The 72,089-nt window shown below is 40.8% G+C and overlaps 1 protein-coding gene across 2 annotated transcripts; it reads left to right on the forward strand.

The window, feature by feature from the left end:
* The first annotated feature begins 17,216 nt into the window (after nucleotides 1–17,216).
* On the forward strand, nucleotides 17,217–60,373 carry LOC148037141 (AT-rich interactive domain-containing protein 2-like). 2 transcript variants are annotated; one of them, XM_087676080.1, is made up of 6 exons: nucleotides 17,217–17,504; nucleotides 55,659–55,713; nucleotides 55,792–55,926; nucleotides 56,012–56,060; nucleotides 56,142–56,651; nucleotides 58,158–60,373. In XM_087676080.1, the coding sequence occupies exons 2-6, from the start codon at nucleotides 55,691–55,693 to the stop codon at nucleotides 59,154–59,156; spliced, it is 1,716 nt and encodes a 571-aa protein (XP_087532206.1). In that variant the 5' UTR covers nucleotides 17,217–17,504; nucleotides 55,659–55,690; the 3' UTR covers nucleotides 59,157–60,373. The 2 variants fall into 2 exon arrangements, with proteins under 2 accessions (XP_087532206.1, XP_087532205.1); XM_087676079.1 differs by having other exon boundaries at nucleotides 55,783–55,926; nucleotides 58,158–60,372.
* Nucleotides 60,374–72,089: the final 11,716 nt, after the last annotated feature.

Raw genomic sequence — 72,089 nt, forward strand, 5'->3', positions numbered from 1 at the left:
TTTGTAGCATTTGGGGATGATGCTTGGCAAGTTTATCATGGATAACATGCTCCTCTTCAAGATCTCTAGCTCCCACATGTGGCTTTGATACCATGTGAGAGTGCGCAACAGAAAGAGGAAAGTGAACATGAAGAGAAGAAGGAGACAAAGAGAGAATGTAGGAGAGAGAAGGAGCAATGTGGTTGATCACAAAGGATCAATGATGGATAATAAGTAATAAAAGTGGTAGGGTAGGCCACCTACATATAGGAGAAAAAGAGGAAAAATCCTAAATGTGCTCGAACCCCTAAAAACTAACCAAAAGTTTACAAAAAGAAATGTATTAATATGGCCTCTATCTAAAGTGTCTAAAACACAAAAAAGAAATGTATTAATATGGCCTCTATCTAAAGTGTCTAAAACACATAAAATGATAAATACAATGTTAGAGTGCCTAATGTCCTTGTTTGAGGCTCACAAGCAGGAGATGGCTCATGACTACTAATATACTCCACCCCTAACTTCACATGGGAGAATTTCTTAGTTGCTCTCACTAGGGTGGCAAAGGAGCATGGCAAGGCTGTGGCTACATGGAGAACAGTGAGTATTACTGACACCATTGAGGCCCAGAAGGGTGTCACCCAAACCTTGTTACTCACACCTTGGGATCCAATCCTCCAACATAACCTAGTAGAAATCGAAGACTTCCTCATGCAATAAGAGGAAGAGAGACTCCAAGCGGCTCAAGTACATCTCAAGGGAAAGATGGGCTATTAGGGGAATGGTCCAAATGCTATCTTCTATCAAGCCCTAAAGTTGAAGCAACAAATGAGAAACTATCTTGTCCATCAAAGACAATAATGGCCAAATGGTGATAGATGATAGATCGATGGTTAAGGCCTTTGAAGTGCACCTAGTAGCCATAGTTGGCATCGAGCGCCCCGACATTCTAGACTATGAGACTTAATTGCAAGCTTTCTTTGATGATAATGTTAGTCTGATTCCTACCAACAATGCTCTTATCCTAGATAGGCCATTCACAGTAGAAGAGCTTAAGGTGGTGATCATCATGGAGATGAAGGTAGGCAAGTTTCCTGGCCCCAATGGCCTACCTATTGAGATCTTCCACAGAATCTATGGCCAACAATTTGTATTGATGATATGGTCCCCCTACTTAATTATGTTAGGAAATCAAGCCTTCTCTTCCCCTCCTTCAACAAAGGCACAATCAAGCTAATCCCTAAATTTCCTCTCAAAACCAAGTTCTTTAGTTGGCAGTCCTTCACAATGCTTAACTTTTCGTATAAGGTCCTTGTAATAGCTCTTGCTCTCCGAATTAAGACCCTCCTTGCTTGAGTGGTGCATCAAAAGCAATTTGGGTTTGTGTTGAGAATTTAGGACATGGTCTTAAATCTAATCTTCTCAATGGATCATGCCCTAGCTCAAAAGGTTGATTTTGTTATTGTGAACATGGATCTTGATAAGGCGTATGACTAGGTCAGCTTGTCCTTTATTAAGAGCACTCTCTTAGCACTCAAGTTCAGGCCCAAGCTTCATTTCTATGGCATGTAGCCTCTTTCAGAATGCTTATGATGTAATAAGTATCAATGGTGAACTCACCAATGTTTTAAAGCTTAGGAGGTCCATACACCAAGGTTGCCCATTAGCATCGCTCCTCTTTGCCATGCTTACAAACCCACTCTTAAGAAGGATTGACTTCAAGATAAGAAACGGGACCATCAAGCCCCTTTCCTTGTCTGGATGGGAGTAATGACAACTCTGTGATTGTAGCCACAAAGAAGGATTCTATGGATGCACTATTAGGTACCTATTAGGAGTTTGCCAAGCTCTTTACTTCATGCATCAACCAAGAGAAGATAAAGCTCATCTTTCTTTTATGGAAAGAGGTTGAAGTGTAGCTATTATAGTATGGCTTTAAGGTGGTTTGTTGTGGGGAGGTGATCAAGTATCTTGATGCACTAATTGGGGTAAGCCTTATCAGTTAGCAAAGGTTCAAATGGTACATGGAGAAGCTAGCAAGCAAAGCCAATAAATGGATGGCTCACCCTTTGTCCTTTGCAAGTAGGCTCATGATTTTGAAGACCTTCCTAATGTCTACCACATTTAACATGGCCTCACTTTTTGCTTTCACTAGAAGTTTGTGGATCTAGGTCGAGAAGATGTTCAGAGACTTCTTGTGGTCCAAACTGGGAGTTAGGGGACTACCAATGGTTTCTTGGGACACTATTACCTCCCTTAAAGCCTTAGATGGTGCGAGGATTGAGTTGCTCTCTAGGCTTTAGCCTTCTGCTTGATCAAGAGGATGGAGAGTCAGTAGGCAGGGGCAATGCTACTGCAGATTTGGATTACCTTTGCTCCCATTAAGGGCAAGCTATAGCTGAGAGTTACCTAGAAAGCGCAATTGTGCTACACCATAGAGATCAAGATACATGACTCTCTTGTTACTGAGCAGTAATGAAGTATTGGTAGAATGTCCTAAGGAGCACTTGTTGGTCCTCATTGCACCTGAGGCAAGGCGACCCCTCCCTTAGCCTCAACCCTTGGATAGTCCCCTATACCTTTGACTCCCAGTTGCACTAGTGGAACGTGACCCTAAAGTGGCCTATTATGTCAACTTGAGGGGCATTAATAAGTGGGCTAATCTCTGGGATGATTCAGCATCCAAATGGAAGGAGCTACATGAGATTTCTACCACTTTCAACCTCACAATGCTATAGAGGATTGGGTGGAGGCTGTGATGCAAGACTATGAGAGTATGGGCCTACCTTGATTGTCATTAATTTCACTAATATTAAAAGTGCTATGGCTAGCCAAAATGAAAGGCCACTCATGGAATTGAAGAAGTCAAGGGACTTTACTATAGACTTGCCTACTATCTTCATGAAGGCTCATGCAAGGTGGAGGAAGGAATGCCCCTTCACATCAACTACCATCTAGAACACAAGAATCTAAAATGTCTAGAGGGCCACCCCCTCCTTGCAACTCAATGTCTTTAGGTGGATATTGATCCTCAGAACTTTACCCCTCCACTCACGTCTATGTCTTCCATTTACTTCATTATAGAAATGAGGCTATATGTATGTATATGGCTATGTTTGGGTGTTGATTCTTGACGTTATTTTGGGTAGGAATGTCATAGACTACCTTATTTTCATGTACTCATTAAGAACATGTGTATAATTCCTCGGTTTTGATAGTAATATATGCATTTCACAGGTGAGTTTGAGCACTTTTAAAACATTAAGTTTGCACACAATCCCTTTGGTTTTACAGGTATGAGTTCCTTTCAAAAAAAAAAAGACCACTTTTCTAAGGGATACACCTTTGGAAGTGTAGATTCAAGTGTCCATATGTGTATGAAGATTCTAACTCCTAACCTACTCATATTACTTATTGTTGTCACTGCTTCATGCTAAATCTTGGCAAATGTCTAAATATGCTTTCATGAGAGAGAGAGAGAGAGAGAGAGAGCACAAGATGCTACCAAAATAATAATAATAGGATTTTTAACTTGTGAGGGAGAGATGCAAAACATAGAACATATCACTCACTCACTCACTCCCACACACACACATGCACTCTCTCTCTCTCTCTCTCTCTCTCTCTCTCTCTCTCTCTCTCTCTCTCTCTCTCTCTCTCTCTCTCTCTCTCTCTCTCTCTCTCTCTCTCTCTCTCTCTCTCTCTCTCTCTCTCTCTCTCTCTCTCTCTCTCTCTCTCTCTCTCTCTCTCTCTCAAAATAGGCTAATGGAATGTGGAAAAATGGGGATGTAAATAAATGGAGGATCAAACTTTTGATGAAAGTAAGGGCTTAAGGGTTTGGCCTTGTTTTGCGGAAGCATCGCATAGTGTGCTCATGTGTACCTAATTCACAAAACAAAAATGGGGATGGATAATGAATATAGAATCACACATTTGGAATCATCATTGCTCATAATCTTGCATTTAGAAGATAGCTTTTCATTAGATATTTGAGATCATCCTATCTCCTACATCTCATATTAATTTCCTCCCTTTGCATCCTCGAGATTGGAATTTGAAAAGCTAAACCTCTCTATCTTTTTTCTTCCATAAAGGTTAAAATTAAAGAAGAAATATATATCATGGTGATGGATGAATGCAATCAACCCCATTGGCCCCCCCTCTCTCAAGTAGGTTGTAAATAGAGGACAAAAGTCTGTAGACAATAAGAATTTGTACCTAGCTTATTTTTTGTACTTACTATCTATTTAACAATTCAATGTGGAAGGATGTCTCAAGATGCCCTATGGAACCTAGGATTGGAAAGTACAAATCTCTCTCTCTCTCTCTCTCTCTCTCTCTCTCTCTCTCTCTCTCTCTCTCTCTCTCTCTCTCTCTCTCTCTCTCTCTCTCTCTCTCTCTCTCTCTCTCAAAACACAAAGAACCAAAAAATCAAGAGAGAAGAAAAAAAAAGTAAAATAAATATGAGGATCTTGAAGAAGCATGACATAGAATAAACTTGAAGGAAGGAAGGTAATAAGAAAAAAATAATTAATGAGGTTGGTCATCAAGTATTGGAACATGAGGAGGAGATGGAGATGAATCTATCTATGGCATTGCCATGCTCTATTTTTTATCTGCACTAGATGGTCCTGCAATAGAAGTAGGGTTGAACTAGATGCCTACATTTGATAGGTCATTGACCATTAGCTTGCCTAAGGCTCTCTAACATGACCAGGTTTTAGCACTAGCCATCCCACACCTCCACTTGTGATGAGTCAATCTTCAAGTGCTACATTGCCCACTTTGGCAAATTGTATAGCTCCCCCCAAGCACACTCTCATCGGTTTTATATCTTTGAGTAGAGCCTAATCAAGGTAGCTATAGAACAGTGATTGCATTGGCAACATCTAGAGGATGGAGTATGTATCAGATGGATGTGAAGAATGCTTTCCTCAATGAAGAAGGGACATCCTAGATGTCATCTAATTATTTGATGGGAATTGTATTGAAATTTTCACTTAGATATGATTCGTTTCCTTCCTATATGCATGCTAGATATGCAAGGCCTCAAGCCACTTCATAAAATTGTATCCACACAAGAATTAGAACATGGAAGCTCTAGGGTAAGTAGAGACAACCAATCCATAACTAGTTATAGAGCAGAAGATCAAAGAGGTGTAGGTTTGCTCAAATGGGCATAGTATTGGTAGAGAAGGAGAAGAAGAAAAGAGGACATCAAAGGGGAGACATGTTGGAATGTAGGTAAGAAAACCCCTCTAAGTGGGCTTCCAAATTTGAAGGTAAGCAACAAATTAACAAATTTATATGCGAACAAGATTTAGTTGGAAATAAAGAAAATATCTCTTCTAAAAAATCCAAGAATCAAGACAAGTCAAGAAAGGATTACCAACTACTTAGAAAGCCAATTCATACCTCCTACTTGATTGCAACATTTATCAAGCTTGGAAGTATGTTGACCTAGATGAGTGCTACAATGACTAGAACATCAAAGAAGTTTAAAACCACCACTTAGAATGTGCATGGTTTCTATGAGGAAGAAACGAGGTCTGCCTAGAGAGACTTGTTTTGAAAGTATAAGCTTGATTTGTCGTAGGAGGTGAAAATCGAGAATGAAGACCCCTGAGTCTAGAGGTAGTTGGATATGGATTGTATGTGGAAGCCCAAATATGTGGAAAAGGAGGGACTTTATTGTATGGAAAAATAAGTTCAAAATAGTAAAAGAATGGGGTGATGGCAATGGTTCAATTATTTCCATGAGAGCCTAGGGAAAAAATGAGGAGATCATGGTGGTTTCCATATACCTGTTGAACATGTCTAGTGAAAGATTTGAACTTTGGAATTGGATCAAAACTTGCTTTGATCAAAGGCACACCATCCTAGAGGTGATTGGAATATGACTCTATCTCTTGATTATAGATCTCATGGTTTGGATCAAGTGATAGATGATGAATGATAGGAGTGGAGAAGACTAATTATGGAGCATGGCTTGCAAGATGTGGTGGCACATTAGCCATGATCCAAGTAAGTGTCTTACATGGCACAATTAAGCACTAAGAGACCACATCGATAGCTGTAAGACCATATAGGTGATATCTAAATGATGTGGGATGGCGTGGGTAGGATCTAGTGTGGAATTCAAAACCCTCACATTGATCACTAGTTCAATCCTATGGGGGTAGGTTCCATTGTTAGTAATTAAAATGTTTAGGGATGGGGTTCTCCCCCTCAAACTTAATCTATTCTTTTTGTAGGAAAAAGTTAATCACACAGTGTTAATATCCTATGCATTCAAAACTATCACTTGAACAAGTTCTCCTAATAGGCGAGCCCTTGATGAAGAACGATGTAGAACATCTAGTAAAAAGATTGAAATTTGGGAATGCCCATGAGCCAGATAGGTTACGAGTTGAATTCTATCAATGATTTTAGGACATGTTGGCAAAGCATGTGTATGTAGACTATTGACTCATTTCAAGGCTAAAGGAGAGATGTCTGGGGAGGTAAAAAAGGGACTATTAAAATTGATAACTAAGGCAATGGGCTGCTCTAAAATAAGTGATCGGAGACCACTTACTATGCTTAACACATTTTGTCAAACTTGTATAAATACAACGCTTTTGACCTCATCCACCTTTGGGAATATGGCTTTGTCCATGGGAAAAAGATTCAAGAACCAATATCAACCTCATCACTCTCATTGATTGGGCCCTTGGCAATGAATTGGGGAGGTATGTATTCATCAATATGGACCTTGAAAAAACTTATGATAGGGCATCTTGGGCTTTTATGATGCAAGTGTTGGAGGGGTTGGGCTTCAAAAAAGGATTCCACAAAATGATCAATGCCCTTTTAGAAACCTTTCTACGAAAATATCCATCAACAATGACCACCTCTCAAAGGCTTTTAGTTGTAGTATTTGGTAATGCAAGGATGCCCACTTGCCCCCTTGCTCTTTGTGATGGCCACATAACCACTTATATGTGATGGACATGCTAAGATGGAATAGGCTTGATTAAGGGAATCAACCTTCTGAAGGGTGACTTCTTTGTCATGCAAATGTTTGCTAATGAGAACTCTAATCTAGTGGCACGAGAAGAGAAGCACTAATCAAAGAGATCTAACTCATCTACAGTGAATTTCCCGTGCCTTGAAATCCAAAATTAGCTCTCACAAAACTAAGCTAATCTACTTGGGCTGTGAGGACCCACCAAGTTTGATTGACTATCTAGGGTTTAAGAAAATTAAGCCAAGCACAATGTTTTGCTATCTTGCATGCCTTATTGAGTTTGGTTGACTCACTATGGCCCAAATGTCTAATCGGCTCTTCTCTAGAGTTCAAGTCGCTATTAATTCAAAGCATATTGATGTCTTGTGCAAATTAGGGCTTTGTTTATGCATTTGCTAACTCTACTTGGGCCAAGCTGATTGCTATGAGATTACCCTTGGAGCTACAAGGATTGTTAGAAGAGGATCACTATAAGTTTGGAGTAGGTAACCACCCCCTAAAAATGGAGGCTTAGGTTTAGAACATTGGTGGCCAAATTTGATCACCTAGTGTTTGTGCTACTTAGAAGATTGGAGGAGAAGCAACCTTTGAGCATAATAGCCAGATCTTTGATTGCCTCCAGCCCCATTACCCCTGGGTCCCTAACTTGGGACAATAGGATATTTGCCTCTAAGGTTAAGTTCTTGGTCAAAGGGTTAGATATTATTAAGGCTTTAGTCAACAACTAAAGATGGATTTTGGAGAAAGCTAGATGATGCAATGATAGTACAGTGCTTTTGAGAATTAATTCACTTCATTATAAAACCATCCCAAGCTAGGAAACCATATTGCAAGCAAGGGTATCAAGAGTTGGCTAGACTTATGGGATCCCTATGGTTGATAATGGAAGGAGGAAGCTAACTTAATTGATGAGTTTAGATAGACATAAGAGGAAGCACTATGGATGTAGGAGATTTTGGCTAAAAGAAAGTAGTAGTCAGCTACACTCCATGTGAGACATTGCTTAATTTTGCACTATTGGTCTTTGTGCAAAAGAAGTATGCTCAACAAGGTCGAGCATGGCCAAATTTAGCCTAATCAACAAACTATTTCTATTGAAGCTCCAAGAGAGTTGGAAAGGCCATTTTCTAGGCAATTCTATGCACGTGTGGGCATGCAGGAGTTGTAAGGTCTAGCTTGCTATGCCTTCCAAGATCACTAAGATTGATTAGGAAATTCTTACAAGTCAATCTACCATGCTTTTTCTACGGGAAGAGAGAAGAAAATATCTTCCATCTATTTTGGAAGTGCATTCATTGACACACACACACACACTCTCTCTCTCCCTCTCTCTCTCTCTCTCTAATAAACCCCTAATCTACCTGTAATCTTAGCTTTTAATCTACCTCTAATCAGCATCCAATCTTATCTTCTGTTCTATCCAAAATATTCTCTCTCTCTCTCTCTCTCTCTCTCTCTCTCTCTCTCTCTCTCTCTCTCTCTCTCCTTAAGAAGAATATATCAAAGATATTTAAACACATTTATATAGAAGCTTGGCTAGTGGAGAACAATAACATCATCTTATCTTCTACCCTAATTTACTCTCTATCACTCTATCACTTATTTTCTTAGTTCATCTCTCTCTCTCTCTCTCTCTCTCTCTCTCTCTCTCTCTCTCTCTCTCTCTCTCTAGAATATAATCAAATTATAATCTCCATTGTGTATGTGTGTGTGACACTGACCATGTGTTTGGGTGTATGTGGTCTATACAAACTTTCTGCTGGGGGTAAAGGCGCCTCCACCTAGCTGCCCGTGTATTACTACACTGATAGTCACCGCCACTGCACACTGCAGGTGGTGGGCGCCCGTCACCGTCACTTTATTCTTTATTCTTTTAGTGACAGTTTGAATAAAGGAAGGCCCGATCACACATTGTGACTGTTGGAGTTCCCATTTCTTGTCTCTCTCTTTCTTGCTCTTGTTCTCCCGCCATAGCTCTCGAGTGCAAGCTTCGATCCTTCTTGCCTTTCAACTGGTAGCAGAGCACGGCTTCCCAACTCTTAAGCTTGGCTCATGGCATTCTCAGCTTCCCATTGACTCCCCACTTGCATTGGGTCTCCTTCCCGGCAGCCATAGCTCATTCTCTTGAGCTCCTGTCACTTCCTGGCTTCCCGAGCTTCTTCCCGAGCTTCTTCCCGGCCTATTGAGGCACCATCAGGGCATTGACATTGAGGTATTGCTTCATTATTTCAGAGTTTTTACTTCAGTCCACAGGTTTAGGCAAATAGGGTAGCCACCATTGAAGCTTCCAACCTTCGCATCTCTTTGCTACCAGTTGTGGGCTATTAGAGGCTTGTTCCCAGGCCCCCTTAGCTCATGTTTGAGCCCTCCAACCACTCCAGAGTTGCCACGTGGACCAAAAGGACCAGCAGCAACTCCACGCAGATTTGCGCCAGCTTGGCATTAAGCACTTATTTGGGGCTCCATTTCAGGCCTTTTGCACATGTATTGATACTTGGCACTAATCCTTTGAGATTAGGCATTGGTTGGTGGCTGAAAACAGCGTTTCAGGACTGTTATAAACAGTCCATAGACATTTGATGCTAGTGCTACATTCACAGTTTATGCCTATGCTTGTTTGGGCATGACTACATAACCGGTTTGATGCCTATTGCATCCAAATTGATTGGGGGATTGAAGCTACATGTAATGCTATGATTTTGGCCCGATTGTAGGGATGGAAATACTCAATTTATAACAGTAAATGCATGCTGAATACTCTTGGGCTGAAGCCATCTTTCATGCTTTGACATATGCCTATTGGTTCGGGGTGTATGTCTTGGGTTATGCTATCATGTATTGATCACGACTTCGAGCTTGTCATTGGATCCGGATGCTTTTGGAAGCTTGAGATTGTTTCAGCCTGCACTTATTGACATTGGTCTATGCTTGACAGTGGTCAGTGCTTTGACAGTTATATGCTATTTGGGTACATGCTTACCCGACGCCTACGGCTTGATGCGTTTGTCTTGGCACAATGTACCATGTACTTGTTGAGCTTTAGTGCTCTTCGAAGACTTGGCTTGGATTCTCATTTGCTATTCTGGAATTTTGTATCGGATGTCATTTTGGTTGTCAGAGATATTTATTGGGATGTATGTCTTGCTCATGGGTGCTACCTACAGTTCATCATGCCCTTGGGATGCTATTGAGGCATTGTCTTTGGTACTTAGACTTGGTTTGATTGAGCTGTTGAGCTCGTTTATTCGCCTTTTGTGCCAGTGGGAGCATCTTGTATGTTTGACCGACATTGAGCAGGATGTTTATGCTATTTGAGCATTTTGCAGATACTTGAGACTTTGGGATCTCTTACACTTAAATGTTGCATGGTTCATGCACTGATATCTTGGAGTTGCTTTTGACCTGAGCTTGGGCTGCCTACTCACTGACGGATGCTTTGGTGACATGTTTGGGTGTTTGCTCAGGGTCTTGATGACTGTTTGGTGCTGATTTATGCCCGTTTATGGCTGGTCATGTCTTGGCTATCATTTATTGTCTTGGTGCAGTGATTTGGTCAGCAATTGACTCTCACAGTACCCTGCTGTCATTTATTACAGCAAGCATATAACTCCGGACTAACATGGATTTTTCATGCTAAAATATTCTGAAATGATGTACTTTCACTAGTACTTGGTGGGCAGCAACTTTGATTACACTTTTCTCGCCATTTTCTCTCAATTTTGGTGATTTTTTTGGTCATTTTCTGCAGTAAACAATAAGCAGTTTTGCACTGTCTGCAGTCTTCCAGCCTACATTATGGTGAGTTTGTCCACTAATCATGCTCAACATCACTAAGCTTGATGATACGAATTACTCTTATTGGAAGAGCCAAATTTGGTAGGTGTTGGTGCAAAAATCACAGATCAAACCATTGAGGTTTAGCCGGCGGGCAGCCACCTACAACTATGCCAGATGGGGAATGATTTGAGCTTGATGAGTTGTGCAAGTCCACTATTGTATTATCTCTCATAGAACAGGTTCATTACAATGTATTTGAGGAAGAACAGAGTACATGGCAATTGTGGGATAAAATCAAGAATCTCTATGACAAGAAAAGTCCAGCGAGTCAGATGTATTGGCTAAAGTAGCTTATGGATTTGCGCATGAAGGAGAATATGACCACGTCTGCTCACTTAAGCCAGTTCCATGCTATACTCAAGAACTTGACTTCACAGGACATCACTTTTACAGAGGATGTCACTTCTCTTTTCTTGCTTGGTACTCTTAATGAGTCATGGGATGTATTTCACACTGCATTATGTGCCTTTGCTGCTATCTTGAAATTATTTGATGTTGAGAGTGCTCTTTTGCAGGAAAAGGTTAACCGTAAGAATTTGGATGTCTCTCGTGTGTCGCATGCTATGACAGTTAGAGGCAGGAATGATGGATATAGAAAGCATGGCAGTGGCAGTGGCCGTGGACGGGATTCTCAGAAATCTCGGTCCAAGTCTCGTGGGAAGTCACGTAGCAAATCCCATGGCAGGAATGTAGATGTTACTTATCACCATTGTGGGAAAAAGGGCCATATTAGGCCACAATGCCATGAACTGTGCAATGAACGGCGCAAAGATAAGGGGAAAGACAAAGTGCAGGATAAGTCTTCTGATCGTAGCATAGTGCCTGCAAAGTCCAGTGTTAAAATTGAAGAGATCAATGTTATGCAGCTCGAGGATGTTGACGATGATGATTATATCCTTGTAGCTTCTTCTAATGCTTCGCAGATGATGGAGATACACTCTATGTATGCACAGTGTTGGCTCTTGGACTCAGGTGCGTCCTTTCATGTGACACCTTACTGAGAGTGGTTTCATTCATACCGTACTATTTCGGGTTCTGTGCGCTTGGGTGATGACAACTCTCTTGACATTGTGGGCATTGGTGATGTTAGGCTGTAGTTTCCTTCTAGCAGCAGTTTTGTTATGTAGGATGTACGTCATGTACCTGCTTTGACATACAGTCTCATGTCAGTTGGACAGCTTGATGACGCATGTTATCGTGTATCTTTTGGAGACTCTGCATGGAAGATCACTCGTGGCAGACTTGTAATTGCGAGAGGTGCCAAGGCTGGCAGCCTCTATCCCTTGATTGTATTCGCTTCTTCCCTTGATCATGTTTTGTCTGTGGGTTCTATCCCACATGTATCTCTTTGGCATGCCCGTTTGGGCCATATGTCTTTGAAGGGAATGAAATGTGGTTTGCAGTACTTACCACCCCTTGATTATGCATGTTTTGATTCATGTGAGCATTGTCTTTATGGCAGGCAGACTAGGTCTACGCATAAGAAGTCTGGTAGGCCACACATGAGTGAGCCCTTGGCATTGGTACATTCGGACGTCTGTGGGCCCATGCCTTGTTAGTCTATGGGTGGTGCAAAGTATTTTATTACTTTCATAGATGATTTTTCACGAAAAGTTTGGGCTTATCCCATTAAGCTAAAATCCGATGTATTGGGTGTATTTTAAAGATGGCTTGCATTGGTTAAGAACCAGTCTGGGTATAGGCTAAAATGCCTAAGGATAGATAATGGGGATGAGTATGTCTCACGTGCTTTTGATTAGTTATGTGATGAGAGGGGTATTAAGAGTTAGTTGACCGCCCCTTACATCCCCCCCAGAATGGTCTGGCTGAGCGGATGAATAGAACCATCCAGGAGCGTGTACGCAGTATGCTTAGCCATGCAGGCCTACCATAGAGCTTTTGGGCTGAGGCAGTTAGTACAGGTATGCATGTCATAAACAGATCACCTTCTAGTGGTTTGGATTTCCAGGTTGTAGAGGAGGTATGGACTGAAAAACCTCCCTCTTATGCACATCTCTGTGTCTGTGGATGTGAGGCATTTTGCCATGTGCCTAGGGATAAGAGAAGTAAGCCGGATCCTAAGAGTGTCAAATGCATTTTCCTTGGTTATGGAGATGCAGGCGAGATGGGTTACCATCTCTGGGATCTGCAGGCGCAGAAAGTCATCCGTAGTCATGATGTAGTTTTCCATGAAGACAAGATGCATAGGCAGCCTGAGAGAGTTGTTGAGATCCACATGGTCATATTTTAGGAGGAGCCGAGGGCTCTCGGGCTGCCAGATGGACAGCCTACAACTGCAGTAGATGCTCATGGTCAGGGTGTTGGATAGGCAGCTGGGCAGGCCGTAGAGCCTACTGTGAGATGGTCTACTAGAGACATACATCCACCTGATAGATTTCAGCCCTCAATGCATTACGTCTTGGTTATAAATGTAGGAGAGCCTTTCACCTATGATGAGGCTATGCACAAGGGTGACAGTCACTCCTGGGAGAGGGCTATGCAGTCTGAGATAGACTCCTTGCATAAGAATGAGACTTGGGATTTGGTTTCCTTGCCTGAGGGCAAGAAGGCTTTGCCATGCAAGTGGGTGTACAAGCTGAAAAGTACCCCTGGACACCCCAAGCCGACATACAATGCTAGACTGGTAGCAAAGGGTTTTAAGCAGGAGCATGGTGTGGATTTTGATGAGGTCTTTTATCCTATGGTTAAGATGGCCACCCTGCGCTTAGTCTTGGCTTTGGTTGCTTAGCTTGACTTGGTGGATTTATGCCAGATGGATGTCAAGATGGCTTTCTTACATGGGGACTTGCATGATGAGATTTATATGGAGCAACCTAAGGGCTTTGCAGAACCTGGCAGGGAGCAGCTAGTGTGCAAATTGAAGAAAAGCCTTTATGGCTTGAAGCAGGCACTTAGTGAGTGGTATCATAAGTTTGATGCCTTTATGCAGTCTCGCAGGGCTACAGTAGGAGTGCTATGGATTCGTGTCTTTACATGAAGAAAGCCCGTGATGGTTATTTATTGATTTTGGTACTCTATGTGGATGATATGCTGATAGCAGGGAAATCTCATGATGAGCTAGATGCTCTTAAGGCTCAGCTCAAGATGAGCTTTGAGATGAAAGATCTGGGACAGGCCTCTCACATACTTGGTATGCGTATTAGACGCGAGAGGCATCAAGGACTCCTCTACTTGTCACAGAGGGAGTACATTCATAAAGTCCTTGAGCGCTTCCGCATGCAGGACGTAAAGCCTATTGGTTGTCCATTGCCTTCTTATGTGAAGGTATCACAGGCTGATTGTCCATAGACAGATGAGCAGAGGGCCGAGATGGCCAAGATTCCCTATGCATCCGTAATGGGCAGTCTTATGTATTCCATGATAGCCACTCATCCAGATATTGCCTTTGCAGTTGATGTTGTGGCACGCTATATGGCTAAACCTAGTAAGAAGCATTGGGATGCCGTGAAGGGTATCATGAGGTACCTGAAGGGAACTACAAATACGTGCATATGCTATGGTAGCCAGGATACAGGAGTCGTGGGGTACACTGACTCTGATTATGCAGGACATGCAGATAGTAGAAAGTCCACTTCCGGCTATGTATTCACCTATGTTGGAGGTGATGTTTCTTGGATGTCCAGGGTGCAAAAATGCACGGCCCTTTCTACTATAGAGGCCGAGTATATTGTAGCCACTGAGGCTTGCAAGGTGGCCATTTGGTTGGGTCGCTTGGTTGCTGACCTTGGTATTGATGCTATCCCTACACTGCATTCGGATTCTATGAGTGCTATTCAGTTAGCCAAGAATCCGGTCTTCCATGGAAACACATTGAGGTGAGGTATCACTTCATGCGTGGGGTCGTTGAGGACAAGTCTGTTGACCTTGTCAAGATCTCGACTGACCAGAATCCTGCAGATTTGCTCACGAAAAGCCTCTCTACAGAGCGCTTTGCCTTCCTCAGGGGGTTGATGGGCGTGGGATAAGATGGCGTCTTTCCTCATCTTGTTATACATGTGTACATGTTGTACTGTCTTTTTCCTTCTTCTTTTTTCACTTCTCACTAGGGTAGATTCGCCTTTAAGTGGGAGGTTGTTGGGGGTAAAGGCGCCTTCGCCTAGCTGCCCGTGTATTACTACACTGACAGTCACCGCCACTGCACACTGCATGTGGTGGCCACCCGTCACCATCACTTTGTTCTTTATTCTTTTAGTGACCATTTGAATAAAGGAAGGCCCGGTCACACATTGTGATTATTGGATAAAGACACACAAATACGCACATCCAAAGTTGACCAGACACATGATGAGAGATCAAGACAAACGTCACACACACAAAAAAAGAAGAATGAAGATGGAGAGAGAGAGAGAGAGAGAGAGAGAGAGAGAGAGAGAGAGAGAGAGAGAGAGAGAGAGAGAGATAGAGAGAGAGAGAGAGAGAGAGAGAGAGAGAGATGGATAAATATGGTGATGGCAATAGTAATGGTAGCAACAATGGCAACAATGATGATGGTGTGGTGGTGATCACAAACAAATTGACTATGCGGAATAAAAATAGAGGATTGCTAGAAAAAGCTTAAATAAAAGCTCACTTCTTGCCACTCCTTCGCTCCTATGAACATGGTACTGGTGTTAATATCTTATCGACAATAGCTAACCTACCTAGTAGGGTAGTCAGAATGCTAACTATTTTCTCATGTTTGAATAACACAAAAGTCATATCTTGAAATATACTAGAGCATGCCAATATTTGAGCTCATAAGACATTCATTGCACCATCATACATGAAAGCTATCTCATTCAAGTAGCTAACCTATCCAGTAGGGTAGTCAGAACGCTAACTATTTTCTCACATTTGAATAGCACAAAAGTCATACCTTGAAACTTACTAGAACATGTCAATGTTTGAGCTTGTAAGGCATTCATTGCACCATCATACATGAAAGGTATCTCATAAAGCACTATCTCCACTAAAATGATATGAAGTTGGTCCTAAATGTAGATCTTTTAGAGAAGAAATGACTAGATGGTATCTACTAGCTCAAACTCGATGGTTGGTAGTTGATCATGGAATGCAACACCCAACATGGTTGATAAAGCCTTATACACAAGTCATAGCTTTTCTAACATCAAAAGATATCCCATAGGAGGTAATTGCCAATAGGACTTTCTTCTAAATCAAAGAAGTGCCAAATATGCTTTGGCATCATTTGTATCCCACAATTGAGGGCTTCCTTAAGTCAATCTTCATCCCAATTGGATTGTCAACTAGCACGCATGAATCTTCTCTTTCAAGTGAACTATCAAGGTGATCAAGTCTATTGCATGCAGAAGTAGACCAACCACCCACCAAAGCTAAGGTTGGTAGGGTGACAGCTCATAGCAATATGGAGATGTATGAAGACAAAAGTACAGACATGGAGGTGTATGAGCTAAAAATGTAGGGTAACCAACATGCTAGAGGTGGAGAACAAGTTTTCCATCCTCTAAACGAGGTCATAAACTTGGGAGGAGGTCACCTACCTCACATGAAGTGTTGTAGGAGAAAATGGAAGTGGTAATGTAGTTCATAGCAAAGCGGGATCAACCAAGACAACAACTTAAAACACAAGAGGACTAAGGGACTTGGTCATTTGATACCATGTGAGAACGAGAAGGCCAATCAAAGCAATAGAACACAACTCTTGAACATTGAATGAACTAAACAATGGGAAGTAAGAACATAAGAACAATGGGAAGTAAAAACACAAGAACTCAATGAATGGAGAAATGGGTTGTGGAACTCATATACCAAAGCACAATAACTTTGAGCACAAACCATACAGGTATAGTTAGTGCCTCTAGTCTCCCTCCCTCCATTGGATAAATGTGCCTCTAGTCTCCCTCCCTCCATTAGATATAGGTATAGTTAGTACCTCTAGTCTCCCTCTCTCCATTGGATACATATGTGCAAAATAATGAGCAAAATGATACAAGAGATGCATTTACAAGAGCTTTCATCTCTATCACACATACACACACATGCACACATGTATGCACACACACACACACACACACATGTAACTTTAGACTTATCTCTTTGTATATAGGAAGCACATGTTTTGCTTGTGTAAATGAAACATCTAAAAAAGTTTGAATGACCACTTAGGGGCAACTAGTAGTGGAAGTAAAGTCATGGATCATCGATCGCATAGTGCAAGACGAAATTTAAGTTGAGATATTAATAATTCACCAAAAAGAAAAAAGCAAAAAACTGTAGGCAGGCCCATAGAAAACGCTAATTAAGGTGGTATAGTAAGCTACAATCCCACGTTCCAACCCTTGAGGGCGGTTAAAGAGAGAAGATTAGGGGGGTAGTTCACAGTTAAATAAAAACTCTATAGTGGAAGAAGTGGCCGTTAAAAGGCGAAAACGGAGTACACTCTGTTAACAAGAAGGTGAGTTGTCTATCTCAGAGGAAATTACTATCCCTCGAGGCGGGGGTTCCTGCCCTCCCACAGTATGTCTCATTGATGAGTAGCGAGAGAAGGTGGAGAAGCGGGAGTTGTGCAGTGGTGTCGGATTGAATAAGAGAAGAAGAAGAAGCGGCAGGGGGAAAGAAGAAGAAGAAGGAGAAGAGGAGGAGGAGGAGGAGGAGGACGACGACGAAGCAGACGGCGGAGGTCGCGTCGCCATAGCCTGTAAGACTTGCTTTTCCTCCTTTCTAACCTCCCTTCATACGTTTTCGCTCTGCTGTTTCAGCATTTCAATGTCTGTTAACCTAACACGCCTTTGATTCAACGCAAGTTGATCCTTTTAATCCCTAAGCGTGCGGCCTTTAGCTCGTAGGCGATGCTCTCGTTGAGTTTCTCATGCCAACGATCTTTTCTGTGCGACGTCCCAATCCCACCATCGTTTTCTCATTACTATAAATACCAAGGGCATTATAAGCGTTATATCAAATGGAGAATCCATGGACTATTCATTACTGGATACATCTTATTGCACACGATCTTAACGTAGTTCAGAGTAGTGATCGGTTTTAAGAGTCGCGCTATTAGTTCCTAACTCATTTCACCTGTACATCGAAGACCTTTTTCGGGTGATCAACTTGTAAGTATGCCACGAATCACATTGGTGCACCTCTAGTGTATGCCGGTTCTTCTCATGAGGCTACTTGAGAAGGGAGGACATTGGAGAGAACATGAACCAAGTGTATTTGTGTGAATGTGGTTTCTTCTCATGAGGCTACTCGAGAAGAGGAGATTGGGGAGAACATGAACCAAGTGTATTTGTGTGTAGGCCTTGAAATAGGGTGCATGTGAGAGTCGAGGGTGCATGCAAGCTTATAAAAATGAACGAGGGTGATAGTGTGCATGCAAGGGCATTGCCTTGCCCTTTTTTCCTTGCATATGAGAGAGAGAGAGAGAGAGAGAGAGAGAGAGAGAGAGAGAGAGAGAGAGAGAGAGAGAGAGAGAGAGAGAGAGAGAGAGAGAGAGAGAGATTTTTAATTTTCTAAAATAAACTCTTCTCTATCAAAATGCAAGATTTCCACTCATTTCAAGGCACATGCTCCTCAGGGCAATACTAACAAAGTGTGTTTATGTATAGGCCTTGTAATGGGGTGTGTGTGAGTGTTGTGTGTGCATGCAAGGATCCTATGATAGTCTTGTTTGAGAAGCTTATCTATCTTTAAATAAATGCGATCATGTGAATGGGTCATAATATTTTAACCGTAGCTATTTAAGAGATCCAAATTGTGGTGCAAAAGTCCCGTTGATAGTGTGGCATGCTATGTCAAATGCATTTGTTTTAAATTGCCAAGGTGTCTACATGTTATGCAAAAGCTATCTCATGCATATAGTACTACCTCTTTTTATTACCTCGCTCTTAGATGGAACACAGGACACGAAAAGTTGTTTTGTATGAAACTTAAAGTTGAAAAATACACTATTATCATTACATCTCATAGTTTTTTTCTAAGAAATTATAATACATTTCCTCTATTATTAGTATCCCTTGTAGTTTTCCAATTATTAGTATCCTAGGTAGTTTTCCAAACAACTAGATTTCAATCACACATATGGTTACAAGTGGGTTCAAGGAGCTAAACAATATCTAGAGATGCCATGTTGAGAGTGAAAAGTGGAGATAAGAAACTTAGATTATTGAGGAGAGAAACTTGAATAATATGGTGTATAAAAGATGTTACATAGCTTTTCATTTTATAAGAATCTCTTTTAAACCACTATGCTTTACTGAGATACATATTTATGAATTAGACAATTTATATACTCAATGTGATGGATTGTACACAATTTTTAACATGCCAAAATGGAAAGTAATTGAATAATCAATGTGAAACATGATACGGAATTGCACATTAATGAATTTGTCACCTATTAAGTATTGTAAGTAATACTTTGCATAGCCTCTTTGGTGTTAAAAGAAATGAACAACACACAATATATTGCTCTAGTCTCTTATAGTTGATGCTCAATTTAAAATGTCTATTGCGATGGGCTTTTTCAGTCAAGTTTTAGTCCTTGTTTGTTGACTTGAGCTTTCTTTTGGGGATGTAAGATATCTTTTTCTTGGAAATATCTTTTATTTCATGTAGACTAGCGTCACTAAATAGGGGCCTTATACTTGGTAACTCTATCTCTTTTCTCCAATATTAATGAGAAAGTTTCTGTGAGTCTTTTGCTTTGTGAGCGTTCCAACTCTCTATTCTCCAGCACGGCTCCTATGGCAAGAAATCATTTCACTCTAGAAGCTCTTTTGTACTATCATGTCCTTGAGAATTTAATTGGTGCACTCAACATAATCATTTATTTTTTATATTTATTATCATGCATGTTAAGAACAATCTTGTGCTTGTCGAATGTATGTTCTCTCATGCAGTATAGACTTTGGGATTCCATGTTGTTTGAACGCATTTTAAGTGAGGCACAATCATAATGGTTGTTGTAACTATCTATCTTGAAGAGTAATATTTTGCTAAAGACATTGTTAGTTCATGTTGTATGAATACATTTTGAATGTAGTATTCCAAACCTAGTTTTTTAGGTTTTACACGTATAGTTGTTGGAATACACGTTTTGTTAATTTGATTTGCTCATAGCAACAAGGCGATTGAAAAGTTGTAGTATTGTTTTGAAATGTATAAACAATGCAAAAACATTGGTGTTATATCATTTTCTTAGCTTTTTACTTGAGATTGCAAAGCATTCAATGTTGCTTGAAGCCGTATAATAATATGCTTAGAAAGTCATTTAAGTATTGGGCCTTTGACATTTTGTTGTTTATTAAATATGCAATGATGTACTTCTCTTACATTTGAGTATTGTTTGTTGTATATTTAAACAATTGTAATGTTATTTATCATTTCACCTTTTGATGATGTGGCTACTAGAGCAAATGATCAAGCGAAAGGCCCAAGTATCTTGGTCTCTTGCTCTCGCTATTGTTTGTCATAATAAGTAGAGTTTGTGGTAGCCATATTTACCATCATTCTCTTGCAAGTGTTATGATACTCATCATCATGCTTTGACAGGTGGCAATAATAACATCATGATTGGAATTTTTGCAGAAACTTAGATGGGTCTAGTATTACATCCTTGGATATAGCGATGGGCACTGGCAACGTTGGTTAGGGTGGTTACTTTAGTGACTTAGCGACACTTCAAGGTTTGGGCAGTCAAGTTCTATTCTTAGGACTCAAGTCTCTATCATGCATATCATTGTGACATTACCTCTCTTGGGCTTTGGGCCCATAGGTTGATGCATTTGCACACTAGAATGGTATGGGTCGGGTCAGTACTATGAATACTAGCTCTTGGAACAGGGTCGAGACCCACTACATTGCTAGCTCTTAGGCTTGAGGATGAGATTGTTTGGCTCTATGGTTAGGAGGCGAGTGTGCGCTATCCATTTCCTTTATCTTCTTTGTTGTGGGTACAACTTGTGTTGTGTCTTGTGCGTATGTTAGATTGTAGGGAGATGTTGCATAGGTATCAGAGCGTGAATGTGCTATTTGGCATGGGATACGTGAATGTGTTATTTGGCATGGGATATGATAACATGCTCAAAACCACTCTTTGCTCATGGATCACAATTGTTTGCAAGTACTTTTTTATCTCATATAGGGTGGATGGGATGCTACGAGCAAGAGGGTTTCTTTCTTGTGGGTACAATTTATACGAAGGTGCCATCATGTTTGATGTTGAGAGTATATTTGTGTTTATTGCCCTTGAAGAGTCATCTTTGCCAAGGAGTTATCCTCTTGGTGTAAGAGCTATCAAGTTTATTAAAGAGCAATCGTAAAGTGGACACACCCTCTATGTATTGTGCACTATTGAGTTTTGGCCATAAGTTTTGTGATGCTATATTGTGTTTTTTTGAGCGATAAGAGATATTGAGTTGTCATATGAGTTTTGGTATTTGCGCATTGACCTTATTCTATCTTTCTCTTACCTTGAGGTGTTTGGATTCCACAATGGATTGGAGTTCTTATTTGTCTTTGGCCTAGGGCAGTGTTTTATTTCTCCTTTCTCTTTTAGCCTCACAGCCAACATGGTTGTGATGTGTTGTGCTTCTAGCTCCCAAGCTTGGGAGTGAGCTTGTTTGGCTTTATGGTTGGGAGATGAGTTTGATGCCCATTCCCTTTATCTTCTTTGACATGGGTTGGGCTTGCATCATGTTTGTGGGTAGGTTGGATACTAGGAGGATGCTTTATCTAGTGATTTAGTTTTTAAATATTTCCCAAGTGCACCTATGCCAAGTGTCTAGTGGTTAGGTTAACTCATTAAGCATAGTCATATGTCTCATAGTTTGATCCTTTCCTTGAGACCATTTGTGAAATGGGTTTTGGATTTTGTGGGTGCAATCAAGCCAACAGCTAGTACAGTTTAAATTGTTATATTTTTGGTGGTTGTAGATTACTATGCAAAGTGGATGCAAAGTGGATGGAACTAATACGAGTTCTTTAGTTGTTCAATTTTGTATTTAAGGCACACCTTTTCTTAACAAGGCCATTAAGGAACTAATTATTATGCATCTATTATTCATAAGCAATGGTTAGGTGAAGTCTACAATCACAATGCTTTATTGGATTTTGAAAAATGTTGTTAGCGAGTTGGGGATTGTGAAAAAAGTTGTCAATGAGAATCATGTTGGCTAGAATGAGAAGCTTCATTTGGCTATTTGAGATTTTTCAAATGATCTATGAGGTGTTGGTAAGAATGGGAAGCTTCATTCAGCTCTTTTGGGCTTTTTCATATGACCTACAAGGTCGATATAGGTTGCTTTCCTTTCAAGTTAGTGTACGGTTTGGAATGTGTGATGTCAATGGAGTTTGCTCTCCTAGCTTTTTGTATTGTTATTTTGAAATGGCTTATCGAGGCAAATCTAGTCTACATTGGATTATTATAATATAAATTGTGGGAATTTGAACCTTTGTCACCTCCTATAGTTTGAACTTGGTAATCATATGGTGTAGATTAGAGCTAAGCATAGCTAACGTTGGATCTTTCACCTTTGGATTGAACCTAGTTTCAATGTTATCTCTTGCGAGATAGATATTCTCTAGACTCTTTTAAGATCGAAGTCGGCTCACCTCAGAGAGCTCCATTGCATCACTTGTGATTCATTGTCATTATTTTAAGATGGATCTTGGGACTCAGAATTGTGGAAAATTGCTATAGTTTGAACATGGATTATCATATGTTATAGATTGAGTGCTAAGTGCAACCGAATCCTAGGTCTTCTACCTTGGATTAGGCATGGACTCAATGTGTAACTTGTGTAAAATAGAGATTTTTAAACTCTTAAGATTTGTTAGACTTGAGATCTAGGACTCCATTTGCATTACTTGTGAGTCATGATGGTGCTTACTTTTGTCATCATGAGAAAAAGGTTGATATGCCATCCTTAATTTTTTGAGAAGAGCAAGAAAAAGTATGTTTGATACAATTACTTCAAAAAGTGCATACCACTTTAGAATTGTATCATAAATACGGTTGTGAGCAATAAAGGGCCTTTGGATATAGCTTGAGCATTTTGGAATCTTAGAGTCCATGCTTATTAGATGGCCAAGTCTTGGATGTTGGTCTTATTGTGGTAATTGAAATGTTTATGACCCTGTAATGGAAAAGATGAGGTTGATGAAATGTACATGTATTTGTACATTATGTGGTGTTCGCCTTGTGACAAATACCAAAAACCTTTTAAAGTTCTTGATCATATTATACAATAGGAAGTAGTTAGAGTTGTTAATTTGAGTTTGAAGTTTGAAGCATTAAAATACATTTCTATTTGATTAAAAGTAGATTGTGGTTGAGACTTAATCAAGTGCGATACTTTTAAGTACTTGTAAGTGCAAAAAACACTGAGGTCACAGATCAGTCCACATATTACACGTGTACACACAATAAGAAAGGGAATGCATGTGTGAGTGCTTTCTCTTTCTTTTAGGATTTTTATACCACCATTGGGATCGGTGATGAAGAAATCTATGGAGGATATTTAGTGAAGCAAAAAGGATAGGTGGTAGCAAAGGGAGATTGCCTAAGGAGACTACTTTTTGAGCTCATACAAAATGCTAGACAATGGTGTCACTTGGACAGTGCTCGCGTAGGAAAATTGCTTACTTGCCCAAATGCCCTTTTACAATCATAGTCATCCAGAGGATGTGGATAATGACACAACGTACAAAGAATAAATGTCTTTGAAGCAAAAGTGAACCAAAATCTTGTCACTTGAAGAGAAAAAGGCCACCCCCTCTTAATGTGGAAGGGAAAGCTAGAGGAAATCACCCTCTTCTTGTTAGTCTAAAATAGTAGAGCAGGGTGTACTCGCATTGAACTGCTAGTAACCCCTTCAGGTAGACAACCTTTGTGATGTTGTCAAAGAGGGTTTGATACTTTGCTTCAATTGTGGAAGTAGCCATTGTCTCTTAGGTACAGCTTGACCATGAAATGGAAGTCATGCTTAAAGAAAAGGTGTAGCCTTCATGAGAATGCTAGGTGCTAAGATCTACAGTCTGCTTTGAATAAGTGTACCCTTGTAAAAGCAAACCATGACTATATGTTAGACCATAAGAAAAAGTACACCGAATATATCTCAACTCTCACTTACAAGCAATTCAATGTGATATTTTATGTGCATTGAGATATTGATAGAGTAATGAGACAGAATATGCAAGGTTTGGCCTAGTGTGAATTAACTAAGAAGTTTTTCTACAACAGATATATAGGTGTGCACCATCGAAGGGTTGACCTAGGGAATCCTTAGAAAGCTTCGTAGTGGGAATCCTTCAAAAGCTTTGTAGTGGGATCAAGAGGCGTGGCCATTAGCAGTGTTTGATGAGTGCAATACTACTCAACTAATTGAAGGCTGTACTTTTGTTGTAAGAAAAATAGACTATCCCTAGATCGAACTATATCCATCCCCAAGAAATAGGACCAGTGATTAAGGGTAGTTATCTCGAAAGTAGAATAAGGTTGGGCCTTTATATCCACTATGGTAGTAGAATCTAAGCTTGTGATAGGTGAATCATCAACATGTAAAGGAATGTAGTTGATTCCCTCGGAAGTGGTTTTTAAGTTTGAACCATAAGGGGTAAATTGATAGCCATGAGTTTTGAAGAACTCATTGTCACAAGGATATGAAATTGCAAATGTGACTTGTATATATGAGGCGCATGTCAATTATTTCCTAGTGTGAGACCTAGGACCTCGAAATATTAGTTAGTACCTAAGGCAAAAGTTGTAATAAGTTATGCGTGATAGGTACTAGGTGGTATTGGGTATTAGAACTTGGCCTAGAACATTTAATTAGCCTTTAGTGTTAGTGGTGATATTAGAGAATTGACATTAATTAAATAATTAATGCTATTTTGGGCTAATGAGTGCTTCAAATCACTCGGGTGATAAATTGGCCTAGCCAATATAATTACTGGCTGGTTAGATTTTTTTTGGCCACATAATTAATTATGAAATTAATTTTTAGAATTTATATTTTAAAAATTAATTTAATGGGTTGGATAATGCTGGAATTTCAGTTGAGAAGGTTGTTACTTAGCAAAACTTGCCTATGCAAGTTTGGGAAAGCTGAATTGGGGCTGAAGGGAGAGGGAAATCTTGTTTTTGCATTTTGGAGCGGTTGGGAAGAAAGGTTGGGATGTTGATGTCTACTTTTGTGGCCATTTCTCAGCCATTAGAGACCATTTTGGTGAAGATGGTTGCATATTCTTGACCAAGGGAAGTTAGTGATCACAGTTGATGAACTTTTACTTGAAGATTGCAGCCTTTGATGCTTCCTTTGTTGTTGTTGAATCCATTTGGGGTTGGAAAACTGGTTGAGAAGCTCAAATTTGCCAAATCCTTGTGATAAATCTCTTTGTCTTTTCTCTCTCTATAGCACTTTATTTCTTTTTTTAGCCATTTCCTAGCTTTGCTCCAAGTTTTACAGCAATCCAGCCATTTGAGATGCAGATTTCAATGAATCTTTGATGTAAGTCCTAATTTATAGTAGAAATTGGGGTTTCGCAGCCACCTCGAGAAGTGTACCCAGATATGAAGGCTTTAGACTTGAATTTCAGAGCTGAAATTAATGTATTTCAGGAGGATTCAAGAGGCTAGCCAGCTAGCATTGAATTTTGGGCTAATTTCTTTCCCAAGGAGCTGGAGTGAAGGTCAATCTCCTAGCAAATCAAGGGGTGAATTGATTTAAAGGCTTGCTATTGGATTAATGGAGGAGGTTGAAGAATCTCAATTATACCTCATTTGTTTGCAATAGTAGTTAAGGCTGCCCAATGTTCAAGATTAAGCGGTAACATTTGCATTTTTAGTTTATGTGAACTTTATGTTTGTTGTAATTGTTGGTTAATCAAGTCATTACCACCCTCTTTGAGGAGGAAGGCTGGTTTCACTCAACCATTATATGGACTTAGGAACATGGTGCTTGCTTCAGCCCATAAAGAGCTTTCAGCAAATGAAAGGTCTTTCTTTATGGGCCATAGAAGGAAACCTGGGAGGTTGCTCCACATAGACTTTCTCCTCCAAATAACTTTTTAGGAAGGCACTTTTGATATCCATTTGATAGATCGACCAATCGTGATGAGTAGCTAATGCAACCAACAAATAGAATGATGTCAACCATGTAGTGGGTGCAAAGGTCTCCCCATCATGTTCTATTGAAAACCTTGCACTACAAGACAAGCCTTATATTTATTCAATGTTCCATCATCTTTCAATTTGGTCCTAAAGATAAACTTGGTATTGATGACTTTTTTGTCACTCGGATGATCCACCAAGATCCAAGTCTCATTTTGGTCAATGCTCTCAAGTTTCTTTTCCATGGCCTTTGGCCATTGGAGATGCTTTAGAACCTTCTATCAATTTGTAGGTGAATGTGCTATATAATTTGTTGTAAAGATAGATGCAAATGAAACACTAGGTGTATGTTGGGCAGATCTTCTAGGGCCCTTCTGAGTGAAATTTGGCGGAAATATCCTTGAATTTTGCATGGTTTGCTAGTACCAATGAGGTAACGGGTCTTGTGGAGGGAAACTTGGATAATGAAGGAGGATTAGGAGTGGATGGCAAAGCAAGCTCATAAGGCACTATCTTCAATGTGGAAGGAGGAGGGGGAGGGTGTGGGCTATGTGTTGATACCCTTTTGAACCTTTGTTCGACCTTCCTAGGCAAAAAAATGGTCATCGAATGCAATTGTTGCCCCTAATATCCTAGGCACTAAGTGACACTAGGGTTAGGGTTTACTTTAGGTTTTCCTATGATGGTTAAGCTATTAACGTTTTATTTTATTATAAAAAGGCACTTTGTGCGTCATTAGCATAAAAGTGTGGCAATATTCATTGTGATCGTCTTGAATGTTGTAGTATCTCTCACTCATTAATACACTGCTTCTCATTTGTGATCGAGTATGGGCTATGCGTTGATGCCCTTTGATCTATGATTCGGGCTTCTCAAGCATTTAAATTGTCATTAAATGCAAGTGGTGTACCTAGTATCCTAGGTACTAAGTGACACTAGGGTTAGGGTTTATTTTAGGGTTTCCTATGATGGTTTAGCCGTTAGGGTTTTATTTTATAATAAAAGACACTTTGTGCCTCATTAGCATAAAATTATGGCATGATTTGTTGTGATCACCTTGAGTGTTGTACACTTTCTCACTCATTAATACACTCTTTCTTATTTCAGATCGAGTATTGTTGTGCATCGACTTATTCTTTATTCTCATTCATTTCTATTAAATTAAGCACACAATTGCTCCACACCTAGGCCAATAGTGGTATCAAAGGCAAGTTTATTTATCGCCCTCTCCATTTCTTGCAACCATCTTCAACACGAGTCATTGCCATTGAGCTCTTTCCACTCTGCTTGCTACTCCTCCAGCTACTGCCCTTGCGTTGGCTCAATTTTGCCATTGGCAATTGCCCTTTGTGCCACCAACTTTGTGTGCTCTTTACATATTGTTGCTGGAGTCTTTGCCTTGTAGCTCTTGCGCCAGCTTGCAATTTGTTTGTTGTAGCTTGTTGCCATCTCAACATAGCATCTTATTGCCTTACACTAGACACAATTTCTTTGTCAATTCAAAGAATAAATATTTTATTCTCTTTTTTTAGACATAAGTAGGCCGTAGTTCACGGCCATTGCCCCATCTAAGCACAAATTGGGCCAACTTTGGGGGTTTCCACTACACTCACCCAACTTGGTTTAATTTTCAACAAAATTCAGGGATTTCCTATCAATTTCACCAAATTCTTCCTCGAATTGAAGAAATTCAGTAGTGTCATCAACAAATTTGGGGCTTTTCACTGAATTGGCAAAATTTTATTGAAATTTCATAGAAAAATTAGGGGCTGCTAAAGAATTTGCATTCTTCATCGACATTGAGCATTGTTTCGGTAAAAATTTCACAAAAATCTTTGAATTCCTCTTAAATTTGTCGATAAAATTCGGGGCTTTTGTTCAATTTCTCTTCAATTTTCGGGTAACTTTTGAGGCTTTTGCCCCATTTTCCTTCTTCAACATATGAATTGCCCTCCCCAACATTGTCTTCACACTCCATTGGGCTACTAAAATTTTGGGGCTTTTGCTTGAAATCGTCTCCTTTGGTTGCGGCACATTGAATATGTTCTTTATCGAATTGTTCATAACTATCTCCATCAAGTTTGAAGACAAATTTTATTATTTTGACACATTAGTGGGTGAATTTTCATCATATTCTATTGTTGTTTGCATTATTAGAGCGCTTTCACTCAACCTCTGATTTCAACATATTGACGATTACCCCCTTGATTGGGTGATATTTTATTTCTAAAAGTAGTTATTTTTTGCATATTTTTCTCTCTTCAGCAAGAAAATAGCAAGAAAAAAGTATTATTCTTCCTTTTATTCAACTTCATTGAGGCAGGCAACATCTTTTCTATCAATGGCTTATTATTATTCAAACATCTATTTTTTCTCTCTTCACTTGGAAAATATTATTTTGTTGCTGAAGTTCACTCATGGCAAGTAATAATAATGAATTGTTGGGCATGCTTGAGACCGATGACAAGCTCGATGATACCGATTCCCTAATGTGGGTTTACATGATGCGACATGTCCTTGTGAAGAATCTATGGCATATTGTGAATGGCACCAAGCAAAGGTCGGTTTCTCCAATACTAACACCACCTTTCGTCTCCACATCACAAGGTGGCTCTCATGATGCTGAATCATCTTTCTCTTCCATGATGCCTTCCACTCAAGATTAGATTCTATGGGATGACTGTGATGCCCAAGCACATGCGTCAATTGCTTTATTGATGAAGAGAGGCATCATTCCATACATTTGATGATGCTAGATAGCCAAGGATTCATGGGTGGCAAAAGCTTGTATCCTTATATCAAGTGTGCAATGAAGCACGTGTTGCTTACCTACTTAAGCAATTGGAAGACACACTGCATGGAAGGAGGTAATATGGATGCCTATCTCACCGGCATCAAAGATCTTATTGAACAAACATTAATCATTGATGAAGAAGTTTGAGATAATCAACTTGTCTCCATTGCTCTTAATGGCCTACCCTAGTCATATCAAGATTTTGCTATCACCTTGCAAATGGTAACTATGGGCAACTAAGTTACCTATAGTCTCAACCAATTGGTGTCTCTTTTATTGTATGAAGAACAAAGTTGTCTCAACCACAATGCTACCATGGCAAGTGAACAAGCCTTTTCTACCCACCATTGTGGAAAAGGTCAAAATCAAGTGAAGTACAAGCATGTTGGTCAAAAATCAGCAAATAACCATGTTGGTCGCTCATCTTCTTTATCAAATAATTTCTCCAAGACATCTTCCCATGTTGGTCCATTCTCTTTCCATCCTTCCGAAGGTACATCCAACAAACCAAACAGGTGCAATTCCTATCTAAAGACAAGGCAGGACATCATTGAATGTTGTAAGTGAATTGCATTAGAGAAGAAAAAGGAGTTCAATCTCGTTGTCAACAATGAGATTGCCAACCTCGCTAAGCACAAGGAATATACTTTCTTCATTGAATGTCAGTATAGTCCTTCTATACATGGTACTTATTCTCTTATCATTGATGTGGCTTCTACTTGGTATTTCGATAGTGATGCTTTTAAGCACATCACTTCTTGTTGAGAATTATTCTTATCCATTTCTCATATACCTAGCGGAGGGGCATAGTTGTGTGTGCAAATAATGCTTCTTATGCAATTGACGGCATTGGTACTGTGCAAGTTAATACTATTTTTGGCACTTCTATGATGTTGTAGAATATCCTTTATTTGCTAGGCATTGAAGAAGAATCTTCTTTTCATCTTAGCCATTGTACTTCAGGCTTTTGTGGCCTCTTTCATGGCCCTCGGTGTGCAGTTTATGGACAAAGGGGTACCTTCTTTTGTTATATTGACTGGCACTCTCACATTAGGACTTATTGTCTTGATACTTATGATCAATAGCATACTGAAATTTCCCTTGATCATACTCCTTCAATGAGTGATCTTTTTATGACACATGCTTGTTTAGTGCAACAAATTTCAGATTGCTGATTTTATTCCATGTATTGATGATTTGCTTATTATTGGCATCAATGTTGTCCAAATTGCAGCATTACAGCATCATTTGCAGCAACCATTTGCTGTCATTTATATTGGTGTTTTTCGCCCACCTATGGCTCCCCAATTCGTAACCATTGAGGGGGGCATATTTCCATCACCAACAAAGTATTCAACTGCCCAATCAAGCATCATAATTGACAGTCCTCTTGTGAATCATTGGCAAATAGTGAAGAGTGTCTTCACTTACCTCAAGGACAACAAGGAATTAAGCCTTTTCTTCAAGGTTGTTTCTTCACTTATGCATGGATTCATGAATTGTGATTGGGATCTTCTGAGATTATGCAAGTATCCGTATTTTCTCCATCGAAGAGCATAACAAATGCATAGGGGCTGGCTAGTGAAACTTGCTGAGCATAGGATCCGGGGGTTGGTTATTCAGAAGACATTTTGATAGATCCTTTTATGAAGGCTATTCCTCCAGTAGAGTTTCGAGCTATTCAGCTATTTCTACTCATGATACCTTTTAAAACATGATTTGTCATTCATTGTATTGTTATGTTGTGAGAGGTTGCTATATCCATCAGGATGAACAATTGCAACCATGACCACATACATCGTTTTTCTAGGATATTGTTACTGTTCCTAGATCAATACGCCCATTTCACGGAGGGAGATTTGTATGCCATCTCGTGGGCTACATGTTGGTGCCTTTGATCCATGATTTGGGCTACCTAGGCATCTAAACTACCACTAAATGCAGTTGTGGCCCCTTTAGGTTTATTTTAGGTTTTCCTGTGATGGTGGATTGCCTTGAGCATTGTACTCTCTCTCACTCATTAATACATTGCTTTTCTTTTGTGATTGAGTATTGTTTTGCATCAATTAATTGTTTCATTCTCATTCATTTTCTAGTAAATTAATCGCACAATTACCACATACCTAGGCCAATATGTATAATCTCTCTCTCATAAAAAAATGATCTCTCTTCAAACAATCGACTTGTTTGTTCGAGGATTGAACAAATGATATACTTTTGCCTCATAGAGAGACAACACAAGCTATATCCATGAATATAAAGAGATTGGATATTAGACTCATCTCCAAGCCATAAAGCCACATGAGCTTATTCTCGAGTTTGGAAGCTAATAGCATACTAGGTCATGATCATGCCCGAAGAGTTGGCATCCCATACCATTATGGTGTGTGGACATGTTAGCCTATCGGCCAAGAGTCCAAGAGTGTTGAATACTCAATGGTATGGGCAATAGGGCCTTGAGTCCTATGAATAGGACTTGGTTTTCCTAACCGTGAAGTGTCCTCAGTGTGTTCATACTAAGTCACTTCATGACCATTGTGACCAATGCTATTAGCATCCATTTGGACATCATCAGCCACTCTCTTATAATGATTAAGAGCAATATGAAGTTTAAGCTGTAAATCTCCTTGGAACTTCCTAAGATTTTTAGATTTGTTGACCTTCTTGAAACGTTGGATCTTCAAAAGTAGCTTCTAAAAGCTCTTTGTATAGTATTAAGTGATTGGTTTTTCCTTTGCCAAAGTTGATTCCATTGTGTTTTACATCTCTTTTGAAATAAATAGGAAGGAACTAGCTTTATATCATGCCAAAGGATTGCCATGAAGTTTATTTATTTTCTTTATAGTCGTCATGACTACATAAGTCTTGAAATTGATGAATGAACTAGTATATACATGGTCCATGGATGATGCATCATAGTGGCATTATACATATGGAGAGATTTATGAATCCATGATGAGGCATCATCATCATCATCATCATTAGAATCATTTGAGTGCTTATCAAGAGAGTCTGAAGATGACTTCTTAGCATTGGATGATGAGACGCTCTCATACTCATTCTCACTAATGGGATTACCATCATCATCAAATGATGGCTCCCTAGGTGGTGGTTGTGTAAGTAAGGGGGGATGTCATCATGAGGCACGGGATGTGAGCTACTAGATTTTGGCCTTACATATGTTTGCAAGCCACTTGAACTACCTCTCCTTGATGTTGAAGGGCACCAAATGACCATGCCCTTGCTACCACCTACTTGAACTCCTCGCCCACGAGCACACTGATTGCGAGTGTCACGAGTATCTGGTGCTATAAGCTCTTTATAGAGCTTTGCAAAAATTCTCTCCTCCTCGTCCACCTCTTGATGTATACTTGGAAGAGCGTCGCACGTAAACTTGAATGTATCAACATTCACTTGCACAATGCACATAAGATTGTAAATGCTAAAGTCTAAGTTGTGAAGTATAAATTGAAAGTTTAAAATAATAAATTTTAAAATTTATGGTTAAGTGTTTACCTACTTTGGCTACCCATGTTCATCATAGCCCTTATCATGTGTAAGTTTGTGCGGCAATAGACTAGCCGCTCTAACTGTTGTGTGCTAGGCGGATTGTGAATCTTCATGTCAATGAGAGAATAGATGCTTCGGTTTCTCTCACATGCACCCAAAGAGCAATCGTGGGCAAGGACCCTCATGGCTAAGGGTTGGAGCCCAAAGTTTTGCCACCAAAATAAAGGCTTCACATGTGACTTTTTTCTCCAATAAGTGGGAGAAGCAAAAGCCACATGCCCTCTCTGATCCACATAGCATCCTAGCTTCTTTAGCATTGCATTATGGTCATCCGCAGAGACCACATGAGTCAAATAAGCAAGCTGGTTTGAAGGAGCTCTCTATCATCCATGACCGTCGGCAACTTGTAGGCCAGATGTACCAATGCGACAAAACCATGGATGGGCTTATGCATCCATGCCCATCTCCTCTTTGCTATCTCTAGAACATGTGTACACTGTGTCTTTGTGATCATTGTACAAGCACGTGTCTCCACCAATGCCGCTCTAATGTAGTGAATGAGAAGGCCCATGGTGGACCCCTCGCAATCACTTATGTGACATCTTATAAATGGGAGTCGCAACAAGGACAATGGCACAGACTTTCTGCCAAAATAGCTCATTAAGGCACACGCGTTGCACGGCTTTGGCCTCCTCCATCTCATACTCATCCCACTCATTCCATAGAGTGGATACCATTGTCGGATTGCACCTCAGAAAGGTGCTCTAGCAATAACCACATGTAAGCAAACTGAGTCGAAGAAGGTTGCTTCGACTTGAGTGTGCTATGCTCATGATGCATCGCAAGCACCTTTTACCTTTACCATGAAGAAGATGACAATTGATGTAGCTTTGCGGACCACCCTCTTCACCCACTTGAGTTTCCCAATGCCCTCCATGAGCAAGTCTAAACAATGACTTGCACATGGAGTCCACACAATCGTAGAAAACTTAGCCATTGTCGGTAACAACTTGCATCACATTCGAGGGGCCCACCTAGAACTACAAATTACAAGTAACAATACTTGGAGGTTAGAGAGAGAAAGGGAGAGTTAAGCCTTTCAAGTTTCAACTTTTAAGATTCTTGAATAAAGAGAGATGGGGTTTGGGGCTTGGGGGGAAAGAGAGAATTGAGATAGATATTAGAGAGAATAGGGAGATAAATAGTTATACATAAATCATAATGAAAGAAAGTGAAACAAATTTAAAAGGCAATGTATACCTCAATGGTAGCTTGCTAAATGTGGTGGTAGATGAATGCGCTCGTCATTTTCCTCCTTTTGCTGGTATCTACAGCTCGCAAAAAGTAAGTGCCGAGTGGACATGAGACAAGTATGTTGATGATGCCTCGTTTCTTACGATTGCTTCATCCGTTGGTGAGAATGGAGCAACCATATTTTATTCATGCGGCCTGAATAGGATCAAGGGTTCTATCAATCCTCTCCTCCTCTTTATCAATCTTATTCGACCTTATGTCGTTGTATGTGACATTGGTCCATCCTTCACATGGACCCACATGGGTAATGGCTTTTACCATCTTCTTCCATTGCTCTTGCTTTAGGACATTGAATGCAAGATTGCACTTAATCACTGTGCGTGCGATTTCAATATTTGTAAGTTGTTGGTTTTCTCTAAGAAAGGCAACAGATCCATGCACATGATTGGGAGCTTGAGAGAGAGAGGATTGTCTATCCAGTGCCGTATGAGCCTTTACTCTTTGTCTTATTTTGGAGCCGAATGCGGATGTGGAGCCCCCACCACTAATGGTAGAAGTCTCTCTTGAAATAGTTGAAGATACGTCCACATTCGATGTTTCCTCATTAGTAGGCATAGGAGTTGGTGTCAATATGCCACTTCCTCCTCCTCTTGTGGATCCCCCTCTTATCTTGGTGAGAATCTTATTCGAGGATTTTCTTGCATGGAGCAACTTGCCTCCCATTCTTGGAAAGATGTTGGAGAAGCCAAGTTGCACCACTTGTATAGTGCTTCCTGCAATACTTGCATGTCCAGTGGTGGGAGTTGGACTTCTTTGTGTCCCTCTCCACATGAATCGCGTGCAAATTGAAGACCTCGTGCTTCTCATGAGTCATGATGTTGATGACGGATGGAGAGGCTCGGAGAGAGAGAGAGAGAGAGATGGATGAATCCATTACGGAAAAAAAAAAAGAGAGAGTGAGATGCTTGAGTCTTGACTCTTGAAACTTGAAAGTGAAAATTGAAAGAGAGAGAGAGGATTGGGGTAAACTTTAAAGTTGAAAGAGCAAGAGTGAGAGAGAGGGGATGAAAGAGGCTTGAGCCTTGAGCCTTGAGCCTTGAGTCTTGACAGGGTGCAGGAAAGAGGAGAGAGAGAGAGGTTAGAGCTTCACGAATTACAAATGAATTCAAGATCCAAGAGAGATAGATGAGAATGACAAATGCTTGCTGAATTGGTGTGGAAGCATGGAAAAGAGGAGCATCTTTTGTAGATGAAAGAAGGGTCAAACAGTCAAAAGGGGGTCAAGAGTCAAATATGGTTGCTAGCTAGATGGAATCCAAAGGGGGTGGGGAAGGAGTGCATAGCTGGAAAAGGGGGTGAGCTGAGGTCTCCAAGCGCCCCCCCCCCCCCCCCCCAAAAAAAAAAAAAGTGCCACGTAGGATGCTTGTGCAAGCAGAACGTGGGGAGACGTGAGAATATGCAGTGGCCAAAGAATGCTTGTTTTATCATATGAAATTGTATGGATACATATGGTACGAATTGTGCGGTATTGATCAATGTATGAAGGCAACTATGGTTCGAGTATGCCTCCTAGTGTTAGAGGTGGGTGAAGTGATGGAAGTGCATAAATCTACTACAATGAATTCCACAACATGAGAGAGGACGAAAGAGAAACATTATAAAAGAAAAGACGAACATTGCAAATAGAACTTAGAAGAATTCTTGGGAAATGGAATCCATACACCAAGATGAGATAGTATAGAAACAACAAGTCACTGGTTACGTAGGCACTGGCTCTCCAACTCCCTCTCTCCAATAGAACTTGATGTAGAAGCATGTGGAGTGATGAATAACTTGAGGAGAGAGCACAAGCTAATAAATAGGCCACCAAATGAAAAAAGTTGGCCAATAAATAATAAAATATTAATAGTTAATTGACCAATAAAATAGGGGCAAAAGATTGGCATCCATTGATCAATAATGCCAAACCCATAGATAGACACCTAGACTCACAAATGAACTAACTAAATTGCTAACACCCTCTCCCAAATTATGTGTGATCTCAATGATGCACAACCCACAGATAGACACCTAGACTCACATATGAATGAACTCACTAAATTGTTAAAACCCTCTCTCAAACCATAGGTGATCTAATATAGTATAATGATAACAATGACTCGTTATAGGTATATAGAACAATGACCTTCAGAATATGACCATGGATACTTAAGTAGTGGGCGATCAAGCCACCACCAAGGTGTGTTGGAGAGAACTTGACATTGATAACGATCTCACTCCTAAAAATAGAAAACAATCATAGCAACTCTCTGTGTGTCAACAATGTCTTGCAATGGCATACGTGACCATTTTGTCAGCAATGTTTCTGAGTATATGTGACCAAGGTGACCACGAAACGCATCTCTTGAACATGCGTTTCACTAAGAAATGTCCACCCTTGGGTAGGTTCTAAGCGAAATACCACATGAAACAACAAAATAACACATTAGAATGCACATATTTAGCATTTTTAAAATAGAAGTTTGCATTTTATCCTTGAGTGAAACAGTTAAGGTGAGACGTTTAATACCAAAAATGGTTTATTTGTGAAACGTGTTTCATGTTTCACTCATTGTGAAATGCATTTTATAGTTACCATGTATGTGGCCATGGATTCCTTACCTTCAGCTAAACCACCAAAGTGTGGCCTCGTGTACTCAAACTAGTTTCAATTTTACTTTATCAACATATAGCCCATGATGAAGGTAGATGTCAATCCCAAGTGCAAGATTTCAAAACCTGCCACACTTCAGTTGATTTAGAAGGGAAGCCTCTCTTTGGATCCTTTGCACTTGTATAGATGAGGCTCACTTGTTTCACCTCACCACCCCTTCACTCTCCCTCTCTAGCATTGGAGACTTGTGATGGATGACCACATCACCAATGCTAGAAAGTAGCAGAAGGAGGGCTAGCTAAGCCCCTTCTCTATCATTGAAGAAGATGTCACTTTTGTGCATATGGCCTTTGCCTTGGCGAGAGGATCCGAGTTGGAGTTAGAGGAGGATGAGGGAGTCGGTGGAGGAGTCCATATCTTGCTTCTGTTTCTCCTCCTCTTGCGAGGCCGCTAGCTCCTCCCATATGTGTCCCTTGTTACCACCACAATGATAACATTGGGCCTTTGACTTATTTTTCTTGTCATCTCTTTGTGAAGCTGCAAAAGGCTCATGTTGGCCACCATGTCAAGATGGAAGCCTCCCCTTTAGCCTCAAGGATGCCTCATGCTTAAGTAGCAAAGCGGACATAGAAGTGAAGCTTAATGGCGTGGATGATGTCTGGGTGTGTAAAGCATTGGCAACTCTATCAAACTTTGGAGGGAGCTTGTAGAGTACAATCCCCATGAGATAAGCCTCTAGAAGTACAAATCATATGTGCCGAAGCCCACCCTATATCTATGTAACACGAAGTAAGAAAGATTGGACCTTTGCTTGAATTTCATTTGTTGGTGCTGACCATAGAGGGTTATTGCATGCATGGCTGATGGAGCCTTATACAACATCTAGAGCATCTCACACACTTCTGAAGCAATGCTCTTGAAGTTGCCTTATAGGAGTTAATTGCCTGTAGAACCTCTTTAGAAATGCATTGGAGAAGAGTGAAATACACACATGTGTCACATGTATCCCATGTAAGCACATCTTCCTTATAGTTATCACGATCTTAGTCATCTGGAAGAGGAGTTGGAAGTTCGCTCTTGAAACCACGTATCATAATCACTTCTTCACAAACCATGCCTTCATAACTACACTCCGGGTTAGGTAATTAGGGACATGAAGTTCATCATCAATGGAAAATAAAGGAAAGAAGAAGAAGAAGAAGAAGAAGATGATGAAGAAAGTTATATTAATGTTTACAAAAGGCCAAATCGGCTTATGTGACCAAAATGTTACATCTAAGAAAGTTGGGAATTTCCCATGTCCCAAGAAAGCTGTCATCTAATGCTATGACTAACTAAATGGAGAAAAGAAATATGGAACAACACATAGCCGACGAGTTCAAAATGATATCAAAGCTAGATACAATGTGGAATTGCTCAGGAGGACTCATCCCAAGATGTCTCTCATGGGTATATCTAGCATAAAGAGGTTGAAGCAACAAGGTAGGGTCCCCTAATGGCGGTGTAGTATCTTGTGTATCTGTAGATGATGCCTCTTGCGAGGGCGTTGTCAAAGTGCATTTGTGTCAAGCCACAAATCCGTGGAAGATTTGGAACTTTGCAAGAAGGAAGAAGTCTCAAAACCTATATCAAGGTTGTATCCCTTTCAACATCACAATTGTGAAACTCCATAAGACCTTTGATTGTTTTTGTACTCGCACAATTCATCCTTATTTGAAAGAGCTTAATCATAATTTTATAGAGGTAGCACATTCGACTTTAGAAAAGCCTTGACATGTGTAGAAGTAGAGAAAGCTGATGTGATATCACATGTAAGAAAGCTTGATATCCATGGCTATGCAAGTTACCACCTTCATGAGGCTTTGTTGCAAGACTTCGAATTTAGGAAAAAGCTTATTGTTGAGATGATGATTCTCTCCTTCCATCGCTTTAACACTTGCCTTTTTTTTCGTTGAGCATATCAGGTGTTGCTTCTGATCACCAGGATGTAGTCATCACTTTAACTCTGAATGTCAAAGGAAGCGGCAATTGTGTGGCTAAAGAAGCATGGTTTTTTGTAGTTTGGGAGTGCAATTAGAGCTTGCAACAGTTGTTTGTGGAGGAAGTAATGATTCTTTTGTGGAGACTATTGTTTCATGATTGTTGGCATAGTGTAGGGCGACCAAGGTAATCATGAGGAACTCCACCCGACAACTTCTACATCATGAGATGTCCTCTCCAATGATGATTAGAGCCAAACATTGTGACCTTTTTTAGCGGTTGATCTTCTTCACAAGAATAATACGATGGTAACCACCCACAATAAACAAAAGCATAGTTTTTGCCTTTTCGTAAGCTTTTGATCAAAAAGCTTCTCGTTCATTTCAAGCTTTTGCTATTTTCCATCCTCTTCACCAATATGCACATATGCCCTTAGTAACCTTTAACGGTTTAAATTTCTTTGTGCCCTCCTCTATAAATAATGAAAACCTTAATATCTTATGCTACCTCATTATTCTTTCTTCTTGTTCCTAAAATAGTTTCCCAAGATGGCACTTCCATAAGCACCTTTGCAACCCATCAAAAACGTGGTCAAGGGCTCAAAACTCCTCCTTCAGTTTGACATGGTCAACTTCTCTCAACTCGATCTTACTTGTAAGGGATAAAAGCAAAAACACATGACAGATGATAGTGCCTTATTCAAACCAGGCAAGAAGCAAACACTTATGACCATTATTTTTTGAGGTGCGAATGTGCAATATCACGACAACATGGACCAGTTGGGCGTTGGCGATGGGCTTTGCATCTCTCTGTGGGTTTTTGTAGGGTGGTCCCGTGTGGTAGGGGTGTCAGTCGGACCAATGAGGACTTTGTAGTGGAGGGGGTAGTTGATGCTTTGTAGAACTCTATGTATGGCGGGGGCCTTAGTAAGAAGAGCTTGAGACATCTCTGATCTGAAAAATCCCTAACCTTGGATAGTGGTCAAAATCCCTTTGTGAACAAGCAATGGAAGCACCCTTGAAGCTCGTAGTACATTGGGCATTTGCGTAAGTAGTGCTCCTCTGTCTTTGGCTCGTCTTTGGCTCAAGTTGACAGAGTTGGCAAATCTTGTCCTTTTGGGGGAGGGAGTTTGTGCCGTATCTACTTGTCTCCATTCGGAGTTGGTGTGAGGGTGTGGGGTTGTCCAATGCCGCATTGTACACCATGAGATAGGTGTGTTGGCAAATCTTGTCCTTTTGGGGGAGGGAGTTTGTGCCGTATCTACTTGTCTCCATTCGGAGTTGGTGTGAGGGTGTGTGGGGTTGTCCAATGCCGCATTGTACACCATGAGATAGGTGTGTATCCATGTTTCTTGAGCAGGCAACAAAGCCATTGGGTGATATGTGTAGAAGATGCTTTCGATAGAAAGCCATCTTTGTCCCTAGATCTCCAATAGGTGTCACCCATGTCACGGTTGTGTGTATTCGAATAATGTCTATCTTGATAATATGGTTTAGCTTCTCTTGGTTGAGCTCAAGGTGAGGACAAGCCAAGCTATACTGTAGTGGTGGGAGGTGATTCAAGTGTAATCCATTAATTGTAACCATGCTTTTGTCTCGGCAAGGTCCAAAGCCTATGCAAGAAAGTCACTCTTTGAAAGAGGGCGTCTGCCATAATGGGTGGTGGTCTCATCTATGCTTTTGTTTGGGCATACTAGCAATTAGATCTCCTTGTAATGCTAGTTGTTTAGACAACACTAGTGTGAGCCGTGTCTCGGCAAGGTCCAAAGCCTATGCAAGAAAGTTTCTGTTTGAAAGAGGGCATTTTCCACAATGGGTGGTGCTCCCATCTATGCTTTGATGATCTCATGTGGTATCAAGGGTTTACTTCGAATCATTCATGAAATCATCAGTACCAGGGGTCTCTCCATTTGCTCCCATGCCTCACATATCTTCTCCTTTTTGGGTAGTTGCTGATCTTGTGTGGTTCTCGTGTGGTAGAGGGTTGATCCCCATATGGGGGCCCCATACAAAAGTGCTGGTGTAATCAAAGCGTCAAATAGCCAAAGTTTCGTTGGAGGATCTAGGAATTGTATGCGTGTGCATTGGCTCTCCATCAACCTCAAAGTCTCATAGCCTCGTCTCAATTTATCCTCTCTTGCTCTTCTCAAAGTTTATCTTGGTCTTGAGAAGGTAATTTCCAAGCAAACATATCTTTGGACCACCTCCACTATCTCCTCTTTGTATGTGAAATGGGGTATTGATTGTTGAATCCATTGGAAGGAAGCGTTTAACACCATAACCTTGGTTTTCCCAAGGTTCATTTGAGAGCCTTGTCTTGACAGAAGGCCTGTAGTGCATGTAGGTGGCGTTGCAATCCCTTCGTTGTGTTGGAGATGAGGACTATGTCATTGGCATAAAGTAGTATGGGTATCAATGCCCCTGCTAGGCTAGCTTCCTCCCCCCAATTTCATCAATGTAGTTTGATATCTCATCAATATAAAGGTCGAAGAGAGTAGGTGAGAGGGGGCATCCTTGTTTCACTCGAATGGTGCTGGTGATCTCCTTTGACAGCCCTCTTGGTGCTTACGTGGTATTGTGTCAAAGGCCTTGTTTCACTCGAATGGTGCTGGTGATCTCCTTTGACAGCCCTCTTGGTGCTTACGTGGTATTGCTTCCTCCCCCCAATTTCATCAATGTAGTTTGATATCTCATCAATATAAAGGTCGAAGAGAGTAGGTGAGAGGGGGCATCCTTGTTTCACTCGAATGGTGCTGGTGATCTCCTTTGACAGCCCTCTTGGTGCTTACGTGGTATTGTGTCAAAGGCCTTATAGAAATCCACAAAACTGTAGTATACTTGCCTTCCCAATGCCCTGCTTTCCTTGATGATATCTCAGAGTGCGAGGATATGATCAAGGGTGGAGTAACCTCTCCTAAACCTTGTTTGTCCACATGCTTGATGTTGGTGCTTCTTTACCCGTTTGCTTAGCTTATGCTCTAGTATCAATCCATAAAGCTTGGCTAGCACGTGGCCAACCATGGTCGTCCTATAGTTCGTAGGAACCATGGGGTCTCTAGCTTTCAGGATTGTTATTATGGTTTGAGCTGACCAACTAGTAGGGAAGCCTTCACATAGTAGCCCATGGAGTGGGGAAGCCTTCACACTTTGAAGGATTGAATGTCGGGGATGAGGAATAAGGGTCCTATTGGATAGATCCTTCAGAGGGGGCATGTGAGCGTGTCCAATCCAAGCCATCTATCCAAGCCGTTAAGGATGGCTAATGCATGTGTGACTCCCAAGGCCAAGAGTTGGTCACCATAATTCGTGCATGAAGTTGTGTCTTGTGATGTTTGGCTGAGTCCTATCTTCTCAGATGTTCCCTCTTTATACATGTGGTCGTCACTCTCGAAGAAGAGGACCTATCTTTGTGTTGTGCATGCATTGAAGTCCCTTGCAACATCACATCTCCAATGTTGGAATGATGCATAATATCCTCATACAATGGTAAATATCGAGAATGTGTTGGAGTTAAGTAGCACACTACTACGTATATATCATGGGGGCGATGTATGTGTATATGGATCCACATGAAGCAAGCCTCCTCATCTCTTCGCATGACCTATACTATATGTTGTAGCTTTTCCCTATACAACCCAACTACTACTCTAGACCCTCTAGTCTCCTCTCGTGATTGGGCTCTAGGGCGGCATGCTATCCCCCATCTATATACTCTCACCTTTGGCAAGTGTATGCTTTGACTCTAGTGTGTCTTTGTATATTAGATGATATCCTTGTCAGTGAAGCACCTTTGGCAAGTGCATGCTTTGACTCTAGCGTGTCTTTGAATATTAGATGATATCCTTGTCAGTGAAGGTCTTTTGGAATAGCCTTGCATCCGTCCTCATGGCTCTATTACAGTTCCACATTGTGAACTTCAATTGTGTCTCATAGGTTGCGGCTCGTCATTGGTGCCTATCCATGATAATGATGTGCCGTCTCTATATACTGCCCATTTGCTGGCTTTGTAGGCCTCCATTTCACTTGGCATGAGTTCACATGCAGAGGAGAGGACAACTTATCTCAAGACAACTATTGCAAACATGGAAAATTAGGTTCAAGTATAGGTGAAAAATAGGTGGAAAAGGAGGAATCAGGTAGAATACAATCAACAGACATTGATAGAGGCCTGAAAGTATTGTTGTCTAGCATGTAGGAGCATTAAATGCAGAAAACTCATATAGATCACAAACACAAGCTGAGCTAGCATTAAATGCAATCATACTGAAAGAACAAAGTGCTGAAACCACAAATGTACATTGCAGCATAGAAACTTAGATGGTTGAAGACTTTGTTAGGTTAGGGTTCGTAGCTATCTTGTATGCAGCTTCACAGCTAGATGTGGCCACTATAGATTGCTTCTTGCTCAACCAAGAAATGCTTGAATCATCAAGCATGAAACAATTACCACTAGTGGACACCCTCATGTCAAAACAACATGCCCAATCATTGTCGATTAATCCATGCAAGCAAAGAGAAGTGGCTTTAGCATAGAAAAGGCCCGTCAGAGTGCCTTTGAGATCATGAAAGATACGTTTAATTGCTTGCCAATGTATTACAAATTGATACCAGGGTTGTGCATAAAGCATGCTAACCAAGAGACCCCAAATTGAATATTCGGTCGTGTATTACAAATATAATAAACAGCCAACAACATGCTGATAAAGAGAAGCATCAAATGGTTCTCTTGCATCCTCAAGTTTAAACTTGTGGGTTGTCTCAATGGGAGTGGAGATAGGTGTGTAGTCTTGCATTCAAAAGTGCTCAAGAAGTTGCCCAATGTACTTAGAATGTTGCAAAATAATGCCCCCCTCAACTTCACATCAAAAGCATGCTGCAATTCAGCTCTTAAGGCTGAAATTTGTGTCTCATGAGGTCCAATCAATAGCATGCCATCCACACAAAGGATAAGAATTTAGAAGTTAACTCCATTTTTGAAGATATAAAGTGTACTTTCAATGTGTGAACTATTGAAACCAATAGCAATCAAGTATGCATGTATCTTTTCATACAATGCTCTAGGTATTGGCTTTAGATCATAGAGGGCCTTATGCAAATGGCACACTTTGCTTTGCCCTTTTTGAACAAAGCCAGGAGGTTGAGTAACATGAACCTCCTCATGAAGATCACCATTCATAAGAACAGTCTTGGCATCCAATTGATGTGCATGCTCAATCATAGTGAGTAGCCGAAGCAATGACATTGCGAATAGTGGTTAGATATGAAGTGGGTGAACAAGACGTACCTTGTAAACTCACTTTGTGTGTATAGCACACTTGCCAACAAGCATCATGTAAAAAGATAGGTTCCTCATTGCATGTAGTAGCTACGAGTGGTTGCGTAACCAAGTTACCGTATTCATGGTGAGTGCTTGCTCTAGTTCTATCCTGATTCTTGTCAGGGTTTAGGATAGGCAATTGCTTGTAGTAGTGGGAAGTGGAACAAATAATTTGCTGTCCCATAATGTATCTAGTAGCCATCTAGGGACTGTTTTAGCTTCTTGAATGGCAGCCCTCTCATTGCCCACTTCATAGTTCACAATGCCTTGATTAATGCTGAAAATCAAGCTGCTGTTTAGCACGGCTTTGTTGCTGTAAACCCTCAATAGGTTGTTGAAATTGACCAAAATCAAGTGCAACTTGTTGAAACAATGGCAACAAGCTGTTAAACATGTCAATAGGCCCCACACATTGGGCTGATTTTTGCACTTCATGAAGGCTGACCAGCATGTTCAGCGAATACCACATCTCTACTAACAAAATTCTTGTTGGTGGAGGGTTGGTACAAGCGGTACCCTTTACTTTTTGCACCTTAACCAATAAAAATGCATTTGATAGCCTTGTTGTGTTTATGTCTTCATGGTTGTGGCACTAAAGTATATGCTAGCCATTCCAAGCCTCCTAAGGCGTACATTTAGCCAATGCTTTAGTGGGGCTACGATTCGATACATAAACTGCATACATAATAGCATCAAGCCAAAACTTTCGAGGTAGCTTTTTGTGTGCAGCATACAATGTGCCATTTCCATCAAAGTGCGATTTTTTCTTTTAGCCATACTATTTTGTTGAGGTTTGTAAGGCATAGTACACTGATGTATAATTCCCCTTTCAGCCAAAAGAAAGTTGAAGTTGCACAACATATATTTTTCCCCTCGACCGGAACGTAGTGTAATTAGCTTGCATCCATTGCCATTTTCAGCCAAGGTCAAGAAGGTCCTAAAGCACGCAAACACTTTTGATTTGTGCCTCAATAGCATATGCCCAACAATGATGAGTCATGTCATGAATGAAGGTAACAAAGGATAAGTATCCTTTGATGGATTTGATAAGCATGGGTTCACAAACATCACTATGCACAAGCTGTAATTTTTGATCAGCACACATAGATTCACCTTTGGGAAATGAAGCATGATGAATTTTTCCTAGTACACAACTTTCACATACATTGTGAATAGCTGCTTTTAACGGAGGGAGATTAAGCACTATATTTTTGTTTTTTAGGTGAAGCAAGCTACCATAATTAAGATGACCAAACCGAGCATGCCATAACTCATTGTCATCTACTAGGATGATATCAACTTGTAATGCATCTTTGATGCTCTTCTCTCCTATAAATCAAGCTAATAGAGTTCATTATAATGTACCATTGACAATGAGGGCATCCCCATTACTACTGTCATAGACATAGCATTGATCCATGTAAAATTTAACCACAAAACCAGCACATGCAATTGCTGGAACTGAAAGCAAATTTTTCTTTATACTTGGTATATACAAGACCTTTTCAAGTATGATAATTTTTCCATCTATTGCAATAGTGGGAATCTGAACGCCTTGGATTGTAGGATAAGCATTATTTGCACATACAACGGATTCTCCTTTTTGTATATTGGCATATGATACAAACAAGTCATAGAAGGACATCATGTGCTTGGAAGCTCCAGTGTCAAAATACCATACGCTACAATTTTCAGCCATTGAAAGAACCATGCTCATGTGAAGAAGGATAATACGAACAACACATAACAAAAACATAAGGCTGATCAATATCCAAGCATGCTAAGGCAAAATCCCTAGAACTTTGTGCTCCCAATTGGGCTACATGTGAACTAGAGGTATTTAATGTTGGTAAATGCTGATTAAGGCTGGATCATAGTAATATTTTAATGTTTTTCTTGGAAACAATTGATGATTGACGTATCAGGTGCCAAATTGAAATGTCAGGTCTTGTTGGAGCAGATTGACATGGTGAAAGCTGACCAGGATGATGTGCTGGACCAGAATGTGGGAAACAAACTGTCGAAGGGATTGTTGATGCTTTGAACGGTGCTATTGATTGAAGTGGACATGATGAAGGATGCATGCTCTCGGGGGTAGCGGCAGGAGTGTGTGTGCTTGGTGGTTGTAGTTGGCGGCTTTAGGTGTGAGCAACAACGTGTTGTGCACAACTTGTTAAAGCTTAAGGGGTTTTGGCGTAGGAAAGGTCAGTCGACCACAGTTTGGATATGGTGATTGACAAGTAGAATAGATTGCAAACAGTAGGCCAAGTTTGAGACTGGATGGCAGCTGAGGCATCAACGGCTTGTAAGTAAAGTGGCGGTGGTTGAGAGGTATGGCTCTGTTACCACTGTTAGGTTAGGGTTTAGTAGCACGTGCATAATCATACACACTCTCAGTGAACAAGTGAATAGCAAGAGAGGGGAGTGTTGGAAGGTCACTGTTAGAGTGAAGCAATGCGAAAGCAAATGACCAAGACAAAGAGTGAACATAGAAAGAGAGAGAGAGAAAAAAAGATAGTGAAATGCATGAAATTTGCAATGAAGAATGCTGTATAAGGATGCAGAAATATACATGGGTGCAAAGAGAATGTCTGTGTATATCTCCACCTCGAAGATCACACTCTCCGTGAACCTTGAGGGTAGTCTCCACGGTTTGCAGCTCGAAAACTAGGAGCACAACTAACAGAGAATGTGAAGACCGAGGCCAATAGATAGGCCAGCAAAAAATAGCCAGAAATAATAGGTTGGCTCTGTGAACCTCGAGGGCAGTCTCCATGGTTTGTAGCTTGAAAACTAGGAGCACAACTAATAGAGAATGTGAAGACGGAGGCCAACAAATAGGCCAACAAAAAATAGCCAGAAATAATAGGTCGACTGCATTAAATGCAGCTGATTGGACCAGCTATCCGACTTCCTACGTCAACTGCCATGTGTCACTAGCTTGCTTATGTGGACTACCTGTTCGGGGAGATGTCAAACTCTAATACCCCCTCTCAGATCTTGGACACAGTAGAAGGCTAATGGATTTGGAGTGTTGTCGAAGTAAAGCCTGAGGAAGCGCCTTTGTAAACAAGTCTGCCAGATTGTCCTCTGTTTGGCAATAGACCAAGGAAATAGTCTCATCCAGAACCTTCTCCTGAATGAAATGGTATTGAATCTCAATATGCTTTGTCTGAGTATGAAACACAGGGTTCCTAGCCAAGGCAATGCAACTCTCATTGTCACATTGTAGAACAATAGAACCTCTGTGCAGGCAGCCAAGCTCCTCCAAGAGCTTGTGAAGCTACATTGTCTCACATATAGTAGAAGACACCGCTCGATACAACGCCTCAGTCTCAAAGATAGGGCAATCATGGGTTGCTTCTTGTTGCTCCATGAAACAACATCAACACCCAAGGTAAAGCAATAATGAAACAACACCAGCACCCAAGGTAAAGTAATAACCTGTCGTGGACCGTCGATGATCCACATCACTAGCCCAATTTGAATCACTCCATGCTGAAAATACCAAGTCTACATCGCTTGTACTTGTTGGATAATAGATCCCAAGATCAAGAGTCCCCCATAAGAAAATCATTTGAGCAGCTTGCCAATGCACCATCTTGGGTTCACTCATGAACCCGACCAACACACCTACAACATAACATAAGTCAACACGAGTATTAAGAAGCCAGATCAAGGAGCCAACCAACTACCTATAACGCCAATTGCCTATAACCGGTAGCATTCGCCAAAGGGGAATTGGAATGAGCTGTAGCCTTCCAATGGAGTTATAAGAGACTTGCATTCTTCCATCTCACACGTAGTGAAGAGCTCCTATACATATAGTTGCTGGGAAACAAAGATCCCCGTCGGAGACTGATAGATCTCATGACCTAGAAAGAAGTGAAGAAAGTCTCATATCCGTCATCTCAAACTTCTCATGAAGTGATGCATTTGTTTGCTCAACCATCTAAAGTATGGTCACCTGTCACAATCAAGTCGTCCACATAAAGGACAAACAACATACGACCTCCACCTCAGGTGTGAACATAAAGTTAGGGGCCGACTTTGGAATGCCGATATCCCAATTTCGCTTGGAGGAATGAGTCAATCTTCTCATTCCAAGCATAGGGAGCTTGCTTAAGGCCATAGAGAGTCTTCCTCAACCTGTACACCTTACAATTAGAAAAACCAAAGCCTAGCTCAACATAGATCTCCTTCTTCAACTCCCCATTTAAGAAGGCAAACTTCACATCCAGCTGATAGATCGACCATCTCTTATGGCTAGCCAAGGCAAGAACTGTGCGAATAGTAGCTATCCGAGTTGTAGGGGCAAAAGTGTCATGGAAATCAATGCTTGGGTGTTGTGCAAAACCCTTAGCAACAAGGTAGGCCTTGTGCTTGTTCAACGTGCCATCATTGTAGTACTTGGCCTTGAAGACCATTTGACTCCAATGATCTTCTTATGGAGAGGCTTCAGCACAACATACCAAGTGCAATTTCTCTCAATTGACTCTAGGTTTGGCTCCATCACTTTTCGCCAATGATCATGCTGTAAATCCTTCTTCATGGAGGTGGGCTCACAATCCTACATGACACGAGTCATCAAACAGCTATTAATGTAAACAAGCTTGGTGTGGTGTGCTTGGTTCCTTTGAGAATGCCGCAGGCCATCTTGCGGCTGCCACTCAAGGACCCACTCAATCCTTGCATCACGAAGAGTGTCACGAGCCCAATGAGGAGGTCGGATCTCGCCTCATCACTCTCCATCGGCTGAAGTTTTTTTAAGTTCCATCGACGGTTGGGGAGCAATTGGTGAATCTGGTGGTTGAGAATGAAGTTCCTCATCCGAAGAAGAGTCCTCAAGAGACATAGGCTTCAGAGAAACAGTCGTCACAGGTGCCTAGCTATCAGTGGGATCTCCAAGAACAAGGTTTCCTCATCCCCCTCTGAGGTTGGAACTTCCATGAATCTAACATCTAGGCTCATGTAGACATTTCCCTTAATGGGATCATACAATTGGTAGCGTTGAGATTGCGAGCTATAGCCCACAAACACGTCGTTTGGAAGCCGCTTCAAATTTGTCACACTGTGTCTTCGGGATGTGAACATAGGCATCACACCCCAAAACCTTGAAATAAGAAACATCTGGTTAGACCCAAAGTACACCTCATAAGTGGTCATACCAACAACAATGGAAGTAGGGGATCGATTAATAATGCGAACTTTAGTAGCCATAGCCTCAACCCATGACACTAAGGTGTTTGACGATGCTCCATCATGGTACGGCCATCTCGATCACATTGCGATTCTTCTGCTCCATTATGACATTCTCTTGAGGGGTGTTTGTATTGGCAAACTCCTAGTGAATACCATGATCTGCACAAAAATGAGCAAGCTCATTAGAAACAAATTCCTCGCCCTTGTCCGATTGTAAGGTCTTTTGCTTCCAGCTTGATTGATTCTCCTCAAAGAGCAACCAATCCTTAAAGTTGGAGAAAGCCTCCGACTTTAGCTTCAAGAAATAAGTCCATGTCATCGTGTTGTTATTTATCCACAATTAGTATGAAATACAAGCTCCCAGGGGACTTCAATCTCATCGGTCCACAAAGATCAATAGAAACAAGCTCCAAGGTTGTTGAAGTCTGCCTCGAAGCTTTGTTGGGAACAACATCACGAGTTTCCTTTCCATGGATACAGGATACACAAGGTTGCTGGCTCATCTCAATATCCAACAAACCTCGAACAAGCTGTCCCTTTGACGCCTTTCGAAGGTAATCTTAGTTGAGGTGGCCAAATCGAGCATGCCAAATCTTGGACTGAGTTTGTGAGGTAAGAAGAAGAGAAGTCAGAAGAAATCGCAACTTATAGACTCCATTCTCCTCATAACTTGAAGAGAGGACTTGTCTTGATCCACCATCAAGAATCTGAAAAGAATCCACATCAAATTCGATCGAGAGGCTGAGGGCTCAAGTAGATGGTAATCCAAGGCCGGTACATAAAGCACCTCAGATGTATGGGCACCATCTTGCCCATTTGGAATAAGATGCATGTCACCCCATCTATGAATAGGAATAGATGAACTATCACCAATGAGAATGTGGGCATGCGAAGGTTGTAAATGACCAACACCTATTGAAGAAGAGGTCATGTGCTGGGAGGCACCATTGTCAATAGTCCATTCTTGAGTATAGGGGGCCATCAATGCATCATCAGAATCCATCAGGGTTGAATTCTCAACCACCTCCAAGTGGAGGAAAGCAATTGATGAGGGAGTAGCCATTGCTCCGGAATCCTTTGAAGATTTGTCATTCTTCTCTATGTGCTTCTTCTCCTTGTCAGGGCAATCCTTCTTCCAATGACTTGTCTTGCCATAGATGTGACAAGTGGACTTCTTTTCTTTGTTTTTCTTGGATTTGTCCTCCTCCTTCTTTTGGTCCTTCCTATTCTTTTGAGAGGTCTGACCAACCAAAGCCTCAGATTTAGAAGCATTGGTCCCTTTCAATTGCTCCTCTTGGTCCAAGACCATAGGAATCAACTCTTCCCACCAAAGGGTCTCAGATCACCTTGAAGCAATCAAGGCAGAATAAAAGCCATTGAAACGGGGTGGTAATTGTGAAAGAAGAGTTATTTCCATATCTTCAGAAGTGATCACCTTCCTTGTGTTTTGTACATGCATCTGAAGTTGCCTCAACTTGTTAATATGCTCCCGTAGAAACAAGAGTGGTAGTGTTGTAAGAAGGATAATGTGGGTAGGAGAGATAGGGTTGGTAGGTGGGGGGAGTGGAGTACACTTGGGGATTAATCCCAAAGTCCCCACCATGCATGCGTAAAGTATGCATAGTGGATCCAAAATTTGGAATAGAGTGACTAAGGCATGGGCATGGTGAATGCATGAGTAGCCCATGGAAAAGGATAGGGACACATGGAGAAAAAGATGGAAATCTGTGCGTAGGAGTGACCCATGGAGTGTAATGACGCATTGTAAGTAGAGGATGGGAATCCTTGTGTTTAGGTTGATAAATGGGGATGTGAGTGATGAGGGGTAGTGAGGGGAATGTTGATCATAGCTGTCCAGTGGTAAAAAGAAGTGCTAACTTGTGGGATTCAAAATTTGGAATAGAGTGACTAAGGCATGGGCATGGTGAATGCATGAGTAGCCCATGGAAAAGGATAGGGACACATGGAGAAAAAGATGGAAATCCATGCGTAGGAGTGATCCATGGAGTGTAATGACGCATCATAAGTAGAGGATGGGAATCCTTGTGTTTAGGTCGATAAATGGGGATGTGAGTGATGAGGGGTAGTGAGGGGAATGTTGATCATAGCTGTCCAGTGGTAAAAAGAAGTGCTAACTTGTGGGTATATGGAAAGGAAAATGCTAAAGAGTGGCATTTTCCCTAATGATGTATCATGATGCAAAGAGGTTGTGAACTGAGGATAGGTAGAATATGGCATCGAGAAAGAGAGCACTAGGAGCGGAGATGGAGGATCCAATTCCTAGTGTGTTGGATGCGGAAGTGGAGTGCAATTCGAGATTTGGAATGAAGAAGAGAGGAAATTGAGATGTGGATTTCAAGATGGTGGGATGGGAGGGATTTGAGAAGATTGATTTACATGCTCTAATGAAATAGAAGATATATCATGATGCAAAGAGAAAGTGAATTGAGGGTAGGTAGAATCTGGTGTGGAGAAAGAGAGTGCTAGGAGCAGAGATATAGAGGATTCAACTTCTAGTGAGTTGGATGTGGAAGTGGAGTGCAATTCGAGGTTTGGAATGAAGAAGAGAGGAAATTGAGGTGTGGATTTGAAGATGGTGGGATGGAAGGGATTTGAGAAGATTCATTTACATACTCAAATGAAACAAAAGATGTAGATATACTTGATGAAGGATCATGGATGGTCAATGAATCCTTGGGGAGGTGAGTGAGGGGGATGTTGATCATAGCTGCCCTAGGGTGAAAAGAAATGCTCACTTGTGGGTATGTGGAAATGAAACAAAAGATGTAGATATACTTGATGAAGGATCATGGATGGTCAATGAATCCTTGGGGAGGTGAGTGAGGGGGATGTTGATCATAGCTGCCCTAGGGTGAAAAGAAATGCTCACTTGTGGGTATGTGGAAATGACTTGATGAAGGATCATGGATGGTCAATGAATCCTTGGGGAGGTGAGTGAGGGGGATGTTGATCATAGCTGCCCTAGGGTGAAAAGAAATGCTCACTTGTGGGTATGTGGAAAGCATAGTGTTAAAAGAGTGACATTCTCCCTAACAATGTACCTTGATGCAAAGAGGGAGTGAAGTGAGGGTAGATAGAACATGTTACAGAGAAAGAAAGCTCTAGGAGCGGAGATGGAGGATCCAACTCCTTGTATGTTGGATACAGAAGTGGAGTGCAGTTCGAGGCTTTGGAATGAAGAAGAGATAAAATTGAGGTGTGGATTTGAAGATGATGGGGAGAGATTTGAAAAGATTGGTTTACATGCTTAAATGAAATAGAAGATGCAAAGAGCTAGTGAAGTGAGGGTAGGTAGAATATGATGTGGAGAAAGAGAGTGCTAGGAGCTGAGATAGGAGTATCCAACTCCTAGTGTGCTGGATGTGGAAGTGGATTGCAATTTGAGGTTTTGAAATGAAGAAGAGAGGAAATCGAGGCGTGGATTTGAAGATGGTGGGATGGTAGAATATGATGTGGAGAAAGAGAGTGCTAGGAGCTGTGATGGAGTATCCAGCTCCTAGTGTGTTGGATGTGGAAGTGGTGTGCAATCTAAGGTTTTGAAATGAAGAAGAGAGGAAATTGAGGTGTGGATTTGAAGATGATGGTGGGATGGGAGGAATTTGAAAAGATTGGTTTACATGCTCAAATGAAACAAAAGATGTAGATATACTTGATGAAGGATAAATCATCTGGATCTTGCATACCAAGAGAAGAAACAACAGAGGGTTTTGATTTATATGACTCAAAGGGGTTGTACAAATTTGATGTTGGGCTTGGTTAATATGAAGAAGATGGATTGCTAGTCATTGCAAATATGAAACAGATGATATAGATATACTTGACGAAGGATATTTGCTTGCTTCAAGAGCCAATTCTATGGAAGTTTACATGTTGACAATCATCTTGATCTTGCATACCAAGAGAAGAAACAATAGAGGGTTTTGATTTATACGATTCAAAGGGGTTGTACAAGTTTGACCTTGGGCTGGGTTGAGATGAAGAAGATGGGTCGCTAGTCATCGCAAATGTTGTATATCCTTCATGATCAAGTTGGTAGGAGGGGTGTAAACTTAACTATATGTGATGCGCAAGTACACTTCAAACTCCTTTGTCATGTGACTAAAATTTGGAACAAGAGAAGAAAAAGAAGGTGAAGGTGAAGGTGGTGTGTCGTCTTCCTCGTCGAGTCTATAATGCCTCCTTAGGGTCTCCAATGATGGAGAAGCATGATAAGACATTGTGGGATCTTGAGAAGGTCTTTGGGACATTATGAATCAGTAACTTGACTATATGTGATGCGCAAGTACACTTCAAACTCCTTTGTCATGTGACTAAAATTTGGAACAGGAGAAGAAAAAGAAGGTGAAGTGGTGGGACGTCGTCTTTCTCGTCGAGTCTATAATGCCTCCTTAGGGCCTCCAATGATGGAGAAGCATGATAAGATATTGTGGGATCTTGAGAAGAAGGTCTTTGAGACATTATGAATCGGTTATGTATCGTTCATGTACCTTGCACAAAACCAAGCCTCCACAATATCCACAGGATACTCTTTACAAGAGCACCAACTTTGATGCCACGTGAAGATATTCTAGGGTTTGCATTGAGAAAAAAAAATATGGCCACAATTGAAACAAAAAGACTTAGACAATGACGTGCAAGTAGTCATTGGGGGTTGGACAGCTAGTAGAAAAGGGATGATAGTTGAAACTTGCAAGATAAGGATGGGGTTGAATGATGTGTAGCTTGTCTATTTGTAGATGCAGAAGGATCGTCCCAAATTAGGGTTTTGTATGTGGGGTATAGAAACTCTCTAGAGCCACTCCTTAATTGAACTTTCAGTAATTTATTGTTTTGGGGCTGTTTTAAAGAGCTAATCAATGGGTAATGAATTTTAGCTCAACAGATGGGTGCTACTACTAGCATTGGTTACAATGGTCATGAAGTGACTTAGTGCGAATTGCACCAAGGACACTTAAGGGGTAGGGCAGCTAGGTCCTATTTATAGGATGGCCCTATTGTGCCTCATTGTGTGATCACCACTCTTGGACTCTTGGTGGTGGGCCGACGCATCCGTACATTGGGATGGTGTGGATTGGTGGTATGGGACACCAACCCTTGGGATGTGGTTGTGACTTGGAGTGCTGCCAGCTCCCAAGCTCAGGGGTGAGGTTGTGTGGCTCTATGGCTGGGAGGTGTGTTTGGTTACAATGGTCATGAAGTGACTTAGTGCGAATTGCACCAAGGACACTTAAGGGGTAGGGCAGCTAGGTCCTATTTATAGGATGGCCCTATTGTGCCTCATTGTGTGATCACCACTCTTGGACTCTTGGTGGTGGGCCGACGCATCCGTACATTGGGATGGTGTGGATTGGTGGTATGGGACACCAACCCTTGGGATGTGGTTGTGACTTGGAGTGCTGCCAGCTCCCAAGCTCAGGGGTGAGGTTGTGTGGCTCTATGGCTGGGAGGTGTGTTTGATGTCTAGTCCCTTTTATTTGTGTGGCTTGTGCATAGGTTGGATTCTAGGGTGATATTTCACTTACCCACCTAGAAGCATGGTTGAGTCTTCATAAAATACCCACCTAGAAGCATGGTTGGTTGGTGTTACCAGGATTTTTTTCCAATTGTGTATGCAGATCTTGGTGTATCTCTTGGAGTTTTGACACAGTTTTCTTGAGGCTTTACTCTAGATAGGGAGGGCCTATGGTTTTGGTACATTGGATGACCTGCCTCCAAGTTCATGCATGTTTCTACTTTATGCAATGCCTACATGAGGGGATCATTCATCATGCTTATGAGAGATTCTACATTTGCTACATTTGGTAGTTCTTTTGAACGTCTACTAGGGAAGTCGAAACTTTAGACGATGTGTTGTCTCCAAGTTCATGTATTCTTGTACTATTGCTTTTTGTGAATGCTTACATGAGGAAGCCATAAGGCATGCTCATGCTCATGGGATAGATCCCACATTTGGTGAAATTGGTGAACTTGTTGATGACTTTTTGTGACTCTTGTGTGCATTAATTCCTACGTTTGTCATGTTGGTGGGGCTTCAGATTCATCTGAGTTCTCTTAGGTGCATCTATCATAGGCTTACACCCAAGTGTCCAGGGCACACATTGTTCCTAATTGCTGTTCACCTATAAGCTGAGAGAGGGTGGCCTGTCAACATCAGCCACCTTTTTTGACTCCTCTTATGGGTGTCACTCACTGAGGTACCTTAAGTGTCCTGATCTTTCCTTTCCGTTCTGTTTGTTCTTGATCAATTGATAAAGTTATTGAATATTCATATGTGAACCCCTGCCAGGTTTTCATGTTATCCAAGGAGCTACCATGTTATTATCACATTTAACAAGAACTGTACTTGCTATGGATTTAGATACATGCATGAAAAGCGTACTGCAAGGGATTACTGTTGCTAGTGAGGGGACTTCCTTCAAAACTTAACACTCCACGATTCTGTGTCAAGCTTTCTTGTTTCTATTGTTGTCATATCGTTTTATGCTCATTTAGACCTGTCAAATTGTTTGCCTCTATTTTTCTGTAGGTTGTATGCCGGAGTACGAGTAATTCCAAATGTGAGAGGCTTCGTTAATTCTTTTCTTTGTTTAGAGACCAGCTGAAAAAGTTTAAACTTTACTGTTTCCCTATCCAAGTCTGTGTTATCCTTGTGTAGCAACCTTTGTCAAGAGTTAGTGGAAGAAGCTTTGCTGCTTCTGGTGCAGTTGCATGTTGCAGCAAGGTTGTATCTTGGAGTACAAGAGTGATTCAAAACGTGAGAGGCTTTGTAAATTCTTTTGTGTGTTTAGAGACCAGCTGAAGTTTAAACTCTACTATTTTTCTATCAGTGACCAAGTCTGTGTTATCCTCCTTCAGCAAACTTTGTCAAGAGTTAGTGGGAGCTGCTCTTATTTGTGGAGATAAATATGCATTAGGTGTAAGCTTTGCTGTGTCTGATGCAGTTGCACGTTGCAACTGTAACTCTCAGAAGTTTTATTGAGAATTCATTCTTTGTGTTATTTTGGAGCAGGCATGTTAAAATGACTGAATGAGGAACTTTACATGGACCAAAGCAATGGAATCAGGTCAGTGAACATCTGTGATACTTCTTGACTTGTGTTTAAGTTGTTGTACTGATTTGGTGCACATTTTAGATGCTCCAGAAATCAATCCAGCAATGTTAGTTCTGAAGGTGTAGTGTTGGAAGGCCAACTGATGCAAGCGAAGATGGCGATGGTTAAAGATTGTACTACGGCTCAAAGGCCAGACAATGAATCTACACAAGTAGATGAAAATAAGTGAGATTTCATTTGACTGTGCTGCCTTGCTTAGTTTGATGATCATGTTGGTTGCTTTATAATTTGAATTGCAATCGTAATGCAGTTATGGTCAACTTAATACTAGAAGCATACATGGTTGCAGCAACCTTCAAGTAAGTAATGCAGAACGATTTATTTCAATGTAGTTTGGTGAAAATGTTCCTTGGGGCTCATTTGGGGGAAATATACTGCAGGGACATCCAATATTCAAGAAAGAAGTCCTTTTAGAGGCTGCAGATTGCGTGAATGGTCTCCATGCTTGGTCACATATGCACCCATCCAGCAAAGGGATGGGTTTATGGGACTTGCAAACTTTTAAGGACAGGTCTATAAATAGTATTCATTACAAAAATGGGGCCACATTATTTTGTGGGTCGACTGAGAATGACCATGAACATGCTTGTGAGACACCATCCAAGAGGCGGCGGCTTCTCAACTCCGACCCACAGCAACCTCTGGACACCATATGCACATCAAAACAGAGAGTGCCAAACTTGATTGGGAACATAGTTTTTCCGGAGTTCCTTGAATGGTTGAGGCGGTTAGCTTTGAGTCCAGGTGATCCAAAGAAGGGTCAAGGTCCTAAGGGGTCCAAACAAGATGAAATTTGGGTAGATAGCTGTGTAACTATGGCTACCAAGATTCGGACTGTCCTGTGGGAAAGGAAAGATCTTGTCCTTTATGGATACCTGCCAAAAAATTCGGTAAGATGTGTTCATTTTAAAGCTTGTAACATTATGAACAATAGTGAAGGCTCTTCTCGATTAATTTAGCTGTCTGATACTTTTTAAGTAGAAATGAGCATATTTTGGAGAAGCATTGTTGCTTTGAGAACTTGACCTGACTTAACATTTGCAGGACTGGTGTATTGGCTGCCACTTGGTTGTGATGAATGGTCTAAACAATGCTGTGTAGGATGTACTTATCAACTGCTGATTGCTTTAGTACAATACAATCCATGTGCACACAGTGCTGACTTGTGCCACACCCACATTCACACCCATACAGAGGATGTGCAAAATGACAAACGAGTAAAATGATGGATGGCATAAAAAGAGCAAAAACCATTTTTCAGAATCTCAATTAAATCCAGCAATTGCAATAGTCACTCCATAATCTATGTTGTAAATAAAGAATAGACATTTTTCTCAAATTAGTTTCATAGTTGATGTAGACATGCTAAACACTCGTGAGTCATCACTAATTTGGATGTGGCACTACCGTAGACAGGCCACACATAATCAAACTTTGCTGGCAACTCAAATTTTTAAAATTTCCATTTCAATATCTTTTTCTTTGTTTCTGATTCTTTGTATAATGCATGAACTTTTAGTCAAAATGTCCAGTTTCTTTTCCCTTTCAGTTCTTTTTACTTCCCCTAGTATTTTCCTGTAAGGAGAAAAAGAATATCCCCACACAAGGAGCACAATGGGCCTTTGCCTTTGGCAAACCAAAAGATGCCAGGTGCATGAGTTCATCCTATATGAAATGCTTTGTTAACATTTAATTCTCAACCACTAGGTTTAAAAGGGCTGGACTGAAGGAAAGTTAGCCGCCCATATACCAAATTTTCCTTGGGCAGGCCAAGGACCGTGATGATGCAGGCTATGAAGATAGATAGTACCGTGATTTATATCTAGTACACCAAGTTTCCTACTTGTCTACTTTCCAGTTTTGGCATTACTTGAGAAAACAGTTCCTGTATTATTGCTTGCATATCTTTTTGTAAACTTACCCATTTTGAATTCAAAGCTTGTGAATTACAGATAGTTTCGTGTATGTGAGTTCTCTGCTCTTCAGTTTTGTGAAAACTTGAGAAAGCTGTTTTTTGGTAAGCGCTTGCATATCTTTTCAAAACTTGTCCATTACAGTCTCTAAGACATGTAGCTGCAGAAATCAGAAAAGTCCACAAAAGGGGAAGCTTTGTATGCTTGTATATCTTTTCTGGACTTATCCATCTTTATTTCCAAGACTTGAAGCTGCACAAATCCAAAAATTGCACAAAAGGAGCAGAAATATGCTGTATTTACAATGCTAGTGCTTTAGAAGAGTTTGCATTGATTGCATAAATAGAAGAAAAAATACCATACACATGACACTTGCTCATGCTTTGATGCTCTTTTCATTGATTACAGCACAGTCCAGCTGCTTATGTATCTTCTGTTGAGTCATCATCACATCCACATCTGATCTGACTGACATTGTTGCAGGCTAAACACAAGATTCCTCCTGCATTGTACTACAAAGAACTTCCCAAACCAGACAGGCAAACTATTGGAAAATTGCGAGCAAATCAGAGCCGTGCAGTGAAATGTGGAATATATGCTTGTGACAGTGATTTGAGTGCACAGTCATTGAATTCTAAATGGGTGTTTGAAACTTCGGATGGTCATTGCCCTGAAGTACCTGCTGACTACCTGAGCGACTACTCCAGGTCACTGAATGAAGCTTTACTTCTTGGATATCTTCTGAACCATAAAGCCACTCGGAAAAGGATCCCCATTGGCCCACATTTTCAGGCTCAAATTCCTGTTTGGACAGGTGCAGCAGGGAAAACGTCCCAGTCTGGAAATTGTCCTGTGTCCATTAGCACTATTGACTACGATAACTTGCAATGCATGCCACAAGTGGGAATATTGACCTGGCCAATTGAGAGCTCTACGAGCACAGAGTACAAGGGTAAAATTGGCAGTGGGAGGTTTTTAAGTTGTTCCTGTGCTGATCCCATGTCTATAGAATGTGTGAGATCTCATGTGATGTCAGAAAGAGAAAAGCTGAAGTCAGATTTGGGTGAAGCATTTGACAGTTTGGGCTTTAATGACATGGGTGAGACTGTTGCTGAGCGTTGGACCAAGGATGAAGAAACTCGTTTTGAATTAATAGTACGGATGAATCCCTACTCCATGGAAAGAAATTTCTGGGAGCATCTTCCAGCTGCTTTCCCTTCAAAATCTCTAACTGAGCTAGTAAGTTATTATTTCAATGTGTTTGTTTTGCGGCGCAGAGCATTAGAGAATAGAAGGATGCCAGAATCGGTTGACAGTGATGATGATGAGAGGGAGCTGCAAGGTGGAAAGCACTATATTGATAACCAAACAACATTGCCAGGGCAGTTAGTGCTAAATAAAAGCTTTGCAAACAATTTTGGGCTCAAAGCTGATGCAGCCCTGCTTAGTTTTGGATCTGGCCATCCATTTGGCTCGTCATAGAAGAGTGAGAGCTTTGGTATTGGGTGTGAGGACAATCACTAGAGTTTTGGGAATGGAAAAAGCAGCTCATTATGAGTGATCGTTTTTAAATCAAACCATGCAAGCTGTTTTGTCTTCCTGCAAACTAAAGATGCCAGCAATACTTGTGTCACAAAAGCTTCTGATGGGCTGGACAAAGTTTTTTGATTCTGACTGATAAAGGTCAAGGACTGCAGTTAAATCAAGGATTTAGTGCCAGTCCACAGTACAAAGGGAATATATTTTTCAGATCGAATTGGAGGTGACGGTATGTTCTGAAGTGAAGAATGAGTCCAGAAATTGTTGCAGCTATCACAGGACGGAAGACAGACAGTTTCAGTTAAATGGGGTGGCTGGCCTTTTTGTAAGCTTGTTTTTTGATCCTAAGGAAGAACCATTTTAGATGAGCAAGTGATGTCACATATTCTGGGTTTTTGTTTTTGGTTGATTGCCACGAGTTTTTGGGGAAAGCATTGTAATTGCTAGGCTTTTCTGGCTTTTTTGATGAAACAATCTCTCTTTGAAGCCAATGTATATTTTAACGATTAAAGAATAGCTTGACACATACTGCACATCTTAAATCGATGATCAGTGCTTCAAAGGAGACGATGTTGTGAGGGACTACAGAGAGTGGTTTGCTGTATCTTGACATGTACTGGATCTTAAATGGATGATCAAGTGCCCCAAAAAGAATGTCCTGAGAAACTGCGGAAGTCCTTCACGAGTTGAAAGGATCTCAACATGTACTGGATTCTAAATTATGATGGTTGTCCAAGAGCATGATTCAAGGCTCTGCAGAAACCCTTGACATGTACTGCATCCTAAATGATGAGCTTTGCTCCAAGGGCATGATTCAATGGTCTGCAGAAACCCTTTAATGTAATGATTGCGTGTGTTTAACTCTCCAGTTTCACTCCATGTTTCTTGGTTCTTTAATCCGTATGACATGACAATAGCACAGAGAGGTGCTTATTGGGCTCCATGATTGCACTTGAAATTGGCCTTGATGATTAGTGCACTTGAAATTGGACAGTCAGCTTCCTCTATAACACTAGGGCGATGAGATGCCTGTTATAGGTGTAAAGCTTGACACAGAGAGACATACCCATGCCTAAAAGCTTAGAAATCTTTTTGTGAAGTTGATGTATCGCTAAGTCAAACATCTTTTTGAGAAATCGGAGGTAATCATGAATTAAATTTGATATTGTTGACATACATACAAATCCCATGTGTATATAAGTGTAAATTTAATACATGTGTAAATATTTGCATATGTAAGTGTTTAATACACGTGTAAATATTTGCATATATGATGATTGTGGCAAAAACCCACAGTATATCAAGGAAGCATCAAGCTTGCATAGGTCATAATTGGCATTCACTAGTGAATGTCAATGATTGACATTACTAGTGTATCAAACAATCCGCAGCACTAAAATCATGGAAGAGAAACATGATAGCAATGTAATAGGTGTGATGTATTCATTTTCATGATTTTTTAAAAGATTGCTTGGATTCATGAGTGAATGTTGATGGTTGACATTGTTGATAAGAGTCGTACCAAACAAACCATAGCATCATCATTATGGACGAAATCTTTGGATATTTGCCATGGTTAACAAGGAAGGCCTTTCTAGTGCGTAACATTTTGGCTAGTGCAATTTAGTAGGATTAGTAAGTTGATGGAATCCACCCATGTAGGCAAATAAAAAGTTTTATGCCTTTCGAGAAATGAAAAGTGGTTTGGAGAAATAAAAATTTGTAGGAAGCATGTCATGGTTCGGAATGGTGTTGAGTCCTTTCATAGTCCTTTAGCCAAATGAATAGAGTCTCATGGGGAGTGAGCAAAGAAAGAATACAAATATGCCTCAAAATTATAACCACAGGATGAAATAGGAAAAATCTAGAAATAAATGTTGCAAAGTATGGGTGTAGATATGGAGGTCCTTCAATGTTAACCATGACAACTTACCTAATTTTTGCAATGACTGTGTGTTGATGCTAGAATCTCCATACAAGCACACATACTTGTGAAATTATAATCATAATACAGATGATGTGGTGATTTGGGCATATATTTAGCTCTACCTTCGAGTCTTTGTTCTAGCTATTGATTGAGTTAATTGAGGTTGTTGCTCTTATTGCTTCACAAACCCTTTGATTTCTTTGTTGTCTTGATGGCTATAGTACTAGACATTATTATTGTCGTTGGTGTGGAAGGGCTCTACGTTGGCTATAGTACTAGGCATTATCTTTTTAAATTAAAAGCCCATATGATAGCTTTTAACATCCTTAGTTGGCACGAGTACAAGCTAATAACCTATCAATGATAGCTTCAAATACTAAAATCATATTTGACCCACTAGTACCTTCAAATGCTAAAATCATATTTGATCCACTAGTACTATCATTGCAACATTGCACAAACAATGATATTCTCCAACGTTCAGATTTTGGTCTTAGATTCATGAGTGAGATGCATATAATGCTTGCTTGTTTGTGGGTGTGAAACCTCCCATTTGTAGGTTAGATGATTGTAATTTACTAATAGGTGGGAGTCGGACATAACTATACCAAGATAATGCCACAAGACATTTCATGCCAAAAAAGTGTCCATTAAATGTATATTCATAAATTTTGCATTAGCTTGCAAGAGAACAATATCAATTATCAACACAAATTGTATTGCCTATGTCTTTTTATGGTCTATACAAACATGCTACTATTACCCCTTTGCATGCCTCATAGAATCTAAGTAGGGCAGTCTCCTTGTTAGGCAAAGTAGTACTCTTCTCATTGAATTGTACCCAATTTCTTTTGTGTTGATGTGATGCTAGTGTTGAAGGGCTCATGTAAATTCTCCTAAATTTGGTGGTTATAAGGAGTCTCTTTTATCTTCTCATTAAGATCACCAAATGCAACGATGCTAGTTGCGCTCATGCCCAAGCTAGTGTGCATAACATAGGCTTAGATTTGGTAAATGAAACCCCTTAGAGACTAATATTGTGTACAAAGTCTCCTTAATATCATTGAGTATCAAAGGATTGCCTCCTTTGTTTGGAGTGTTACAAAAGACCTTGCAATAATACTTGAGCTCCCAAATAGATGTTTGTGCGCCCAAATATTGCATCAATAACAATGTTGGCCTAGGTCATCCATAGAGTACTATAAGCCATCAACCATAGAAAAGATTCCATTGAGGTGTGGAAAGTGATGCTAGACAATGAGTTAGATCCCATATAGCCCCCATACAAGTGCTTGTAATAACTCCTCCAGCCAAGACAATAGGAATGATTGGACTACTTGCATGATACGATCGGATAGGTGAAGACATGCCTTGCATTTCAAAAATTTGTGTAGAATGATTAATCACTTCAAGTTGTAGTAAATAATGGAGTGAGAGTGTATAATGAGATTGACATATAAACAAGGAGTATCAAAGATAGGTAAGTGGATAATTGTGGTCTTAGTGGATGCCCATACAAATATCTCAAATAGCACCTAGGCATATCTCACCTAATGCTTGATATTACATATGATTGTGCTCACAACTATAATGCTTTGATCTTATACTAAGAAGCAATGAGTAAAAGAAAGGATGCAACATTAAGGCGTTGAAAATTTATTTGCATGAGGTTGCTTGAGCTTCATTAGGAGAGCATTTCATACCACCTAATTAACCACTCACCATACCACTTGATTCACCACTTACCATACCATTGACCTGTAAAAGTTACACGGCGCAACGAACAAAATTTGATAAACTCGATGCAATGTGCCTCAAGTTGCTACCAGCTTAACTACTAAGTCCAACCCAAAGATTAGACCCACAATGGTCACCCTTTTGCCATTCGGTCACATAAACCTCATCTGATATACAAGTCAAGACTCAACCAATATTCGGGCTCACATTTGGCTTCTCCTCATAATGGGGGCCTTACAACTTTGAGCACCATGGATCATTGGTTGCACCTTATGAGGGTGGGGCATTGAGCATATCTAACACCCCCCCTCAATGTCCACCCATAGGTGAACTATCTCCTTTCCCCAATGTCGAGTCTCTGAAGATGAACTTGAAGCAGATCCTTCGTAAGTGCCTTGGTGAAGATATCTGCTCCATTCTCCTCTGTTGGATAGTAGACCAGTTCCACTATCCCATCCTCCATCAAATCACACCATAGTGATACTGGATCTCTATACGTTTGGTACGCGCATGAAACACTGGATTTTTGGCAATGGGGATGCAACTTTGATTGTCACATCTCAGCATAGTTGGTTCTTCATCCTGCACTCCCATATGCCATAGGATCCTTCTCAACCATACTGCTTCACATGCAGCAAAACAAGCTGCCTTGTACTCTGCTTCGGTAGAAGACAATGCCACTGTTGGCTGCTTCTTACTAATCCAAGAGAAAATTCCCGAACCCAAAGAGAAACAATAACCAGAAACTGACTTCCTGGAATTACTGTCTCCTGCCAAATCTGAGTCACAATTCCCCACAAGAGAAGTTCCGGAACTGTATGTGATACCATAGTCAAGAGTTTCCTTCAAGTATCTGAGCACCCGCATCCCAGCCTTCCAATGACTCTCATGAGGTTTGTTTGAGAACCTGGTCAAAACACCAACAACAAAACTAATATCTGGTCTGGTGTTACACAAGTAGATCAAATTGTCGACCATCCTCCTATACCTCCCAATGTCTACCAGTGATGATGTATCCTCAACGGATAACTTTGCGTTCACCTCCATAGGTATAGCTACTCCTTGTACTCGGTCATGCCAAACACCTTCACTCAAGATCTCCCATGCATACTTCTTCTGAGATATGAAGATCTGTCTTGGCTCTTGTCAGACTTCAATTCCCAAACAATAGTGCAACAAGCCCAAGTCTGTCATTTCAAACTCAGAACTCAAAGCCTTTCAAGTTTGGTTGATCATATCTTCATAGTCACCTGTAATAAGAAGGTCGTTCACATATAGGACAATCACTACAGACTTTTCACCATCCCTATAAACATACAAGTTAGCATCTAAGGCACATCTTTTGAAGTTTAAGCTTAAAAAGAACTTATCTATTTGATGGTACCATGCTCCGGGGGCTTGTTTTAGCCCATATAATGCCTTCTTTAGCTTACACACTTTGTTCTCAGAATGGGGGGCCTCAAACCCTGGTGGCTGAGCCACGTACACCTCCTCCTTGAGGTCACCATTTAAGAACGCGGACTTGATATCCATTTGGTAAACTGGCCATTGCTTGTGGGCGGCCACTGCAAGTACTGTGTGAATAGTGGTCATTCTGGCAATTGGGGCAAATGACTCTTGAAAATCAAACCCTTCAACCTGTGAAAAACTCTGTGCAACCAGTCTAGCTTTGTACTTTTCTAAAGTACCATCAGCCTTGTACTTTACCTTCCAAATCCACTTGGTGCCAATAACCTTCCGCTTTGCTAGCTGATCCACTAGCTCCCAAGTGTCATTCTTTATTATGTTGTCATACTCGGCTTGCATAGCTAACTTCCATGGTGGATCTGCAAGTGCTTCTTCTAAGTCAATTGGCTCCTTTACTTCTCTCATAATCTCAGCCAACAAGGCCGTATTGACTATGTGAGCAGAAGCCCTCCTTTGCTCCTCTATTCTCTGAGACCTCCTTGGTCCGTCTGCCTTCTCCTCAACAGATGTGGGCATAGGATTATTGTGGTCATAGAGCTGCTTCACCCAATGCGGCAATGGCTTTCTCGGTGGGGTGATGTCCGGTTGGTGAACTTTTTCCTCATCATCTGAAGATGATGCTTACTCCTTTAAAGGATAGGGACAAGTCTCGGGACAAGTTCATAGTGGACTACTTCTTCGCTTGATGATAAAGTGGAAGAACTTGCCCTCTCCTCCTCCACTGTATGTAGCTGCTCCTTGAACACCACATCATGGCTCACGATGATCTTCTTTGCCTCTTGGTCATATAATTTGTAAGCCTTTTGCTCATCACTATAACCCAAGAAGATCTGCTTTTTGGTTGTAACTTGTTTCTCTTCTCATTTGGAATATGTGCAAAACATTCACATCCAAAAATTTTGAAGTGTGAGACAGATGGTTTCTTACCAGTGTAAGCCTCATGAGGTGTTTTTCCCTTGAGAGCCTTTGTGTAGCTCCGATTTAAAATGTAGACTGTAGTATTAACAGCTTCAACCCAAAAATGGTTAGGCAATCCCTTGCCCTTTAGCATGCATCTTGCCATCTCCACAATGGTGCAATTCTTGCATTCCACAGCACCGTTCTGCTGAGCTGTGTGAGGCGTCATCAATTGATGCTTGATCCCTTTGCTCTTGTAAAAGTCTTCAAACTCCTTTGAGTTGAACTTACCACCACCATCTGTTCTAAATTTCTTCACACTTTTCCATGTTTTATTCTCAACAAGTATTAGCCATTCTTTAAACTTACAAAAAGCTTGAGCCTTATCACGAAGGAAGTACACCCACATCTTCCTACTGTAGTCATCGACAATCAACATAAAATAAGAAGATCCCCTCAAGGCCCCTGTAGGTATCTTTCCGCACAAGTCAGTATGCACCAACTCTAGAGAAGCTTGTGCTCTATTCTTGCTTTCTTGTGGAAATGCCTTTCTCTGTTGCTTGCCCATCGTACAAGCTTCACATGGTTCCTTCAATTCAGTCATTGCAGGTAGGTGAGCAACCATACCTTGCTTGTGTATCTCCTTCAACACTGCAAATTCGATGTGTCCAAACCTTTCCTGCCAAAGATTACTTGTGCCCACTCCAACGGTGGTTGTAAGAGCACTTAGCTCATATAGGTTGTTCCTTCTTTCTCCTTTGCCAACAACTTTGCCATCACTGTCAAGAATTTCTGCACCTGTCTTCTTGAACCTCACTTCATGACCAAGATCAGTTATGGTAGCAACTTATAATAGATTTCTCCTAATTTCAAGAACATACAACACATTTGAAAGATTTTTGACATCACCATTTGCAGCAATAAATGAAATAGTACCTGTGATGGCAGAAGGGCATTTTGTATCATTTCCAACCGTCACAATGATGGATTCTTGTAGAGACTGCATAGAACTGTATAGACCTTTCTTGTTGGTCATGTGACGGGAGGCCCCACTATCCAACACCCATGAGTCAGTGGTACATTCTTCTTGCACCGAGGAGCACACCTCCTCAATGGTCGCCATGAATAACTCCAACTCTGCTTCAGCCGTATTGGCTGTCTCTTTCCTCTTACTTTTAAGGGTACCATTCTTTTCATCTATCTTCTTGACATGATAATCTGAGATTGCATGTCCTTTCTTCTTGCCGTAGAAGCACTCTCCTTGAAACTTCTTCTTACCACCCTTCTTCTTTTTGTCACCATCATTTTTGGTGGAGGAACCACCTTTGCCTTTTGCATTCGCAGAGAATGCAGCATGCCCATTGTTGCTTCCTTCTCGGACTTTCAACCTCAACTCCTCCTCCAACAATAATGCACAAAACTCCTCAAAACTCAAAGCTTGAGGTCTCATCTAAGTATTAAGGGCAGTTACTAGTCCATCAAAATTTTGTGGACAAATTCGAAGACACCTCCTCGCTAGTCTTTTGTATCCCAGCACAAGCCATCTGGCTGCGCAGATTCTTAATTCGAGTGATGAATGCTTCAGCTGTCTCTCCTTCAGCAAACTTCTCCGCTGCTAGTTGATTCTCCAAGTTTTGAATCCTTGTTTGGTTTCGCGTTTCATTTTGACTCCTCAGTACATTCCAAGCCTCCGATGCTTTGGTTGTATGTTGAATCAAAGTCAGAACACTGTCAGAACAACTTGTAACTAAGGCACACAATGCATCTGCATTCCTTCCTTTTCAAGCTCATAGAAGATCTGCATTCAGAGGAATCATCACACTAGGATTTGATGGGTCGGGGGTAGACTGTGGTTCTACATTAGTTCCCAGCACTGACTCCAAAAGCTCATAAGAATCAAGGATAGTTGTAATTTTGAACTTTCACAAGGTATAGTTTGTACCATCTAACTTTCCTTTGCTAAAGGTTAGTGGACGAATCCTCAGTGTTTGAATAGCTGGTACAGCAGCACCACCTCCTACACTGCTTCCTGATGCGCTAGAACCGCTTCGGAAGATGACATTGTTCCTCTTTGCTGTTGAAGCCTTTGCTTCTTGCACACTCTTCGATCCCTAGAGCCCCATAGGCTTTGATACCATGTAAAAGTTACACGGCACAACGAACAAAATCTGAGAAAGAGATAGAGATAGAGAGTACACAACAGATAAGAGGAGAATTAGAAAATTTCTTTAGCTCCAAACAACTGATACAGAGATGGCTCTGTCCACCCATGCACTTCCACAGTGAAGCTTAGATGGAGATCTAGACAGAAGATAGGTGAAGAGCTTAAGGCTAGCTAGAACAACTTTGACTAGGTGAAAGATAGATGATTGATGGCTGTGAAGGGGTTTAGCTTTTATAACTTGCGAAGGCGGTTAGGTCGGCATGACCGACCCACCATATGAGTCTCCACTAGTCGACCAGGGAATATTCCCTTTATTGTCCAGTCGGGGGCATTGCCCCCGGACCCTCGCCAGGAGGGCCGCTGGCCCCCTTGGGACCCCCTAGCCAGGGGCCACTTCCGTAGCCCTCGGACCCCAAAATAGGGGCCTCTTTTAACTCCCTTACCCCGCAACTCGATGCAATGTGCCTCAAGTTGCTACCAGCTTAACTACTCAGTCCAACCCAAAGATTAGACCCACAATGGTCGCCTTTTTGCCATCCGGTCACATAGACCTCATCTGATATACAAGTCATGACTCAACCAATATTCGGGCTCACATTTGGCTTCTCCTCATAATGGGGGACTTGCAACTTTGAGCACCATGGATCATTGGTTGCACCTTATGAGGGTGGGGCATTGAACATATCTAACATGACCATACCGCCCAACCACACTACTCACCATGCAATTTGTACCACTATGCATTGCACAACCCTTGCCACCACTGGGCAACTGCAAATCATGTAGTACCACATACCTCACACTTCACATCTCATGCCATCGACCACCCACTTCACTCCTTGCATCACATTGCACTCCTCACTCCTCACACCTTGCAATGTGCACTAGACAACCCTTGCCACTGCATATTACACAACCCCTACCACTGTTGACTGTGCAACCCACCATGTGATGCCTATTCTGTAGTGCCACAAACCTATCATGAGCACATGTATTCTTAACTTCATGATTCCGTAAAATTTTATTACCCGGGCTCATACACAAAGTGGATTCTTTGTGCGAGAAGTCGATGGGGATGCCTATCCTTTTCGGGCGTGTTGTTAATTTTGTGTGTACATGGGTGATTCCATAGCGGGTGATTCCACAAAATACATATTTAAATTAATAAACGTTTATGAGTTTAGAGTGTGCACTCATGATAAATTAAGGTTAGGATTGATTTCTAACCAATTTATTTATGTAGCTGAAGACTGCTAAGTATTCACTTTTGTCGGTTTAATTGTATTATTTTTCTAACAATTGTGAATGCTTCAGTTGATGTGTAGAGCGAGCAATGGTGGCATTGGGAAGCATTGGAGGATAGCATGTATTCAAATTATTATCGATTTTTGATGGGTGCGTATCTTAGGCATGGCGCCTATATTTTGTCACGCTTATTTATCAAAGCACTTGATATTTATTTATTATTTTTGTATACGCATGGGCGCACGATTTAAATACTTGTATTGGACATTGTATTGGACATTGTATTTGGGTACCACTTGATTTCTTGGGTGCCCATTAGCTTTAATTCTTTATTGGCACAAAAGCAAACTTAAAAGCTAAAGCGTGCTATTTTGTAATTTGGGCTATTATTTGAGCTTGAAGATGAATAATATATGAAATACATGCTTTGTGGAGCGCTCACACAAGGCATGGGGGGAGATTGCACCCAATTGGTCTCTTGTTCATGTGGTGCAAGCTTTCTTCATTGATTTGTATGCAAAAAGTAGAGTTCTTTTGTTCTTGGGGACATTCTGACGCTCACTATACACATATGGCGACCGATCTGTGCACCACTGGTATCAGAGCGAAGCTAAGATCAAGAGCTTCCAATCGCTCACCATCTTGCGCGAAGGCGGAGCTCCTAGAACGATCGAGCTCTACAGTTAGTTTCGTCGCGAACGGTCGATACCAGTGTGTTCCTGGCAGTCAAGAACCCCCTTCTGCACCCTCTGATCGTGAGAGACTAGCCTCTGTAGGTGAAGGCGCTTTATACGGGCGGCCGAGCCTCTTCATCAAGTCGTGATATACAGATAAGACAATTTACTCCATAGCTCAAAAGCTTCAAAAGCTTTAACAATAAGCTTAATAAGCTTATTAAAAAGCTTAACCACACGAAATTTTTCATCTGTGGCGTTAGTATAAACTGACAGTTCGCCGATTCCGTCGCCAACATCCTGACGTCCATAAAAATCAGCTTGGTGACTTAAGCTCTTAAATGCTCCAAGTACTCCAAGCCTTCTTAATCCTGTAAGTCACAAAGGTCACTAAAGACTTACTCAACAACTATCATAGAGACAGTTCACATGCAGAAGCACAAGAATTAGTCTATTACTCTCTGGTAGACCCTGTTCACACTTGCAGACTTAATGAACCAGTTTCAGCAAGAATAGAAGTTCATACATAGGTCATACACAGTTTCTATGCAACACTATTCTCTTGGACGACGGTTGTGACAACGAATACCACAAACGTAAAGGAGAAAGACTACAAAAGCCAAACAAAAATATACAAGCCCTATAAACCCGCCTTTGAGCTACGCTCATCCCGCTAATAAGATTTCGAGAGTGTGAGGTCTTTTGGATTTTGCAGGATGACTGAACAAAACATGGACGATCTTATGGCTGAAGGTGATCTACCCGAATCAACGATGGAGCAAAAGTTGGATTTGATTATGATGCAGCTTGAAGAAGAACGAAGAGCCCGACAAGCTTTGCAAGTTCAATTGGCCAATTTGCAACGATCTACCACCGAGAAAGATGGACCGCAACCCGAAGATCTTATACGACGTACCATCGATGCGACACTTGAAGCCCAATCCATTCGCAAAGAAACAAAGATAAGTAAAAGAAACTTCAAATTTCGTACTTTCAATGGATCACGTGATGGAAAGACTGTACTTGCTTTTATCAGTCAATTTGATGATTACTTCCATGAAGAAACATATGCTGAGAAAGACAAAATTAAATGTGTCACTAACCACTTAGTTGATCGAGCATCCTTATGGTGGACTGTGGTCCGCAAGAGCGTTGATTGTCCCACTAAATGGGAGACTTTCCAAAAGAAAATTTTGTAGAATTTTCTTCCTCAATTCCATGAAAAAGCCATCAAGCAATGGGATCTTCTACAACAAAGAGATCGCGAACCTATTTTCCAATACACTGAACGTTTCTGGAATGCTCTACTGCAACTACGTATGCTCGAAGATGTACCTAAGCAACTCATAAACACAAGTTTATGTCTGGCCTACTTGGACATTTCTATGTGGAAGTCAATATGTTCAAGTCAACAACCCTTGAAGATGCAATTTCCTTGGCTCATGACACTGAAGACAAGATCCGAGGACGAGACAAGCGACCACAACAAATTTCAACTAATGGTAACTATGGTTCCAAACAATTCAATTCAAATTTTCGAAGATTCAATCAAAGTCGTTTTCTTCCCTCTTCATTCCATAAATCTTGGACACGACTACCTGCCTTGCCATCAAACACCAATCCAAACCCTAAGCCATCCTCACAGTCAAATCCCAACATTCCTAAACTCCCTGCCATTACCAATAATGTATCTAAAGCAAAATCCATAGTTACGGAAGATGATGACGACATTGGTACTACTTCGGATACTTTGCTAGGTATTCCAACTCCCCATTCTTTATTAACAATGAAATGTTTTGTGCATGGTAAAGAAAAGACTATTTTACATGATGATGGGAGCACACATGACTTTATTTCTGCAAAGTTAGTCAAATAATTGAATTTACAAACTGTTTCTACACATTATCGCATCAAGGCTGCATTCCTAGGAACGAGATATAATGGAACACAAGAGGTGCATAATTTAGAAATTAAAATTGGTGAATATACTAAACGAAGAAATTTCCTAGTTGTACCTTTGCAATCTAGTGACATTATCTTAGGAATGCCTTGGCGTCATCAATACAACCTTGACATAGATTATTCTATGCATTCAATTAAAATTTATTTTCAAGGAAAACAAATCCCATTGCATGGTATGCACACTTCCAATAACTTTCCACTGCTTACTCATACTCAGGCTAAATGTGCATTACGTAAAAGTAGCAAATCTTATTTAATATGGGTGAATGAAATTCAAGCTAAAGAAAAATAGATGCATCCTAGGTATACACAATTTCTTGCCCAATTTCAAGATTATTTTACTGCTGATTTACCACCTTGATTACCACCTTCACGTCCTGAAGATCACAAAATATATTTAATTCCTGGAACACAACCAACATGTAAAGCACCATATAGACATAACCAAATTGAACAGAAAGAAATTCAAAATCAAATAGAGGAATTGCTTAACAGAGGATTAATTAGACCTAGTAGTTCTCCATTTGGTGCACCTATTTTATTAGTGAAGAAGAAAAATAATACTTATCGCATGTGCATTGATTATCGTGTTCTAAATAAAATTACTGTTAAGAATAGATATCCAATTCCTAGGGTAGATGATCTTATGGATAAACTATAAGGATTTGCCATATTCAGTAAGATAGATCTTAAATCTGGCTATCATCAAGTAAGATTGGACAAATCTGATATATTCAAAACTGCATTTAGAACACAATTTGGACACTATGAATTTCTAGTTATGCCTTTCGATTTAACTAATG

This window comes from Lygodium microphyllum, chromosome 4 (genome assembly GCF_053477565.2).
Source record: "Lygodium microphyllum isolate KBCC chromosome 4, Lygodium_microphyllum_v1.1.10, whole genome shotgun sequence".
NCBI lineage: Eukaryota > Viridiplantae > Streptophyta > Polypodiopsida > Schizaeales > Lygodiaceae > Lygodium > Lygodium microphyllum.

Bases quoted from the DNA above. Each gene is read 5' to 3' on its own strand.
- LOC148037141 (XM_087676079.1), top strand. From the start codon at position 55,691: ATGGACCAAAGCAATGGAATCAG. The intron at 55,714-55,782 runs GTCAGTGAACAT...TGCACATTTTAG, and splicing joins GACCAAAGCAATGGAATCAG to ATGCTCCAGAAATCAATCCA. The intron at 56,061-56,141 runs GTAAGTAATGCA...AATATACTGCAG, and splicing joins ATGGTTGCAGCAACCTTCAA to GGACATCCAATATTCAAGAA.